The 72,089-nt window shown below is 42.3% G+C and overlaps 2 protein-coding genes and 1 non-coding gene across 5 annotated transcripts; all 3 read left to right on the top strand.

Annotated features, from left to right (window-relative positions):
• The first annotated feature begins 6,528 nt into the window (after window positions 1–6,528).
• Window positions 6,529–6,601, top strand: trnak-uuu. The gene has a single exon. It is a non-coding gene; the product is annotated as a tRNA-Lys (tRNA).
• A 498-nt stretch (window positions 6,602–7,099) lies between these two features.
• On the top strand, window positions 7,100–20,015 carry LOC121187050 (solute carrier family 25 member 36-A-like). Its single transcript, XM_041046125.1, has 7 exons — window positions 7,100–7,522; window positions 9,575–9,739; window positions 11,458–11,535; window positions 13,374–13,474; window positions 15,634–15,700; window positions 16,337–16,626; window positions 16,718–20,015. The coding sequence occupies exons 1-7, from the start codon at window positions 7,482–7,484 to the stop codon at window positions 16,909–16,911; spliced, it is 936 nt and encodes a 311-aa protein (XP_040902059.1). The 5' UTR covers window positions 7,100–7,481; the 3' UTR covers window positions 16,912–20,015.
• Window positions 20,016–26,018: 6,003 nt separating this feature from the next.
• Window positions 26,019–71,776, top strand: LOC121187765 (SPRY domain-containing SOCS box protein 4-like). Of its 3 annotated transcripts, XR_005894623.1 has the most exons (5): window positions 26,019–26,359; window positions 39,765–39,852; window positions 59,145–60,031; window positions 70,091–71,200; window positions 71,476–71,775. XR_005894623.1 is itself a non-coding variant. In XM_041047171.1 (4 exons), the coding sequence occupies exons 3-4, from the start codon at window positions 59,323–59,325 to the stop codon at window positions 70,216–70,218; spliced, it is 837 nt and encodes a 278-aa protein (XP_040903105.1). In that variant the 5' UTR covers window positions 26,019–26,359; window positions 39,765–39,852; window positions 59,145–59,322; the 3' UTR covers window positions 70,219–71,776. The 3 variants fall into 3 exon arrangements, 2 of the variants coding, with proteins under 2 accessions (XP_040903105.1, XP_040903107.1); XM_041047171.1 differs by having other exon boundaries at window positions 70,091–71,776; XM_041047173.1 differs by lacking the exons at window positions 26,019–26,359; window positions 39,765–39,852 and adding an exon at window positions 44,673–44,862 and having other exon boundaries at window positions 70,091–71,776.
• Window positions 71,777–72,089: the final 313 nt, after the last annotated feature.

The raw sequence follows: 72,089 nt of genomic DNA, 5'->3' as shown, positions 1-72,089 counted from the left end.
GCAGCTAAGTGGATGACATCCATTCTTCATTTCAGCATCATTTAGTCTTTGTCAGCTGAGACATACACACTGGGCAGTTAATCACTGGATGTGTTTTTATTTGTCTTGAGGTTATTACAGTAATTTAGATTTTTTTAAATAAATTCTATGAGCTCACATTAGAGGTATAAATAAGTATTTTGAGAATGTCTCATCAAACATATAAACATAACATAAAACATAAAAAACATTCTCATTTTTACACAAAATTCTGTAAGTTTACTCTGAGAAGCATCTTCATTCAGGACATTTGCAGTTCTACTGAATCTGCTCCTGGTCTACAAAAAGCCACTCATTTGCATAGTTTGTCAGCAGACTGTTAATGATGCAGAACACTAAGCAGTATGTTGGGCTGAACCAAAACTATAAAGTAAGCCAGATAATTAAACCATTAGCTGGAACTCACTATATAGCTTGGTAAAGCTGCGGGGAGCTGCAGATTCAGGTGATAAATCTCTGTAGGTTAATCACTATGAGCAGCCCCTTTCACACTCTTACACTGTTTTCACCTTGTCATTTGTTACAGCCAGCAGCTGAGACATTAGCTAGTGTTTAAGCTCCCTATAATTCCTTACATTCTATTAAGCGTCATGTTTTTCATGTGACAAGTCACCCTGATTCTCATACAGTAAGGACTAAAATACAGTCTGGTGGTGCGACGTCTTTGAAGAAATTATGTGGTATCTGCTGTGGCTTTTGCATCTACAGAAGGGTCCCAGACTGAACAGGACTAAGTCTGGGATTATAGATGGCTGAATCAGGCGTCCCAGAGGACGCTCCCAGGCCCTCAATGGACCATTGTCTATAGCGTCCTCACTCCTCTGCAGCTGTAATATCTGAAGGTACGGCAGTCATATGAGCCGAGCTGCTGAACGTGCAACCACTTAACTTGACCTTTTTCCTTTCCACTCTACTCTGCACCAATGGAAGTCATGGGACAGGGATGACAGGGATGATGTGGGTGATTGTGAATGGCATGTGTGTGCGTGCGTGTGTATATGTATTTTTGTTGCTGTGTGAAAGCCTGCAACTGATAACTTTCTACATTAAACACCAAAGTGTGTCCTGGACATAGTAATTTGTGTAAGTAAGTGTACCCAAATGCTAATGCTCTGCTGATATAATTTTGAGAGAATCCAAATTGTGCTTGGCAGCCAGATGCCAGTGTGTGAACGTCATGAGATACTGGTTTGCATCAATTTTAACATCCTGCAGTGAGTGCATGCCTGGTAGCTTCCTTGATTCTTTTATCAAACAATCATGAGTTTAATCTCTCAAACAAATGGAGATGATTATATAACAAAACATTTGCTGTCATCCCACTGTCTTCCACTTTCTTTTGAGCCGCTACAACAGAGGAATGTCTTTGAACATTTATTTCCTTTTCCACAAAGTCAAATTTTGGCTTAACCACAGGTCTGTATTGATAAAGAATATAATCGGTTTACTGTGTTACCTCTCAATACTGCTGCAAAGTTGATCAAGTTCTTTTACCTTTTCACATCCATTACCTGGGGGCTCCATTTTATTTTTTTTAGCCAAACTTCTTGGTCAACCACTCACTGGATTGCCATGAAGTTTTGTAAAGACATTGCTGGTCCTCAAAGGATGAAGCCGACTGACTCTGGTGATTCCTTACTTTAGTTTATGACTGAATTCCTACAAAATGAATGACATGCCCATCAGCCTCTGCTGTACTTAGTGTTTTGTGCTAATTATCAAATGTTAGAATGCTAATATGCTAAACCAAGGTGGTGAACATGGTTAAAATGATGCTTGCTAAACATCAGTATGTTGGCATGGTGACGTTAGCATTTAGATAAAAGCACCTCAGTGCCTAAATACAGTCTCATGCTAGATAGGATGGTTGTAGGCTCAGTATACTTTATTTATTAATAATAATAATAATAATAATTAATAGTATCATGTATAATTATATGATGGGCCTCTTTTTTTTTTTTCAAAAATGACTGCAATTGCAGATGATCTTGAGTCAGATTTATTGATACATACATTTCATGTGTGTTTATGTAACATTCCATAGAAGTAGCCATATATCAAAGCTCACTGAACCACACACCTTACACTCTGATTAGCAGCGTTTGTTCAAAATAAATTCAAAATAAGTTGGCACCAGTTTCGCCATGAATGTAGGTCTAAGAAATATTAATAACTCTCGTTATAATGAAAACTAGCTGTGATGAACAGAATCAGAGAGCACCTTTTTTGTAACATTATACATCATTTCCACCAGTAATCTGCCTTACATTAACATTTTCTTGTTTATTTTTTGTGAATTCCCGCAATGGTCACAGTCCGGTTTCATTCAGTGAGGCTGGGATATCTCCACATGCTGTAAGAAAATCATAAACCACTGAAGAAGGTTAGGTTCACAACCAAGTGAATAAAAATGTGTCCTGAGAGGGTACTGTCGGGATGCCAGGGCACACGTGAGGAAAGTACAGGTACCTGCACTGTCACATGTGTTACATACATAAACCCAGTGCCCTGAAGTGGTTAAAGTTTAACTGGTATTTTCCTAATGGATTTCACTCACTGGTGTACAAAAAGAAGCATCGATCTTACCTCCCCTTTTTCAAAATACACATTTTCAAGATTATAGAAAGCTGTATGAACACTTTTACAAATCAAACTTTAAATTAACCTGTATAAACACTCAAACAATTAGTAAGGGATTTTTTTTATCAGCAAAGTAAAAAGTTCAGTAGCCCTGATTGTCAAACAATGGTTGATCATTGATGCTGTGTTGACTTATCGCATGTTCCAGAAAATGCTTTCAAAAGAGTAATGGTGTAAAACGTTTGGTTTTCGTTCTTCTTTCCTCAGCATTTCTAACCATACAGGCCACATACACTGTCAAACAAAGTCAAACAAAGTCAGACATTAAAAAAAAGTGGCACAAATAATGTCTGTTGAACGTGTTGTATGTTTTTTTGTAAATGTGATCTTGTGGGTCTTCATGTAAATGCTGACAGACACCTTGACGTCTGCTCAAATTCAATGACTGAGTTTCCTTTGTGATGATGACAGAATAATTGTAAACTGATCACACAAATAAATGTTCATACATTTATTCACATACAGCTGGGTCCAAAGGTCTGAGAGCACTTTCCCATTCTGGGGAGTCTGAGTGGTCTCAGTGTCAGTATATTCATACACCTCAGTAATAACTGATGTGATGGTTCCTGGGTGTATACAGTATAAACTAGTCTCCTAATATGGTGACTGTGACAGAGATTTCTTCACAGTGAGGGATTCCCCAAATCAATTTCCTTTATAAGGGAGCACCCTAATATGGTCGCCACACAGCCACAGATTCACTGTCTCTCCCTAATATAGAGGGGACAGGGACCTCTGTGTTCAGCTCATTGGGACACACACACTGTCAGCTGCTACAGCATATTCATGGCAAGTGGTTGGCATGTGCAGTGAGTGCTGACTTGTCACTTGCTTTTCATTTATTTTAACTATATAGATAATACATCAAAAGATCCTCGTGCACCATTAGTGTATCAAGAATAACTTTTTAACTCAAAGAAAAGATGGAGTCTCTAACAACAGCCTGGTTATGATTTTTTTTTAAAATTGCCTTGAGTTTAGCCACAAATGACCAAATGATCAAAGGAAACTTGAATTAAAAAGTTAAAATTAAAATTATAATTGAATTAAAACAAAATTAAAGCAAGACTGCAACTTTTGCTGAACAGCAACCCCTGTGGCTAAAAGAGAAATTTGTGGGATAATGTTAGGATTAGGCAGGGCCCCCTTCTTGTGTTTCTGTTAGTGTTACCCTTCCTGGTATGTGTTGTTATGTCTGTTCTCCCTGTTTGTGTGTGTCTGAGTGTACCTTTTTGTTGGCAGAGGTGTCCACATGACCTGGACACCTGTCTGGAATCTACTCATCACCCACCACCCTCCCCCGACTTCCTGCTGTATTTAAAGATTCATAGCAATAATGTTAAGCATTTCCAATCTTAAAACAGCAACAAACCCGTCCTGATAAGTACAGTATGTTCAGTCAGTGTATAAGATTACTGAGCAAAGGTCAGCTTTGGCCCAAACAGATTTCAACCATACGCTGCTCATGTTTTTTTTTTGTTGTTTTTTTTGTTTTTTTTAACAAAACATGCTTTGGCTGCTAAATTTCAGCCAACCAAAAGGCCCTGAAGGAATGTTTGCTCTCAAAGTTCAGGTTAACTTTGTATTTGACTATTTCCAGACAGACCAGCATGGAAGACACCAAGATGTTGGCCTCTGGTTCGACAGCCAAAACAAACACCAAGCAAGCAGACCAAAAATACAGTTCCTTCGCAAACAGACAACCACTCATGTACCCAGAGTTCATGTTGTCATTTCCCTTGCAAAAAATAACAAATTTTCTCCACATTGCAAATTCTGTACTTAGCTCGCCTGGTTTTATACTGTCTAGGGCTTGCAAACTAAACTCACACAGACTCATGAGTAACTGGTGTAAAGACAGCTTTCTGGGGACAAAAGAGATTTTGGCAGAAGACACGTGCCGTTCACTTTGCTACATAGAATATGTCATTCTTGATGTGAATCATACTGCCTACATTTAAGAAAGCATAAGCATTATAATTTGTTAACATCCTATGCCTAGTATTCCAAAAATGGATGAAATGTCAGTGTCTGCAGAGACAAGTCAAGTGCCCAAGACCACTTTTCAACAATCTCCGAACACAACCTGCCTTTTCAAAGGTGGTAAATTCTACTGAATTTGGTGATCCCCTCACTTCTCCTCTAATGTCATCTTCAGGCTGATATTTTTGGTTCAAAATAAAGTGTCTTGACTACTGTTAGATTGATTGCCATGAAATTTGGTACAGGTATTCAAGATCCCTAGAGGATAAATGTTGCCGACTTTGGTGATCCTTTGACTTTTCAAGTCAAAATTTTAGTTTTAGCGATACACAGCTTTCGACCAAATGCCTGCAAAACTGATGACATTCTCATCAACCAGCACTTTGTGTTTGGTGCTAATTTGCAATTGTTGTATGCAAACTGACTAAGCTAATATGGTGAACATTGTAAGAATTTCCTGTACACAGCAAGATGTTAGCACTGTTGTACTGAGCCTTTGCATACTGATGTTACCATTTAGCTCAAAGCATCGCTTTACCTACATACAGCCTCATGGAACTGCTAGCATGACTATTTTGAGGTTGAATGTATTATGCATGTATTATTAGGTTTGGATTTTAGTCCTAGGAAGAAAAACATGAAGACATAAATGCTACACAAGAAAAATCTCTGTACACATCTGTTTCAGGGAGGAGTAAAAAGCTGCAAAGTCATTGTTCTGGGTGTTCCTACTCACTCACTTTGGCTTATTATGAGTGTTATATAAATTGGCTCATATGCTGTTTGTCATGTGCGTTATTGTTAAGCTGTGACAGAAATGCTGTGACGATGCTACTGCAGCTTTTACTATATATGACAAAAGCCCAGACTGTATACAGGAAACATAGAAAACCTAACAAACCAGATTAGTGACCCCAGCAGACACACTCTCATGCCTTTTTATGTCTTTCATACAGTCAGACAGTAATGTGATTACATGAGAAACTGTGGCACATGATCTGGCCTGGTTAAATTGCATCTGTAGTTACGAAATTAAGTGGCGTATGGATTTTATTCTGCTGCCCAAATTAGTAAACCTCATTTTCTGTGTACACTTGACCTCCTCTCAGTTCACCTCCCTCTTTCTTCTTCTTTCACACGCACACATGCATACCAGCTGTTACCCTACAGTAAATGCACAAAGAACCTTTGTATTAGATATTTGGGTTACATACACCAAAATATGTGGAGCTCAAAACAGTCTGTGGGTAGCACCATTTTTTCCTGGTGTCTAAATCAAATCCATCATATCTTGTGTGTCATACATAAGCTCAGGGGCTGTTTACAGGCTGCAACAACTGGTCCTTTCTTTTAAAAACTTAAAGTCCAGTAGTGTTACATAACACAGCTCCATGGGAAAGGTTAGTGTATAGATATTTGTACCACCTACAATTTGACGGTGTTACTGCAAATGAGCCACAAGACATTCACAAACGTGTATGTGCTACTGGATAATAGCAGTAGCCTAACAGGAATGTTGATTGGTTGGTTTATTCAGCTTCCTTACGGGATCCCTGCCAAAATTTAAATGATCATATACAGGACCACATACAGGAGGTGATTCCTCGTCTACTATTATGTACAGTGCTTATAGTAGTATCTGGCTGATTTAAAAAGTTATGGAAACCAAAAGTGGGTATGGGTTTGAGAATCTTGTGGCTTCGCAAATTTGCGCAGCTCTTCGTTAACATAGGCTGAACCAATACACCTATAGTAATGCATGCTTTTGTAGAGGGATTAAGTGTAGCGTGGTCCAGAAAATACAAATGTGGGGTTTCATTTCACGTGAAAACACTAAGAAGAGCTGCCACACTCCTTCTACTCAGAGCCCGGATAGCTCAGTCGGTAGAGCATCAGACTTTTAATCTGAGGGTCCAGGGTTCAAGTCCCTGTTCGGGCGATATGTCTTTTTAGACTGAAGCTTCCTCTCTCGGAGGACTTCTCTCCACTCCGGCTGATGTAATTGTGATATTGATGAATGTACGGTCACGCAGCTAATACTCAGATTCACCCTGTGTAAGGGCTCATCCTGTGTGGTACGGGACACTTTTACAAGTCCAATGAGTAGTTATGCTCTAACAGTTAGCTCTACAGATGTACAGTCCCTTGCTACGGTCAGTAGTACATTATGCTATGTGATTGATTTCCACTCAATTCTGGAGTAACCTACTCAAAGGAAAGTTAATAAGTCTGCCGTGTTTCCCTGCTCTTCCGCATTAGTTTAGTCCCGAGTCTCACCATGTCCTAAGTTACGATCTCTTCCTTTCAAAATAAAAGCGGTATCACGTGAAAGAGTAGTGACGGGGCGGTTTTACGGGGCACCTCAGCCAATCGCCGCCTCTGTTTTGCGGCTCCCCAATCGATGATAAACATTGCGAGCTGACCCGCAGGACTCACAGTGAGGCAAGGCACGTCAACGGGAAATAGGCCGAGTCGTGTCCACAGTCGCTGTTATTGTTGCAAGGCTGGAATTACTCACCCACATTAAAGACACGCACACTATGGTGAAGCATTATTCTGTTTCACAGGGAGGAGACGCAAACCTGTCGCTCTGACATCGACCTTAACCAGCGGAAACCCGTTAGCTTTGGCAGCTAACGCAAGCTAGCTAAGTTAGCTGTTACATACCGTCGTAGTTTTTTTTTCCATGCAGCTGACCTCCACCACAACACAGGCGCACTGAGTATCATTTGCTTGCAAGGTTGGGGTCATTATTCCCCGGTTTCTTCACGTCCGCTCCAGAGTGGTGCCCCGTGGACGGTTCCCGAATATGATACATAATGAGTCAAAGAGATACCTTAGTTCATCTGTTTGCTGGAGGGTGAGTATATTCCCATGTCATATACATGCAAGAGATGAGCTAGCTAGCTCCACGCTCAGGGCTAACTGTCGTTGCTAGCCGGGGTAGCTACACACACTGGGGTGTTTGTATGTTTTTTCTGGGATGTTGGTATGTTTACGATACTGGGATTTGGCCAGTAGATTTGGATATATTTCTTTTTTTTCTTACGTGAAGATCTGTGTTAGCATCAGTGTGTCAGATGTCGGCTAACCAATCGTGTCTACGCATGTGCACCCGTAGGAGTTTAGCTCAATGTCACAAGTCACAATGACATTTCCATGTATGAATGAAATGGCTGGTTCATGGGAGCGCTTTCTGTACTCACTGGCAGATCATCGTAGAAGTTGTTACATTTTACACGAAATGTAAAGCTCAAGATGAGAAGAAGACATACACGGAGTGAGCCTAACACACTTTCGGTGTCATCAGCCGTAACGTTAGTGCATCAAAACAAACGCGGGCAAACTGCCACTAAAGGTCACTCGGAAAACATTGTTTAGAAACCACTGACAAAACGTGTATGCTCGGATGTGACTGATGCAACATGTAAACTTTGTGTACGCATTGGAGTGCAGTCTAGTCTTTTCTGTCATACTGGTCTGCCAAGTATGATAATGGGATGAGGTTAGCTCACATGTGATTTAACAGTCGTCGGGCATTATCACAGAAAGGCAGCTATTCCACAGTTCTTCAGTTCAGTACTTGGGTAAATGGGTGAAACAACATGCTTATGTTTTGACAGACCTAAGGCAGACTTTTCAGGTAAGGAGTTGAGACGTTACGTTTGCTGTAATTATTTCCTGTGAGGGTAAATGAGCACTTCACTGACATTTTTTTAGCAACAGCAGTGACTCTCATCCTGTCTTCTTAGAGCCTTTATTTTATTATGTGGCTGCGCTGATAGACAGATAGCTAATGGATTTGGATGAAGAATGTAGCAAAATGAAGTATGTCTCTTGGTATATGGGCCTAAACATGCCACGTAGATGTTCTCTTTCCCGATGTGACATTTTTTGCTCATCAGACTATATCCCTCTAACCATGTAAGATCAAATCTAATTCCTCATCCATGCACGTTTTTCCTAAACCAATGTCCTGCTTTCTTTGCAGTGTGCATAGTAGCTGCCTGACACCCACTCACTTTCCCTGTGCCAGAAACTTTGTTGACTTGATTTACTATCTCTACTCTGGTGCTGTTTGAAATTTAACCCTAACTAAAGATAAGTGCTGTCGCTCTGGCTTTTGATTTCCTTTTGTCTGGCCCTGTCCTGCTCACTAAGGTCTCATCAGGTTCAGTTTATGTATGTAGTCCATGTGAATATTGTTTTTGTGTTCTCTCTTATCAGTCAGATTTATTATTTGGTAAATGACTGTCTAGGAGACTTTCCTGAACTACCTGAGCTGGTCATAAAATGATGTCCCAGGTGTACTGGTGTGTTCATACAGGATGTTGAGTTATGTGCGTCACACATGACAGCGCAGTTTTTAGAATCTGTCAGTGTTAAAACTTAAGTGATTTGTTTTACGATTCTCAGTCGTCAAAGTGTGGATTTTGATAAATAGAACAGCAAAAGGAGAAACTCGTACAAACATTTATTTTTATATCAATTGAGTGGTTCAGATTGTAGTCCCTATTTTCAGGCTACCTAAAACAAAAGACAGTAACTTTCTGCAGCTGTTATTTGAGCCCTGTTTGATAAACCCTTGTATGAAAATACATACATCTATGAGTTTGACGTGGTGTGGCACTGAACAGAAGCTTGCTGTTGTTGCCCAAGAAACACAAAGCATTCCTGACTGGCTCTCACTGTTCCCACACTGTGGATTTCTTGTCTACATGCCAGGGAGCTTTAGAATTCCACCAACCACACCACTGGCTAATTTATTTATGCAAGAAAATAACACTTTGGACACCTATGACCATCCAGGCCGCTGTCGCCATCGAAGGACACTTAATATCAGACTGTCAGGCGAGACTGGTGTTTGTTTGCTTTCTCACCGCCACCTTTTCCATCCCTGTCTTTTTGCCAGATGTGGGGGCACGGTAGGAGCCATATTGACTTGTCCACTGGAAGTAGTGAAGACCCGCCTGCAGTCATCCTCCATCACCCTCTATGTGTCTGAAGTTCAGCTCAGTACCGTCAATGGGCCCAGTGTAGCCCGCATGTCCCCACCAGGCCCCCTGCACTGTCTCAAGTGGGTACTCAACATTCACTACTGTTACATTCGTGCAACAACTGTGTCTTACATACAGTATGCGTTTTATATATACCATGCACAGCTTTGCTGAAACATAGAGCTCAGTAAACAGTGTTAGCGCATAGGCTTTATTTGAGCTTTAACCAAAATGGGTGTAGCTGTTCATGCACGTAGCTCATGGTTCCTTCTCCCTGCTCTCCCTGAGAAGTTTGGCTGCAGAGTCATGGCTCTTCCTTCAACAGGCACCATGTTGTTACTCTTGTTTGGTCTGGCTGATGTCCCCCTGGCAAGGCCAACCACTCCCTAAAACCCAACTCCAAAATCTCACCCTTTGGGAAAACTACACACAGGAGCACACATCAGTCACTTTAGCTAAACAGGAAATTTCATAACCGATCCCACTATTATTATTTTTTTATCTTGTGAGATTTTCATAAATTTGTGATTTCTCAATGTGTGTGCTATGACAGGCCTTTCCTTCTTTAGGAAGTTACTCAGAGCCTGTGGAAAAAGTGTGTCTGATGGCCCTGTGCCACGCCACCAATTCACTGAGCTAAGTCACATTTAGATGAGACGCCAGAGGCTGTGGCAGTTTTAACCTTGTTGTTTAGGCTGATTGTATATTCCTAATGAAATAATTCTGGCACATTCTCAAACTGCTGTTTAATACAGCGCTGACAATTTCAGATATGTTCATTCAGTGACATCATTTCTAGATTAAACACATTGCAAGAAATGGTGCTCGGTACTTTTCTCAACAAAACAAATTGGTGCATGGAGTTTTGTTGAAACCAGTATAGCTCTGTGGAAGTAGAATAAAGAACATGCAGCTTACAACCAATCACACAACATTTTTGACATGTTGTAGGCAGTGGTGGACAGGGTGTGTTCAGTGAGGCTTCGTGAAAATTTCAAAATGTTCATCTGGTCTGCCCCTGCACACTGCAGCCATATAAGCCAAATGTGGCAAATGTGGCTTTTAGACATGACACGTAGCTGAGTTTTACCTTTAATGAGCTCCACACAAACTATAATGAGCAAATGCATCTATGATGTTGTTCTGCTGTAAAACCTGTTTTTTTTATAAAGCAGCTGATAGGTTTTTGAGTAAAAAAACATGCAGTTTAACATATGCTGCAACTCTTCTAAGTGGAACAATTTTTTTCCCCTTTATGTTTGTGTTGTGTCATTGAGGCCCTGTAGTGTTCATTACCCCCAGCAATTCAAAAGTGTTGAACAGGGAAAGCAACTGACAACTGACTACAGAAAATTTTCTATTCTTAGATCCCTACTGGTTTAGGGCTTTGAATGTAGGCTAAAGTTCATACACTAAATTCTAATATTACTCATATAGTAGTTTAGACTTTGGTGTGATGGCGGTGCTAGAGGAACGAACAGGATGCACCAAAATCAGAATTTACACTATTAGGACATTAAGTATCAATAGCAAACTTCAGGATAAAGGGGCCAGTAGTTTTCATAATACACTTATGTGTAAGTGTAAGGACTGACCAGCTGACATCATCATCTGTGTGGGCCAAAGAAAAACAGCTGGAAAAAAAAATCACCTGAAATGTTACCAGATAAACTTGGAAATCTAACTGTACTTTAGCGCATCAGAAATTGGACAATAATAAATAATACCCTGGAGTATGAATATTGTCGTGGTGGTGGAAGAATTGTAATATATATTTTTCGGTGTGTTTCATATTCAGACTGATATTGGAGAAAGAAGGACCTCGTTCACTCTTCAGGGGCTTGGGGCCAAACTTGGTGGGCGTGGCACCCTCCAGGTAAGATATTTCTTGTCAACTTCATCTTCAGAGTGAAAGACTGTGAAGATATTTGTACTGTCCATGTGTGAAGGCGTTCTCAGTCAAATAATAGTCATTGGATTTCCTTGACTAATTGATTCTTTGATGGAACTGAAAATGCGCCACACTCTCTCTGATGTTGTCATTCCTCTGAAGATTAATACAGTAATTTAGAAGAATTTCTTCTTGTGTTAAGAACTGAAAATGATAAGTTGACCAATCAATTTGTTGACTGACAGAAAATTAATTAGCAACAACTTTCTCCCTAACATTCTCTAGTAGCAGCTGCTCAGATATGGGGAGTTTGTAATTTTATTTATCTGATTTGTTAGTAAACTGAAACATCTTTGGGTTTGAAGATGTCATGTAGGGCTGTGTTGTTTTTTTCTATCATGTTATAGATGGAGAGGGAACATTTGTTTTTACAGCCTGTCCATATCCCACACAGAATCATGCATATATGCATGATACATGAAATAAGCCATTCAACAGATTATTGATAATGGAAATAACCATTGGTTGAAGCCTTTCTAGTGTTTGGCTTATACCTTTACCTAGTTGCAGCTGTGCTTTGAGCTGAATGCTGTCATTATATTAATATGCCTTCAATCACTGTGTTGGCATACATGTTAGCTTTAATATGAGCAAACCAACTGCTGGCACAGCAAACATGCCAGAGTGAGAAAAGCGCAGGTGTAATCAGTGACATTAAGAATGGCTGCGTTCCATTCGGGTCGGCCACTTCCAGTGTCCTGGTACCATGCCTGTTCTGTGATTGACATGGCGTAAGGCATTGTAACCATGGTTACATTATGTTCCTGTTCAGTGACATTTACACACAGCACAAAAAGGATGTGTTGTCACATTTCTGATAATGAGTATTGAATAAACATTAATGGACACATGGGCTGTTTTACAGGGAGAAATGGCTGTGAGGAACATTGGTATTATGTAAGCTCCACAGGGATCCTTGAGGTTACTTGGTGACTAATAAGCATTAAGGATCCACAGCCGGTTAGGTCCCATTCATCTTCGTGGCTCTCTCAGCAGCTTCTGTGCTGCTTACTGGACGGTGATGTGCTCCTTTGGAAACATGGCAACATTAGCAGCATATTAAACACAGTATTGTGTCTGCGTCTTGGAAATGCTCTGACTGACTGCGGTTAGGTAATAACATCGAGCTGTCATGATCTTAAATTACCCGTCAATGATAATGATAGGAGCAAAGTGGTGGCTAATGGCAGTGGGTAGTGGTTAATGCCGCAGCACGCAGGTGCCAGCGCTAAGCATTTGTAGAGTGTTTGGTTTGCATCTTACATCAACGAATGCTGATGTGAAGACAACAGGGCCTCCTGAGAGACAGCAGGAGCGTTTTATAATGTGATTGATGAGCTTTGAGCATCATTAACAGATTAAGCACATTTGACTAATGATTGTAGAAATTGTCCAGACGGCACATTATACAGTGCTATTGCTGCTTGAAGGGAAAAAGCAAAAGCAGCTTGTGTATAGCTACGAGTACGACCATGATCACCATGACCTTTTTAATTAGTGAAAACAAACGGAGATGTGCTCTTATACTGAATAGCCTCTTTATCTAACTAGGCTGATTTGCTGAGACAGCTCAATAAGCTGAACCTGACATGGGGACAGTTTTACTTGCTAATGTAGTGTAATTAATAAACTACAGTGCCACTGCAGGTACATTGTGGACTAATTAGCTTTACAGTAGGACACAAAAACATGACTTATATAAATTCTTTAGCCTTGTACAGGTGTAGCATGCACTGACCTTTCTTTCCTTTTACTTCCAACAGAGCAATCTACTTTGCTGCTTACTCTACTGCCAAAGAGAAACTGAATGGTGTGTTGGAACCTGACTCCACACAGGTACACATGGTGTCAGCTGGAATGGCAGGTAACTATATATCTGAGGTGACAGACTCACGTGCACCACTTTGTAATTTTTTTTTGTGTAATACTGTAACCTAGTGAACATTTCCAGCATGCCTGTCAGAGATACTGAGTAAACAAACCTGGTCTGGTTCAGTGCTGGTAAGCTTAGATGAATAGTGGTGTTACATATAGCAGCAGGCTTGTGTAATGTACTGTAGGTGTTGATTTGCTGCTGTCAGCCTTAGCAGTTACATTGATCCCTCTGTAGAGAGCAGGCAGTGGTAGAACTAGTTTGTGTTATGTTTGATTCAAAACACTTGTCCTTTTTGACTATCTCAGTACACCAACCATGATACTCCTGTGGATGCAAAAACAAGCTTATCCTCTTTCCTTTACCTTTTCCCCATGCTACCTCAGCAGTCTTAAAATTGTTTAATTAATAACGTAACAGGGTAAAAGGCCAGATAAGATATTAATTAAATAAAATAAAATATTCTGTCATTATTCTCTGACACTTCGTCAAGTGTATGTAATCTGTTCTTGTGTCACTCTGAACCAGCTGGGAATACCCAACAGGTACAATGTGGGTCAGACAGGCAGCTGTATCTACTGTGCTGTGTGTCTGCGTGTGGGTGAATCCGACAGGTTCGTGTTTGTGCTGCTTTTAGCACACCGTGACTCAGACTTTTCAACAACTCAGTCAAGGTCAGCATTTTGTCAGTACATCTCTGTTCAGTCGTTATCTGACTGAGCTGAAACGATAGGGTGATGAGGTGTCGACAGTAATGTAGTCTGTCAGTGACATGTGATACCTACAGCAGGGGTTAGAGCTGACCTCTGCTATTACTAACAATGGGTGTAGATGTGGGAGAAAGATCACCACAAGCTAAAACAGGTTATATATTAATTTAGGAGCCCTACCAAAATGTTAACAGGTCAATTTTAGTCTCACATCCCCATAATAGCCAAATGTCATTGAACATTAATGTCATAAAGTATAGAGGTATTATCAGAAATATGTGCCTCAGGTATGAAAAGTAAGTCACATGTGGACTAGCCTCTGTTCCGCTGGCTTCCATAACTCAACGCGGTGCAGCAGTGTGGATACTTAATGTTATCGTTTCGTCCATATCCAGCAATCTCACAAAAACCCTCTGCTAAAGTCATGTTTTTTCAGCTTTCTAGTTGTAATCTCTGCTGTCTAAAAATCTGTAACTAACCATGACCCCCTTGACTCAACTGCACTCAGCTCTCTATATTGATGCATCAATGTGTTAGCAGCATTTTACAGTTGTAGCTTTTGGGGGCAGGACTCTTTTTGACTACTTTATACTAACTTGATGTACAGTTGGCTGGTTTAGCTCAGTGGTTCCCAACATGGGGATCATCATGCCCCTCAAAAGCGTCGCATGATAAACCTGAGGGGTCATGAGATGACTTTGATCATAACTTTCAGCTCCATTCCAGTTAATTATTGTTATTGCATTAATTACTGTTTTTAGCTATATTCTTTCAACATGTCCCCTCTGCTGTCTTGGTTGCGGGATGATCATTTCACATGACATATGGTGGGTTCATTTCTGGGGAATAACTTGGGGAATGGGTTTAAGTTAAATGGTTGCATGCCATTTATTTTGCTACACACAAGCCTGTGTCTGTTTTAGGCTTTTACTCTACCATAGCTCTCCTCTCGCAAGGGCATGAGACCCCCACACCACCAGGGGTCTCTAGCTGCATCTGTGAGGAGTTACTTGGGTCTGCGTGAGTACTCACCACAGATCTGTGCTTTTATTTTGTTAATATATCTGGTTGTTCTCTTTCTCTCTAAGCATTTCTATCCTCTTCTCCCTTATCATCAAGGTCATTGGATAAGAGGCAGTTTTTTTAACAGCTGTTTGCATGAGACGTACACTTTTTATGACATTCAGTTGTTGCCCTGCTAGCACACATAGGGTAGTCTATAGCGGGGCAAGCTTTCTTTCTCTCTAAGCTGCCCTCATGACTTTACATATTAATTAAAGAACATGTTTACACTGTTTTAATTTAACCAACATAAGTGAAGCTTAAAGAGTATTTGTATCTTATGTAGAGTGTTAGCACTTTCCTGTGCCACAGGCAGCTTGGCACGTTTCTCGATTTTGAACAAAACATAATCCTGTTGTTTTTTTTTTTCCTCCGCAGGTTTTACAGCCATCACAGCAACCAATCCAATATGGCTCATAAAGACCCGTCTACAGCTGGACGCTAGGTAAACATGACACTAGGGTGTGAGCTTTAGACATTTCACATTTCAGTTCCACACTTGTGGCTTTAAAGGGGACACTCATTAATTTGGTTCCAGAGTTCCCCTTTATTTTGAAAACCAGCCACACAAAACTATTGCTGTTTTGGTGGGGAATTCTTGGAGACACTTTCACATCTGTATGCTATCTCCTGTGCTGCTTGTGAGCCCGGTTGTGTTCCATCTACAGCAACTATAAAGTTGCTTGCTAACAATTAACCTTATTATACACATTGTACAGCTTTGTAAAGCCGTTGTTTGTATCATTTGAAATTATATGGCTTTTTTAGACTCTTAGTGGTATCCAAAAAGACAATGTGACAGACAGCCTGGCATTTTGCTGTGCTCAGCCTCGCCCACCCATTAATCTGACCTGGGAGAACAGCTTTAACACGTTACATAACACATAACTGGATTCTACAGTGTAATCAAGGAGTTTACCTTTGCATGAGCTTTCATGACTTCACTTTCTTAATATGTAAACAAATCTCAGAATTGTTGTTGTTGTGTTATCTTCAGCTGCTCTAGTTCATGTGGAAATGTAGCCTTTGTAGTTGTGACTTTTCAAAGTGTATCCTTGAATCTTTTCCTGTTTGATCTCAGGAATCGAGGTGAGCGCAGGATGAGTGCGTTTGAGTGTGTGCGGCGGGTGTATCAGACAGACGGCCTCCGAGGCTTCTACAGAGGAATGTCGGCATCCTACGCCGGCATCTCAGAGACTGTGATCCACTTTGTGATCTATGAAAACATCAAACGGCGCCTCTTGGAGGCCAAGGCACCGCAGAACATGGATGAGGAAGAGGAGGCGTCCAAAGATGCTTCTGACTTTGTGGGGATGATGCTTGCTGCTGCCACCTCCAAGACCTGTGCCACAACTATCGCTTATCCCCATGGTGAGAGTCAGATTAGCAACAGGCTGACATAGGCTCTGCTTTACTGGTTATTTTCCTTTAACCTTTTCCTTCTTCCTTTTTGCCTTTGCAGAAGTGATCCGCACCAGGCTACGTGAGGAGGGTACCAAGTATCGCTCTTTCTTCCAGACTCTAACAACAGTGCCCAAAGAGGAGGGGTACCGCGCCCTGTACCGCGGCCTCACTACCCACCTGGTACGACAGATCCCCAACACCGCTATCATGATGTGCACCTACGAGTTGGTGGTCTACCTCCTGAACGGTTAAAAGTCTCCCACCCCCCCCCCCCCCCCACTTTTTAGACGTTAAATGTAACCCTACCCCTGTTCGAAGATGGAGAAAAGAAAACAAGATCAACTGCACACCAGTTGGCACAACAACCTGCTCACCAGAACAGGACAGAGATGGCACGATGACCTTTGTCTCAGTGACACAAGTGGTCGTTAAAAATAAGTTGGGAGTTTTGTTTCATAGCCAAAGGATCTGGCACAAGGAGGAGGATTGATCCTGGCATTAGTTTAGGGATCTGGGTTTAGCTGTGGCAAAGAAACAGTTTCCCTATTTTTAAGTTTAGTCCATCCTTTTCTCCCTTTGGTTATGTATGTTGCTTGTGCAAGCTCAGATTCAGTGTGTTGAAGAAAGAACCAGACTTACAGTATATTCTGCCTCTAACAATACTAATAACAAAAGAGAAATTATTCCAGTCCTCATTACTTTGTGGATATAAGACCCTCTCCAGCAGTAGGCTTTGTTCTCATGCCTATGATCTGTTTTTAAAACATTTTTATTAGCATCATGCAGTATTCCCTGCATCTGTAGAGGCCCAGAATACAAAGATGCCCAGACTCAGTAGTAAGCTGAAATATCTGATGAGGGTTCAGCAGTCAATGAGAGCAAGGAGAAATCAGTGCTTTGGCTTGTTGAGGAAGGAGGGAGGGAGGGAGGGAGGCGAATGGGTGACGTGCCTTGTGTGAAGATACGACACAGATTATGATGCACAAAGGCTGTAGGAGGTGGTGGTGGAGCTCTGGTTGACCTGTTACAACCAAGGATGTAGAATTGTAGTTGTACACTGGTAACGTGTGATTTCAGGTGCCCTTAGTCAACCTTTTACATATCATGAGCACAGACACGCTCACCTGAAGGTTTTTATTTACTAGCCCAGTACAAATCGTGAAATCCTCATAATGCAGGAATTTCCATGCATTTACTGCTCTTCACACTACATACTTACATGGATGTCTGCTAGCCTGCGACCTATGAACCTGGTTTGTGTTACCTGTGTGTGAAAGAAGAATGATGACTAAGGTCAGATGGAGGGTAAAAATAAATCACCGAACTGAACCAGAATATAATCCACTGTTCTAACTACTGGAATGTAAATAAACAGGAGGAATAACTTTACTAAAAGCAAGAAAGTAAAGCACTGACCCATCTTGTGAATTAAAAATAAATATAACAAATTTTAACAAATTGTAATATTGATAAATATATAAAATACCTGCCTAAGTGATTGTGTTGCATTTGTCTGCCCAGTTATGGCAAAATGCAAATATTTTGTGCATTTTCTTTAGAGGAGAGGGTATTTTCCTGTTTGTTGTTACCTTCTTCTCGAACAAGGTTGTTGTTCTTATAGCACTTTTCAATGTCTTTCTCTAGAATCTTCATCTCATTCTTTTTCTTTTCTTTTTTTTTTTTTTTTTTTGTGGAGAATCCAGGCTAGTTTTACAGGCGAGGACAATCCTCTTGAGTTTACTCTGGAAGAACTTGTTGTACAGTTTAAACCAGTGGTGTGGAGGAAGTGGCCAGGAGTATGCTCCTCATAAGCGCACATTAATTAAACGCAGACCAGTGAAAAAAAAAAAAAAAAAAAAAATTTCTTGATTCCCATCATTCAGTTGTCATTTAGGTAAACAAAATCACTGCATTTCAACTGTTTTTTTTTTTTTTTTTTTTTAATGGAACTGCTTTTGTTTCAAACTGTTCAAGTGAAAAAGACTGTGTTTTGCTGTGACCTAATTTATCCTCATAAAAGTAACTTTCCTTGTGTAATCACATGACCCAAGGACCCAGCCTGATGATAACTGTATGCATTTTTATCACTAATGCAAACTTTAAAGGGCCTTGCTTCGCCCACAGTGCTGTGGTTATCTTCCAGTGCATTTTAACTCACACTGATAACTTATCCAAATACTTCACTGCTTCATAGGTCAGAGTGCTGGTGTGCAGCAGTAAGGGCATTTTTGGCGTAATGTGCAGCTCGACTGCTCACTTTCTCAGTGCCATTGAACTTGAGACGGCAGAAGCGGCTTCAGCGTGTGTCCCCAGATGCTTTGTGTCCACTGAAATTACTGACATGATCCTCAATGTGAACAGTGAACAGTTTTACAGCACACATGAAGGATGCATTAGATTAGCCTCATTGTACAAAAGTTATTAGAGATGTATTAACGCTTGCAGACAACGCCATCAACGCACACTATTAATGTAGTGAGATGTGAGTCCGTGGGTGACTCCGTTGCTGCTAGTAGTGACTGGACGTTTGTGTATCACGGTGCTGGCTACACTCCTATGGGTTTAAAACAGGACATGTAGTGTGAGTTGGTTGTACCTAATGTGAAAGGGTCAGTTTACCCAACTAACAACAACAAAACAATTTCTGTCTTACCTTCACTGGCATTTAGTTTTAGTTTTATTTTTTCAGGCCATGAGATATCTGTGAGTCAGCTCAGTACAAAGCGAATGGAGTTGTGTTTTTGATTCTCACACAGTTTAGTTTTTCAGTGGTGTTAGAACCACAAACAAAACTCCACACACAGCTTCTGTTGTATCAAGGTGGCGGCTGATATTTCAAAACCTGGAGTGAAAAATGCCAGAGGTAAGTGGCAAGATTTTTTTTTTTTTTTTTTTTTTGGGTGAACTGACCCTTTTAACTGTAAATTCCTATGCATCTCTTTCACTCGTATCAGTGTCTGTTATTTGTCAGGTGATGCATTCTTCCCTGCATTCTATGGTTATTCTTTTGCACCCACACGTTTGCATTGTGTGCCTGTGTGCGTGCGTGTGCCGCGTATATGTTTTGTGTGTGTGCTTGCCTAAGTGACAATTGTATGTCATTCAGTTGTGTCTTGTGTGTAAGAGACCATAGGAGTATGTGTGTCTGTATGCATGCACTCAGAAAAATACCTGCAAACAGTGTTGTTTTTATCTTTAAATAAATTGTTGCCTTTTCCTGAGGCCCTTTGTTTTTTGTTTTTTTTGTTCCATGTTGTCAGTGATGAGCCAACTGTGAGTGTGGCTCAGTCTATGCATCGTCTCATACCTGTTTTTGTAAAACAAGAAGTAAATAAAATGGAAAGAGTGCAAGTATATTTGAGTGTCAGAAAATCCTTGTTTGCTTGACAGACTTTTTCTCAGTCCTTTTTGCACAGTCTTCAAATGAAAATCATGATTCTCAAAATGGTGAAATCCTCAAATTATTAGCGTATTTTCTAACATTACATGCATTTCTTGTGGTTGTCAACATTTCTATTATGTTAATTCTTAAATGCAGAAAACTGTCCAAATTTTAAACAGGAATGTTTTCATAAATCTCAATAATTTGGTAGTGTCACAAAACTGGCTACGGAGAACAGCTGCTGTCTCTGGTCATAAAGATGCTGCTGAGAGCAGTGAGACTGAATTAAAACAGTAAAGTTGCTGCCTCCGAAAAACAGAGGGGACAGATCAGGACTGTGAGGGTCCATCACCATGGGAATCATCACCGTGATCAGGTGGGTGACTCCTCTCAGCAGTCATGTGATTCACTGTTAACATAAAAACATCCAACAATGTATTCTTAAATTCAAGTAGTAGCATGATCATGCAACTCATCACATGTTGTCAATTTTCATGGCAGAGACACTAAAAAGAGAGCTGCACCATGATTTTAAAATATTTTAAAGATGTAGATATTTTTCATATCTACATAGTTCCTGAATTGCATGAAATTTGTTGCGTTGTGACATTTTTTTTTAACCCTACATTTATTTTTATGTTATACAAATAAACTATGGACATAAGGGGGAAAAAAGAGAGTCAGCTCAATATGATATTTGTTTATTTGGGCCACAATGATAAAGGTGTATATAATTTTGGTGGCAGTGATACTGTCATCGGTGACTTCATATTAGTTTCTGTTGAGAGAGTGACAGCCTTTTGTTGACAAGTAAGGTGTTGTTGTACACAATACAGACTGATGTCTGATAATTGTAACCCCGTCTCAGAAAATGTGCTTAAGCAGTTGTGAAAACTGTAAAACTGAACAACACCTTTGATGAGTCGGCCGACAGCTGTAAGATTTCCAGCCACCAGGTGGTGGTGTTGACCTGCTGAGCTCCTGTCATCTTCCCGTGCTCCATCAGCACCGTGGAGTAGATACTGACAGATGACGGCCTGCTGCTGCCTCAATCCTCAATCCAGAAGATGGGAGAACGAAAAAAAAAAAAGAAAACAAAAATAACACATCAGCCACCAAATGTATCACTGTGCATTTGCACCACAGACACAGCTGTGACATTAAATGAGGCAGTCAGCTACATGTAAACTTTGCAGACTGAAGCAGAACATGAACCGATGCCAGGCGAATGATGGCATAGCCTCAGCTGAAAAACATGCTTAGCCTACCTAATCCACTGCTCATTTCCTGGCCTGAACATCGCCCATCACATTAGCTCCAGCAGGACCAGCCTGAGTTAGACAATGCACATATTTATTTTGTGTCAGACTGAGAGGAGGGAGGAATGTGTTCCCAAAACATACTCCACAATCTGCCAGCAACACCAGTGTTCTTGAAATAATACAAAGTGCCTGGGGGTGTTGGTTGTGCCTCAATTGTAAATTGAGCTTTTGGGACACACTGTGAAGCAACAGCAAAAAACCTGATTGAGCCAGTTGGGCATTATTACTGGCACCTTGTTTACTTCTTAACTGGAGTGGAGGGTAAAGAAAGACAGAATAATGCTGTTTTTCATTTCCACTGTCTCTGACTGGCTTTTGGCTCTGTGTTGTGGTATTTTCAGTTGTCTGGCTTAATGTTTAAAAAGATCTGGGCACTAATCTGTATCTGGGTTATACAGAAAGATTTAAGTTTTTTTTTTCAGTCAACAATATAGACCCAGCTCTTCTTGGTTTGGCATTTTTTTCTGTAGCCTACTGCTTTTTAATTTCCACTTCCACTGAAGTGATTTGTCATGTCTGAGGTCCTGCAGAAGGAAGCAGCAGGTATCTGTCATTCCAGCAATTTCACATTTCACTTTCAGTAAGTTGGTGGACTCACAAGAGGAGAAGTTTGAAAAAGAATGGTCAAAATAAAGGCAAAAGAAGCAAAGGCCTTTTTAAGCAAGTTAGTTATTTACACCTAGATCTATAACGGATATGTGAAAATAATATAATTTTATCCAATCAAATCTGATTGGATAAAACCAGCTAGCCCCTTCTTCCATATATGCAGAATAATATCATGGGTCAGAGGTTTGTGTTTTGACCTCTATCAGCAACAAAACTTTGTCTACATTTCCTAAAGAGAGTGGTTGTGCTCTTAGTAATTTCTCTCTCATGCTATAGCACTTGTGAGGGAGGTGTAGGTGGTAGCTCTCTGCAGCTCTGACTCTGTTGATATGTGCCCACTTTTGAGCAGTCAAATGAAATCTTAAGGATTTGATATGATTTCCCACCCACATGTTCACTTTCACTTGCAAATTTGTCTCATGACAGCGGTTGAAGACGGTCTAACTACTGTTTACCTGTGACTTTAAAGCATCCACTGCGGTCACAAGTGGCAGTTAAAAGCTATTGTATCAGCACAAGTGTAGAAGAATCCAGTTACACAGCTAAAATGTTTTTGACATTATCCACTGTAAACTCATGGTCATACGGGACTAGGTGGCTGTAGCAGCGACGCCCCTGTGAGTCCTGGATTGAGCAAAGGCATTTTATTACTTAAGCATTAAACGTTTCATCTGTAAAAGGCAGAATGTGTTGTTTCTCCTCTCAGAAGTTACATGGTCTCACCTTAAAGAGCTCCCTCTGGAACCAAGACACACATCATACAGCTGTTTGTACAGTCTGAGCACTGCCCTCTGAGACAGGTCAGCCTGTTTTCATGTGTAAAATCAGTGGAGTACCCCTTTAAGATCAGTTTGCATTTAACACCAATGCTTTTATGTATTATAAAATGTCTGTTTGTCCATGTATTATTCATATCTTACAACAGGGTCTTTTAATTATAGTTCAATTTAGGCTACAATTAAAACTAACTGAACTAAAGAACTCACTGACCACTCATCCACTTTCTGTATGAAGTCTCTGTCCCTCCACACCCTTGGAGACTCTGTATGTCCCCATTATCTTGTGCACCAACTCCTCTTATCCTAGACCAGACTTAAAGAACTCTCACTCTTCTTGCTTCAGATGTTTGCCAGTAAAAGTGGAGAATGACAACTACAACATATGGCTGACATGCACAAGGAATCACACACACCACACTGCATGCATGAATTAAAAAGAAAATGCATTTGATCTGCCTCCTTTGCTATTGCTCTGTTTCTTCTCCAAGCACTTCACCCATATTTAACACGGCTGCTCTGTGATCACTTGGATATTGTTAAGACACCAAACCAATTTCATACCTTTCCACTTCTTAGACATGGATGCTTTTACTGTTTGGTGATCCAAGACCTGAAGCTTAATCTTGCTCTCTTGTTATTTTTACAGTGACGATCTCTATGGAGCAAGTAACAGGAGACGAGAAAGTTTATATTAAAGGAAGAGTTTGACAAGTTCAGTATAGTTACAAGTTAAATATAGTGCTGTTATAGATGGTTAGCTTAGCTTAGCACAGGGAGAGGAAACAGTTTGGTAGGTTCTGTCCAAAGGCAACAAAATCTGCCTACCAGCACCTTTAAAGCTCACTCATCAACATGCTATGTTTTATTTGTGTTATCTGTAAAAAAGCTGAAGTGTGAAAATGTCAACTTACAGTTTTTTTTTTGTGGGGGGGCAGTTTTACAGGAAGTCACTGTTCAATGCCAAGAAATGGTAGAACACATAACCACAAGCTGTTGTTTTTACACTTAAGCTAACCATCTCCCGGCTCCAGCTTCATATTTAATGGCTAGACATGAGAGTTCTTTGATCTAAGTAGAGAAAAGGTGGATTGTATATACACAATGCAACACTGATTTTCAACAATCAGACACAGAAAGTTTGAAAACATGAAAATCATTCTTGTGACCCGAGGCTAGACTTCAATGAATCCACAAAACACATGAGCACGCTTAACACTGGCAACTGTTTGAACCCCATCGCCCACTGTGGTGGGCTGTGAGAGGCACGCTGGCTTGGGTGAATTCAAGGACATCTCTCTGTCTCTGTATCTCATACACACACACATAAACACAAACACAAACACACACAGAAACAGAAACACAAACACAAACACACACACACACACACACACACACCCAAATCACCTACATATGGGAGGCAAAGTGAAAGGAAGTTCAGCCAAGTCTAGACAAAGTACTCCCCTGTATTTTCTAACAAGCAGAAGTCCTCATGGTGATTCAGCGACATTGTTTTACTGTCAGTACACCATCCAATTATGGCGGGCTCCAAAGCTGGTCCGGGGAGAGAAAGACCCACAGGATGAAGACGTGACACAAGAGGACCGGTTAGAGAGAGACAGCTGGGGAACTAGAAGGAGAAAGCAAAAGGGAAAAAGAACGGTAGATCCAGGGGAGATGACGAAAGATAAGATAAAATTTATTGATCCCCATAAGGGGAAATTGAATTTGACACAGCAGCACAAGGGAATGTAGTTAACATTAAAAAGAAAGAAAGTTCCAAAGGAAGAGAGTGAAATTATCTGATGCAAAGTATCTGTCGGAGGACTTGGGGAGGGTTCAGTGCGTGCTGGTGAGAGCAGCCATGGCAGCTTTCTCTGAAGTCAGCACAGAAAGGCAGGCAGACGAGCACAATCACAATCACACACACTAACTCCCTCTCTCTCTCACACAGCCTCATTCACAGACAATAACTTGCTTTTACACAGCAGCAAATCCAATGCAGACACACTCACAGCATGGGATCTCTGAGTCACTGTCAGTCGGCACTGTCGCTGTCTCACCAAGATCAGCTTTCTGACTTTATGAGTATCAGACGTTTCGCTGTCTGTGGTTACAGCTATGAGAGATAGACAGAAAGAGTTTGACATTTTGGGAAAAAATGCTTATCCATGTTGTTGCTGAGGATTAGACAAGAAGAATGATACCACTCTTATATCTTAGCTTAGCTTAGCACAAATACTGGAAACAGGGGGGAACGGCTAGCTGGGCTCTGTCTAAAGGTAAAAAAAAAAAAAAAAATCCTTCCATCATGTCAGCCATCATTTTGGATAAAACAAACTATATACATATATAATGTGCTAAAGTTGTTTCTCCGTGTTTCCAGTCTTTATGCAAGAATAGCTAACTGTCTCCCGATGCAGTTTCATATTTAACAGGCAGACATGAGAGTGTTATTGATCTCATCTGACTTCCGGCAAAATAATGTCAAACTATTCCTTAAATTATTCACTGCAGAGGAGCAAAGAAAATATTGCATTTTTTTACTGACAGGCAAGTGATCTCTGCTGTGTTAAACCCATCAACTTAAATTCTCAGCTCTCTTTGGATTTGATTTGAGGCCAGCTGCTCAGGGAGCCAATGAACTAGTTTTCACAATAAGCCTAATTTCATCCAGGCCTTTATGCCCACTGAGCCTACTTGCTCATATTTAAATCTGCTGTTGATGCATTTATAGGCGAGATAAAGATAGTTATAGAAAGTGTACAACAAATTTTGTTTTGTGAAACACTTTTATACAGTATAACATCACAAACTTAATTTGTCTGAGTAAAAATGATAAATAATACCTTTTTTTATTTAAATTCTAACCTTATTTATAGGGCCATGGCTCAAATACAAATGAATTAAATAGAAAACAGTGGACAGCTTGCGATTATGCTCAGGATAAAACTATGTAAGGCATGAAGTGGCCTCCACCCTGCATCAAGTGCTTTAAACCTGAAATTCAACAGGAAGACTAGTAAGGTAACATACAAAATAAAAGCATGGAATTACTCACATTTAGGAAAAATAACTTCCAGCAACATAAAATATACAAAAATCTATACAGAATCGTTAAACAAATTGTAATGCAACTGTTGTACAAAAAGGCTAAAAATAACATTTTAAGAAAAGACTTTCTTCGTGCACGTCGTGATCGGAAAAAGTGTTGTTATTCTGACTGGCTTGACACCAGTCACCTTTTCTTGATCCCGGCGCTCCAGCCAATCAGCTGCTGTCAGGGACACATGAACGGTGATAATATCCACGGAACAGGCTGCGGGCAGGAGGAACAAAGAAAGCCGACCATTCCCTCTGAAGCGTCCTTTCACTTCGTCACTGCAGATAAATGTCGACTTGGCAGAAGCAATTTTCGCCTTTGTCTTACCACTTCTCCCTACACCCCTCCACCCCCCCCTCCCTCCATCGAGAGTCACACTGAAGTCCGACTGTTTGGTTTTGCTGAGGAAAGAGGAAACTTGGCGTCGTGAGAGGTTTCCTTGAGGTCGCTTCTCTCGAATCCCTCTCGCCTTGAGAGAGACGCGGGCTGCATAAAGGCATAACGCACGGTAAGTTTGATTTTTCTCCCTTTCCTAAGACCGGGATATTGAGTCGAAAACAGCCGTACAGCGTCGTGACTGTGGTCTGCTGTCGCTTTATTTTGCAAGAAGCTGAAGGAAAAACTCAAACTTCAAACTTTGCTCTTCTGTTTTCTGAGGCAGCGATAGCGCCGATGCGTTCCCTTCGCACCCTGCCGGGAGAGCAGAGCCTTTCCCAAACTCTGTGAAATATTGTGTCATTTTAGTGCTTCATTGCTCCCTGATAAAGAGACACACCTAAAAGAACGAAAAGCAAGATATTTTCTGTCTGTTTGGTGTCCACGCAATATTTCGGCATAAAAGTATTTAGGCAAGTCGCTTGTTTTACTTATTTGAAAACAATTGAACTTGTTGATTTGTTTAGTCACGCACTGAATTAACTGGTACTGCAGCAATAGCTATGGATCAGTACCACACACACACACACACACACACACACACACACACACACACACACACACACACACACACACACACACACACACACACACACAGTGGGGTCCGAAAGTGTGAGAGCACTAGTTAAGATGCCTCTATTTTGCATTTGTTTTGAATGCATTCTTTTTCATTACACATTTTAATGTCTTAAACAATTTAAGTGAAAAGTTAAATCTCAGAAAAGTGGAGATGGATCCAGAATATCTTCAATTTTTGCTGTTTTGTTAACATCCTCTTTTGTTTTTATGACAGCACACACTCAGGCTGCATGGACTCCACAAGTTTATGCTAAACCTGATGACCCATGTTATCACAGCAATGATCTGACCATGTTCCAAAGAGCTTCTTGTGGTCTCACAGGATGCTTGTCTTTCTCATTCTTCAAGTGTATCCATGAATTTTCAGTAGAGTTGAGATCTGGTGACTGTGGAGGAAAGACCATGACAGTGTCCTTGGTCTTCTCTGGTTTTCAAGTAGTTCTTGCAAAGCTTTGAGGTGTGTTTGGGGTCATCATCCCACTTCAGTGTGAATCATTCTCCACAAAGATGCAGATCAGAGGAAACAGCACGTCACTGAAGAATGGAGAGGTACTTCTCCTTCGTCAGGGTGTTGTCAGTTTGTTGCAAGTGTCCAACTCCAGAGAAGGCCAAACACCCTCAGACTTGAATATTCTCACCACCATGTTTCACTGTGAATTTGATTCAGTGCAGTATGATTCTGTCTCCTGTTTGTGTCCTTACACATACATCCTTCTGTTCATCTTTCTGCCATAAATCTCAGACTTGAACTCATCAGTAAATCTGACCTTGTTCCAGTCATCTACTGTGAAATACTGGTATTTCTCTAGCTTTTCTCAAGTTGTTTAGAAACTGCCACTTTTGCAGATTCAAATTTTGTTCTTTATTTAGCAAATTCTGTATACGTTGCTTTTCTATCCCTCAGACAACTAAGCTTTATATATTGATCTGCTTATGGTCTGGTCACTTCGGTTCAGCCTGATTGTGTTTTGGATACGGCTGATCTAGTTCCTGCAAAGGGTTTTAGAGTTCCATGCACTGCCCCCTCAGAAACCTTTAGTCTATACTTGATAGTTCTGATGCCATTTTTTCCCCCACTGTTACTTACTAAACAATGATCAGCTGGAAACATGAGACCCATATTAATACCAGGTAAACACTGGCTGCAAGTTGAATAACTGGAAGGAGCCTCTAATGAACAGATCAAATCCACCTGCGTGTCATCTGAACACATGCTTCAATGGAAGAGATACAACTCAAGAAAATCTGACCTTTTATACAGCGCTGTCAGTCAATGTACACAATTTTGTTTTAAAGTTGATTGCTGACCTAGAAATGGTGCAGAATCTTAAATATTTTCCATGACATGACATTACTTGTGTTTTTTTTAAGTGTTTCTGAATGCTCAAGCTTTCTGATTATTTCCAGGTTTATGTGAAAATATTACCGATTTTAATTCTGGTCTCAGACTTTTAGTCCCTGCTGTATACATAGCCATTGTAAACTGACCTTAAATTGGTTATTAGAATGTCATTCAAGCTCTGAAGCCACTAGTGACACATTACATGTATAAAGTTAGGTTTTCATGGTACAGTGCGTACAGATGATGTCAGTACTAAGCTGCTATGATTTGAATGGAAATTTTGACTTGTTGTTTTTCTCCATTTAAGAGAGAACCGTGCACATGAGGCAGTGTCTGCTGTTGCAAACCAGGTAGCTGCCTTAAAGGAACACTTTTATTTGTGTCTCATTCACACATAGATCAGATGATAGTTTCAGTTCTTATTGCAAGCTGAGAAAGAGCATATGAGAGAATGGACCTATGTGGTTCTGTTGCCAGTGTTGCTTATGGTTTGTGGAGTTTTGAATTTAGCAGAAGCAAAAATTCTCTTTTTATCCAAGCTTCTGCTTTGACTGAGCAATTGCTGACATTGTTTCAGGTGAGCAAACAAGGCAGGCTAATGCCCTATAAAGTGCACTATCTGACTTTATTCTGTAACCATTTGATTCAACGTTTGCCTCCTGTTCAAAGGGTAAATGCTTTGCCTGTAACTACACCATCTGCTTTGCCCTCCTGGGCATTGGCAGGCTACTGTCCAGATCAAGTGCTATGAAAGAGTTGTGTGGGTGGACCACAGCAGATGGTGAGATGGAGAACATAACTGGCTGACCATAGCTGCTAGCTAGGCTAACTGTTGTGATTGTTGCTCTTGCTTTCAGTTGTGTGTAGTTTAATAAACAAAAGCTGCAGTCGTTTAACATGTAAGCAAAATATATCAAGGGTGACTTCCTCGCAGTCAGTATTACAAATGGTTTGAATGTTAATTAGCTTCAATGCACAGTTGAAAGCCAGCTCCTATTCCTCCATCACAGAGGAACTGTTGACCCCTGCCCTCCATTTTCAGCCATCTGGGGTTTGACCCTGTGACCCCTGTGACATCCTATGGCCTCCCTGTTAGCGTGTGGGTGGGTGGCATTAATGTGCCCAGGTTCACAGCATTCAGACGTCAGTTCCAGAGTACATTTTCAATTCCTCCAGCATCTACCAGGAAGCAAATAAAAGGTCATTGGTTATTGGTGCTTTGACTTTACCTGACCTTTTGGACAGTTTACAGTTGATTGCAACCCAGTCATTGATCTGTTTTTGTGCATCCGTCAGATGTATGTGTGTTCTATCAGACTGAGAGAAGTGGGACACAGCCATAGAAATAAAGCAGTCAACTTATATTTTGTTTTCCTGCTGTAAATCACACTGAGGGAAATCATGTCATATTCTTGTTTCTGTTCTTCTTTAGAAAATGAAAAAAAAAAAAACCCAACCATATTCTCTTTTATCCTGACTCAATGGAAAATGGTATTTCATCCCAGCTATGTGTAAAAGTCAAATTAAATTAAAATATTTTGGCTTTGTAAAGATAAATCAGAAGTCTATTTTATTGTTTTTGTCTTCAGCTTGTAAAATGAGGTTTTTCTTTTCTCCTCTGGCTTGAACTCCTCTGGCTTCAGCTGTCGATGGTAACTTTACATCTCAGCTTGCTAATGCTAATGTTAGCGCCCTTACCTTATTTCCAGTCTCAGCTTACATTGTTACATTGGAGTGGGAGAGTCAAATGGCTGGAGATGGATTACAACACCGCTATCTAACAGTCGGGGGTTTAAACACAACACACAATGAACCACTGTCTGCCACCAATCTATACATGTAAAATATTCCTTAAAAATCAATACAGTGTTAGATAAGTTAAGAGATACATTATCATAAAGGATAATATTGCAATACTCCCTTGTGAAGTATTGTCACACCCGTAATATATATGTTATAAGCTAATATTGGTCAGTAATACAGTCTGGTGGAGTTTTCTGTACTGCTCTTTTGTCTATCAACCCAACAGCTGAGGCTGGATACAGCTGTATTTGTATGTTAGTTTTCAGGGCTACCATGGACAATTTGGTTCTTAATGCAGGTCTGCCCTGCTGAGCAGTATGTAGCACGGGTGGATAGCAAACGGTCTGTATTTTGAAGTGTTGTTGTGATTTCATCTGTCTGATAAACCAGCCAGGCTGAAATGTTGGTATCTGTGTACATGTTGTACATGTTGCACTAGGTTTGAGGTAATTCGAAACTGTGCCACCTTTACATCTGTCCACATCTTGGTCACAGTTCTTCAAAAAAAAAAAAACAAAGCAAAACTAAGGGATCTATAGCAGCATTGTTTATGTCAAATCAAGTATCAGTCAAGGTTTAACACAAAACTCGTACTCACCAAAGATTGTTTTTTTTTTTTTTTTTTTTTTTTCCTTTTGCTATGGAGTCCTATTTCCTTTTCCATCTTCTTAAGTTTTATTACTTATAGCAAATCAGATTTCTTCTAATAGAATGTGAGTAGAAACGTCTTTTATAAAAGCTTCCTGAGTTTGTTGTTCCTCTTTAATGTAATTGTCTGTTGAACTGATGTAACAGGCATCTCCTGCTAAAGACTTCGCCACCATCTCATGAGATGCAGAATGAAATATGAAACATATGAGTGCACATCGCTGAAGGCGAACGCACTAATGACTCTTACACTAGGCAGAAAATGGCACGTCATACGGATTAACACTGAGCATCACCAACAAGCAGTCAGCTGTAGTAACCTGACGGAGTAGCCACAGTAGCTATTGATGACACAGCTGTTATGCTCACAACATCACTATAACTGGTGGGTTTTAAGTTGATAAATGAGGCCATAAACCCAGTCCTACCATTGATCATGAAAATGAGGATCCAGCATGCTTTGCTTTTTTTGCTATGGATGTGATGTTCTTAATATTAATATTATTTTAATATAATATTAATGGGCTGCGCTTTAGTCAATATTTCATATTATTCCACTCCACTGTCTGAACGAACACACAGAAAAACATGTAAATGAGAACAGCTTTGTGGGGAATTTGGCTTTATTAAATTACTGTAGATGAGAACACAGAGCGTAGCAGACAAGTAAACAGCATAGAAGGATGAAACGAGCTGAATCTAGGCAGGATGTGAATACAATACAATGATGTCATCGATATGCTAATTGGCATGTTACGTCATTTGGCAGGCTTTAGCTACTTTCCATTGAAAGTCGTGGTTTACAGTGGTTCCACAACAGTTTGCAACTACATCCTCAATTGCGCACATTGGCCAAATGCGGTCCAGCCATATACAAGGATCTGATCAAGTTTTGTTACAGTGAGCTGAGAACAGAGGATTTGGATTCTGCTTTGGTGACACAGTTATTTTTGCCATTGTAACTACTGCTTCCATTAGAGCTTCTACACAGGAATATTTATTTCTCATTACTGTCTAAATTTTACAGTTGTTTTTGAATCATTATTATTACATACGTTTTACATTTTTTTGTTTATTTTTTCTATGAAATGTCCATAAAAATGTCAAAGGTACAAGATATTATGAAATTGATTGTTTTGTCCAATCATTTATTATTACATAAGACAAGGAAAAGAACCAGACAATGTTTAGTGTTTTAGAAAAATGCCCCAAAAATGACTTTTAAAGCTTACGAGGTTATTGTAATAATTGTAAAATTGTCTGCCTTTCGGGCTAAGCAGTTAACTGAATAATCGTTTCAGCTTCATCCTTCACATCTCGTAAAATGTTCATGTAATCGATCTACCCAGGCGCCATCCCTCGCCTAAACTGGAATGAACGTGTCTCGACATGGACAGTCTCTGGTTGTGTTCTGCATGTGTGAAAGGGTGTCTTCTTATGTGAAAGCAGCTTAAGACAAGTTAGGTCTGACTTCCTAAACTAGCCACCTTTAACCACAGAACTCAGACACATTCAGAAAAGGGTTACGCAAAGCAGTGTGCAAAGTTATAGCTACAATTTCAGTTGGTCAGCTGCTTCATGTCAGGAGATGTTTTTTACCAGGATGTAGAAGTGTTGTCTCTCAGGGGATCGGCATACTATAGCTATGTCCTGGAGGGATTCCTCTGTAGTCAGAGCATGTCTGATAATTGTCCATTTTGTCCACACTATGTGTCCAGTCACTCCCCACCATCCCACACACAGTCTCATGCCCATGCTGGCGCACACCCACACACATGCACACACAGTGGTACAGACACGCAGTCGGAGCTGAGGCTGTTTCAGCAGAGGGGCACCGGTGCTGACTCAGTAGAATGTTAATGTTGTGAAATCCCATTAAAAGCAATCCAGTGCTGAGCAGAGCCACGCATGGGCTTTACGGGACAGCAGGTCATTTTGAAAGGCCAGCAGTGCCCTTGTGTTTGCACTGTGTAATGTGAGTCTAATCACTAGAGTGGCTCCCACTAAACTGAATTGCTCTTTTAAATCTGAGCCACTCATGTTTAGTTGCTCCTGAGGATCATTTAAATGAATTTGGATGCTTGTCAGTGGTTGAGAGTAATTGTTCTTAGAGCTGCAGCTGCACTTTGCTACCTGCAGTAAATACTGCAGAGTTTTGCCCTGTTGCTTATGACACTGTTGTGTGGGGAGAAACAAAGCAGAAAATAAAAAATAAAAAAAATCAGTTGTTTCTGTTTCCTTGTCTTGATGAGGCTGATTGAGCAGCAAGAGTATCACCATGTCCCATCAGGTTCAGTTGTGAGCACCAGCTGGACTTCACATGGGTCCCTCTGTGGACTTTTTCCACAAAAGGACCCATGGGTAAAGGCCAGTTTATACTTCCATAGAATCACTCTTTAGAAACCACAGCAACTGTGAGTGATCCGCTTGGTGGCATGTCTGTCAGTGGCTGCAGTAATTTCAGTAAAAGTAACTGTTGTTCAACTTTTCAGTGTTTCCCAGAGAATTAGATTCTATTTATAGGTCTCCATTCTGGCAGCCTGCCACAAATGAATAAATGTATGGGAAATACTGCATTTATTGGCTTCTACTCCAACATGATCCACTCACTTTCAGGTCTTAATGCAGTGCTAAACTCTAACTGCCCACCGTGTCAGTAGTATGTCAGTAGTCTCTGATAGCAGCACAGTGCCACTGGCTTCACACTGTCAGCACTAATTAGATGGGACATGGACCCTTTTTCAGCAAAAAGGGTTTCTATAACATACACACCCATTTGAAGCACATCCTACTCATCGTTTTCCTCCCTTAAGCATGGTGTGTCTGATTATAACAGGATAGGTGACTGCTCATGTCAGCCAAAGCTTCCTGTCGCTGCTGGGCGGCTGATAGATGCTGAAGATTGGATTGTCACCACTCTCTTCAAGCAGATGACGGTTGTTCCTCACCGTCGAGAGAAGTCAGTGAGAGAGAGAGTGAGAGGGATGTACCGCACAAGTAACTGGGGCTGTTTATCTTTCACATCTGAGAAGGATGTGGTGTAAAGCCCTCCTCCTGGAAGAAGCTTCCACCCACATGCTTCTATACCGGCAAACTGAACCTCTGCAGTGTGCGCAGCGTTCAGCAACGAGCTCCTCCTGTCAATGAAAGGAGTCGTTAGTATGCTGACAATAATGGCATTGAATTGTGGTGAGACGTCAGAAAATCCATCTCAGGTGGATGTGCTGTAATTTTACTTTTGACAACAGTTACGTTCACCATGTTCTCACTAAATGCACAATGCAGTCAGTATAGCATTTACATAATAGTAGAATTTCCAATACAGAGCTGCCTTTGAGATGCTTTTCTAATGTAGCCCTCTTGCATGTCTTTACAGCAACATACAGCCCGTAAAACTTTGGCCGTTATTCCTCACAGATGTGCAGATGACAAGTTACGTCACATGGATCCTCCCGGAGATGCAGATGCTGGAAGAATGAGATAGGAGGTGGATGGTGGGAAAACTGAGTGAGACTAAAAAGGCAAATAACGAGACACAGGGGCTGAGTAGATGGGTAGAATAGCTGAGTGGCAAGCTGGTGGAAGACGAGGGTTGTCAGTAGAGTGTAGCTGAGGATGGCTGGAGAGATTGTCCTGAAGTCTCAAGCTCTCAGCCATTTAGTTAATTAAGGTTTAGAAAATGTCTTGTAACCGAAGCCATTATCCCGAGCTCTTACAAGCACAGATAAGATAGATGGTTGTAGTTCTGACAGTGAAAACAAGGGGATGTTATTGGTTTTGGTGAGCAGTCAGAAAGTCCATCTGATTTGGATGTGCAATAATTTAACCTAAATAATAGCCTCAGACAGTTTGGTGTGTTAATAAGTTCCTTTAAATAACTGAGACTTTAACTGGACCTTTTTCTTTATTCTGATGTTTTAGTGGAGCTCCAGGGTTTCTTAATGTAATATAACTGTGCTGTTGTGTAGGATGATGGGACACTGACATTGCTTGACTCTTTACAGAGAACTGTGGTGGCTGTTTTTGACCTGGACAAAGATTACCTTAAAAGCCGGCAGCTCAGTTTCAGTGGTATACAGACGTATTCAAAAGAAAAGATTACATCTGAGCTGGAAGCAGGAAGTTTCCTCTTAAATGTTTAAAACCAGACATCCTCCCACCACCGCCTACCTCATCCTCTTTCTACCAGCTGCCTTTTCCTCCTCCCACTGTATGCCTCCTCCTCCTCGTCCTCATCTGTTTTCCTGCCACAACAATATGCCATGCAAAACAGTGTGCCCGAACCACTGGGTCACTGTGAGGGCAGAGTCCACAATCACACAACTGTGAATCATCTTACCTCTGGTGACCTCTTTTGCAGCGGTGTGTATATGTCGTAGGTGGCTGCTTGCTGCCAGTGTTGTGAAACAGAAATGGGGATAGGAGGAGCACGACAGATTCACATGTCGATATACTGAAGCAGAACTTTATGTGAGGAGTGTTTTAATAACTCCTGCATACAATGCTTTGCTTACATGATATAGTGAAGCTTTACTCTCTGCTTCAACTTTTTTTGGTGTGTGCATGTTTAATTTTGTAAACTTTAATATTATAGAGCTGGTAAAACCTCCCTTTCTGCATTTCATATTAGATATGAATTATATGATATGAGGAAATGTGTAGACAGAGCTCCCTGTACACAAAAAAGGAGAACACACACAAACACACACACACACACACACGTATAAAAACCCACCAAAGGATCAGTAGGAACTAAAGCTAGGCTACAGTTTCGGCATCATGCTGTCCTGCTCTACATGTCCTCTGATGTGACTTGAAGACAATAGTTCTCATACACATCCCCCTACCTCTAGTTTCAACCATCCCATGAGCCCAGCACTGACATGAATAATTGAGTTGCCCAATGTACTCATGGATGAGCTCCACTGGAATCCTATTGCTCCGCTGACGTTCAACAGCTTTGTCACCTGCTCCCCTGCAAGATTACAGGGTCTTTGTTCACAGCAGTGGGTTCCCTCCAAAGAACTCTCATAATCTTTCCTGTGACTCTATTTTTTTGCATGAATAGTTTGAGGCCATGTAGGTCTATTCACAGTGTGCACACAAAGTGAAAGATACCACAGAAGTAGCAAATATCTGTATTTGTTAAAAAAAAAAGGCTTCTAGATTTATCAGTCAGAATAACTTTATTAATCCCCGTAGGGAAATTCTTGCACTGTTAATTACCTTGTTATTGTTGAGATAAGTTTGTTGTGCCAAGGTACAGTAGTCAGCCACTGCCCATTGCTCTGGGTTCTTTTGAGGTCAGGATGAAGTGTTTGAGGCACAGTGTTTCAGGGGTTAGGAGAGGTTAGATCAAAGCAACACAAAAACCGATCAGATGCTTTTCACACCACTGTGCCTTTTTTTGTCTTTTCCATATTTTTTAAGTAGAACTCTAAGAGTTCTCGAGCACAGCAACCCATTAATTATCCAAACTAATTCACACCATGTTTGACTGTAGCTAATGACGTATTTTCTCAGGGGTAGATGAGGCCACAAGCTCTGCTGTGGCACACTGAGATAATTTAGCCACTAACGTGTCGTGGCACTTTTGATCAGCTAACATGCCTCCCGGTTAAGCTCCATGTCATCAGAACCATCCCGTGGCCTACATGCACAGCATGTCAACTCATTTTTGAGCATATCCAGTTACACTTGTTAAAATGCACTGCTAATTGGCTGATTTAGTGGAGGAAATATGTTCAGGGATGAGGCACTTTCTGTCCGACTTGCTCTGCAGAGATGTCAAACTCAGGACTCCAGGCTGTAAACATTTAGTTGCATTTTTGGCTATTTTTGGAGACTAGGGTTTAAGGTGCTTCTTGCAGATTTGTCTTGGTTTTTATAACTCATAACAGTGTATCTCTTACCAGGAAAAAGAGAGAACACAAGGCCCTCATCACACTAATAAAGGTGGGCAGCTCTCTTTTTGTTTTCATGTAAATCTTTCTTTGTTATTGCAGCGTTATTTACAAACTGTCGGCCGAAGAAATCTTTATTGTACAAACTAGTGGCTGCCATTTCAGCCTAGACCCATATACAACTGACTCAGTAGAAGTGGTCGTCGCTTGAGAAAGTGTTTGGATTGAAACGAGTTTGGAAGAGGAGGAGGTAGATGAGGCAGAAACGATTGAGGGGCTGTAGTCTCCCAGGGGCCTCCTGCTGATAAATGGTTCACCCCCTCTTCCCTCTAACCATCATTAAAAATGTCAAATCATTAAAAGCTGCAGTTGTTCATAATCCCCACCACCCCTCCCTCACTGATGGTACATTATCTGCCAGCTCAGCTGGCCTCTTTTTCGTCTTGTTGAGCATGTTAAACTGCACTCCCAAGTGTTTGTGAGCTAAATTGTACCTCAGTTGCTGTGAACTGATTGTCCTTTTTGTTATCAGCGGGTGATAAAATGGCAAGGGCACAGCAAAGCCGAATTGGCAGTACAGCAGATGCTAATAAACAACTGTGTACTAGTTCAAAAATGTCTTTGCAGTTTGGTTAAGGGCCTTGAATGAGGGCAGCGTGTTCCTAAAAAAGAGCATTAGGGTTGGATAATACCCCAGTAGAACTAGTCCATGTAACATGGTGTCCACATCGGAAGGCAGAACGGTTTATAGCTGTTCCAAATGGCCACACTCACAAGACGGGGTGAAAAGCTGACCATTGTAGAGAGGAGAGAGAAGCGATTCTGTTTTACAAAAGGGCACAATGGCCCAAACGCACCATACACCTAATCTGTCCAACCGTCTGACAAGCTCTTGTGAGTATAGTGGCAGCTTGGGTTTAGATACTACCCTGGGTTAATAAAGGCCGAGTCATGAATTAGTGGTATTTGACCAGAGGAAACCATTTGACGCACCACCTCGCATTACACTTTATTGAATTGGATTGCAAAAATCTGTGTTTAATGTAAGGGAAGCTCCGCAGATACACTGAGGACTGCTTCCTCTGAGGTGATCTGCCTCTAAACTAATGAATATTTCCACGTCATTCAGATCACCTTGACTTTTGTTTCCACACCAGCTCACTACAACAGCTCACTGACTGTTACTGGATCTGTGTGTGGGCAGAGTGGGAGGAAGCAGGTGGTGAGGGGCACTGGAGAGAAGGCTACTGTGTAGGCCATGCAAGCCTGCTGTCTTGTTAGACCACACATAATCAGGGCCTGGATCAGTTAGTTAGGGGAGTGTGTGTGTGTGTCTGTGTGTGTGTGTGTGTCTGTGTGTGTCTGTGTGTGTGTGCGTGTGCGTGTGCGTGTGCGTGTGCGTGTGCGCGTGTGTGCCTGCCTGCCTGCTTGCATGTGTTTACTTGTTTTTTCTCAAGGGCTGATAATTTGGAAGCGATGCACCCTGCTGCTACTGCATCTAATTCACTGGATCTTTTATGAAGCCATTATACTTACAGCCTAGTTCAAAAAGATCCTATTTGAGCTGTAGCTTATTACCTCAGTAATATTGTCACGGGTGCTCCTGGGATTCTAGACAGTTGTCTAAAAAGTTTGCTTTGTCTTCTGAGAGCGGCTTTGTTTGTCCTCACTGATCAGCTCTTCATTAAGTTTTCATTAGTAGATAAAGTAATATACTGTAACTTCATTTTTTACTGTGTTGGGTTTCCTAATGAACTCGACACCTTAGGGGACCTCGACGTCTTAAGAGGGGAGCTGGTGTTTCGGTGCTCTGCGGTTCATTTAATCATTTAATCAGCGTGAGAATCCACAAGGCCCCATTGATAGCTGATTCATTTTACATCTCTGGTTCTATCCAAACCCACCCCGCACCAGTGCAGCACTCCTTTCATTGCCAAACATTCCCCCCTTTGCTCATTTGAATACATAATTATCTTTTAGTAAATGCTGTATTGCCAAAGTGTGCGTGTGTGTGTGTGTGTGTGTGTGTGTGTGTGTGTGTGTGTGTGTGTGTGTGTGTGTGTGTGTGTGTGTGTGTGTGTGTGTGTGTGTGTGTGTGTGTGTGTGTGTGTGTGTGTGTGTGTGTGTGTATAAAAAGGAGTGAAGGGAAGGACTTCAGACTAGTAGTTCATATTAATCAGAGGTGATTTCTCATTGACTACATTTTCACACGCAGATAAACAGGTTACTCTGAGAAACCTGCCTGTTAACTAATTTTTCTTTTAATTATGTAATCTGATAAAAGAAACAGTTTTTCTCATTTACATGTTTTGGAAATTGGGTCTCTGCCAGAGTTTAGGATTAACATATGATGTAGAAATGCCCTGATTGCTGATATTGCTTCACGTTTTGAAGACTCAGCAGACTGAATTTCCACTCCTGCATTTGTTGTGGAGGAGCAGCTACGGTGTTTTGACAGATGGAGTTTTAAGAGTAAAAGTAGTGCTGGACCACAGAGAGTAAGGCTGGCACTGAAGCTGCAGCAGTGCTCTCCCCCGTCTGTTATACAGCTCTCTCAGTTGCATTAGGAGCGAATTATCGATCAACATCTGTACTTCGAGCCTACAGTCATAACACCATGAAAGTATAAATGCAACCAGTAACTGTTGACTCAGTTTTTCCTCCCGGCCTGATCACCAACTCAAGCTGCTAGATGACAGGCAGGGGACCCCCCCACCCCGGCTTTTTTAATGTTTGAAGAGGAATCATCTTAAAGTTTGATGAACAGGCTCATGAATATTCAAAAGAGCAGAGGTCTCCCCCCTCTTCCCTCTCGTTCCTTTATTCCTTCCTTTCTTTTTTTCCCTTTGTCACCGTCCTCTTATTCTGAGTGGCTTCATCCTGATTTTGAACTGAACCCAAACAAACACAGGTTTTCTTAGGAGGACATCCATCAGCGCTGTGGTGGCGTGTATAATGAAAAACATTATGTCAGAGCGTTGCCTCTAATTGTACCATTGAGTGTTTGGTGTTGGAGCTCATTAAGATGCCCTGACAACTGTCATTTAGAGTATTAGTAGCACCTCTTCCTCGGCTGCTGTAAATGGAAGCAGTGTGCAGTGGCCTACAAGGCGAACATGTATATTGTCTGGTTTAATAACACAACACTCATCTAGTGTGTTTTAGCGTCTCTCTGATCAAACCATTACCTCTTTTCTCTACAGGATATAACCAGAGCGTTGATGTTGTGACCTGTTGACTTGGCAGAGATGCACTTTTCTCAAGACGCCTGCGCTCAGATGGATTAAAGAGGTGAGCTTCCAATCCCAACTCTGCCTCACCCACTTTCATTACATACTTGAGCAATGCTCTTCCGTGCTTTTCCATCTACGTTCACATTCCAGTGCTGGTCAAAGCTGTGCATTGTGTCAGATGATATTGGTGGTGATGGAGGCATGACCTTCTGTTCATTCAACAAAGACTGAATACAGAAAACGAAAGTGAAATACCCCACCAGTGATGAGAAGTGGCTGATTGTTAGTGATGTTGGGACAGATTCAGTGACTGATTTCAATGATCGACCTCACATTCTAAACCCAGCTGTGGAAACCTGATCAGACTGGCTTCTGCTTACCTTTAGGTACAGGGAAACTGATCCAAGGAGGCTGCTAAATATTTCAGCAGGTCCTAAAAAAAAAAGAAAGAAAAAGCAGCTGCTATGCAGTGCAGGGAGAATTTTGTCTAAGGTTCCAACCTGTGTGAAAGCTTACGACACTAACCTAAGTGCATCACTTTAGAATTGCAATACAGCATGACCCAAATGCAGGCTGATCCACAACTAAAGATACAGAATCGAGTATTTCCCAAAACTACCAAACAACTAAATGTATGAAAAGTAAAACATCTGAAAGTTAAATAACACTGTACTTAGTTCTGACTTTGTTCACATTTGCCCTGACACCAGGATGATAAAGGTGTTTTGTGTTACAGGCAAATGAATCAAGACCACATCGTAAATAATGCAAACGACCTCTAAGCACCACACACACAAAAAAAAATCCATGTGGCCGAGGTTGCTATGGCACTATATGAACCACGCGGAAGTGTCAGAGGTGTCCCAGAGCAACGTTCAACTTAACACGTACCCACATGGAAACTTTGTGCTGAATGCTGACAGAATAACAATATGCTTGGACATGTGAGACTGACGTATGCGTCACATGCACCAAATCAGTTCAACACAACAACCTCCCTTGTATGACAAAAGGAGGTCTGTTGAGGTGCGGAGAGGGAGACAAAAAAAATAAAAAACCAAACAAAAACACTGTACTAATGTGGTGCAATCCAACTGAATAGCCATTTTTAAAATAAATACTGTGTTGGCTTGGATTATAAAATATGTTTTTCCTTGTGGAAATAATTTTTTTTTACAGAGTTTGGGGTGATATTGTCTAAGAATGGAGTTGCTGTTCCTGGAAGATGGCTCTTGTGTGGTAGTTGTTGGGGTCACTGGAGCCCAGTGGACAAGAGGCAGAGTACACACTGAACAGGCCATTCATTATCACATCACTTACATGTGTACATACATGGCCACCTTAGAATTTGTATTTGAGCTTGTGTGAGAAGCATCGATTCAACTCAGTGGTAAAATCTGAGGCTGTAATGTGAACTCACTCACACTTCTACCCTGTCAGTCTGCTTAATTTCCACATTAATGAATTGTAGTACACACAATGGATCCCGCAGCTATCCTGATACCCAGAATAGCACCAGACTTTGTCCAGTATAGTTGGGTGTCCACTGTAAAACAATGACTGGGCTATTTTCTGATCACATCAGTGTGTGAAGCGTCTGTTGGCGTGCTGAGGGTGTACTTGTGTATATGCAAGCTGATGAAAGCATGACAAAGATGCAACTCGGAGCTGAAGCAAGCAGTATCTCATGCTGCCTCGCATTCTCATTCTGCGGCGACAGAGAGGCGACAAATTAAAGGCAAAACCTGAATAAATGAGTGGAGAAACAGAACAGATGCAGACACTTCCACACAGGTGCACTGTATGGTACATTTAAACAGTTAATATATCCGTTCATGCTCTGTGGCATAGATAAAAATGCTGAGCAGGCCCAGTTTGTTCTGGTTTTCTATCAATATGGCAAGATGATGTGCAGAAATTATAGGCACTGATAAATTTGGTAATTTCCTCTCCCTGTAAGTGTAGGTCCATTTGTCCCCTTAAAGGGAAGAGTCACCACAAATACCAGAGCTGATGTGTCGCATTTTCAATATCTCTGTCTGTGAATGTGAAAATCATCAAGCTGTAACTTTGTCCTGTTTGTTAACAGTTTTTTGTTTTATTTATTTATTTTTTTGTGGTGTAATCAGAATCTTTCACTGGTCATTGGGGAGCTGCAGTGTGAAAAACTGCGTAGCCTACTTACTGATCACACTTCACCATGAAAAGATTTCTGTCTTCTCTCCAACACTAGGGAGACATTACCATGGAGGCAGGTTTACCTTTTATGTCGGGGTTGTTTGGATTGCTCTCTCGTGCTCTTAGAGTGGGTTAGCTTTGGCTCCCACTTCCAACATGCGGTTGCCAACAGATTCTTCTCCAGGGTAAATGGAGACATAGAGACTGCAAACTACTACTCATCCTCAGCTGTTGGGTGTGTCTTTGTCTAAGGAGCAGGAAGTCATTTGGACAAATAGCCCTATTATTGACTGGCCCACTACCTTAGTTGACTAGACTCTTTGCCCTGCACTTTGTAAAAATCACCCATCTACTGTCATGGAGACAAAAGGACGATGGTTGTAATTTGTTTTGACCTTTTACTTTTTTCTTGCCTGTTTTCCCAACCTTTCTGTGTCTTTTCCATCAACTGCCTCAGTCCTGTTTACGTTCTCGGTTCTTGGTTTTGTCTGATGATTTGTAAATCAGTCCCTTAATGACTGTGCAGAGTACCTACCCACACATGGATGTGTATTGAGCAGTCTGGACCCTCCCTTTCTGATCCCTACTTGAGGTCATTCAGCTTCTCGCTGCACTCCCATCAATACACCAGACCACGTCAAAACAAGGCCGTCCTGAGGCAAGCAGCAGCTGCCTTCTGCATAGATGGCTGTTGTTGAATCCCTTATGAATGTGGCGAGTGTGCAGTTTTTGTACCGTGAAAGCTCCAGTGTGGTTTTTCTTGCTTGAGTTAATTCGAGCAAAGTCGTATTGAGCCGATATGCACAGAGTTCAGCATACGACACTTCTCAGGCTGAAGAGTGCAAGCATGCAGAGAGGAATTCTGTTGTGTGTTTGCTGAGGAGGGGGGGGGGGGGGGGGGGTAACAAGTGAGGGAGGAGCACTGTCTTGTCTCCCAGGGGAGAAAGATGAGAGGGCTGGAAGCATGGATACATAGGTAGAGAGCGGGGGATGGTGTCAGAGCCTGAGAGAGAGGAGGAGAAAGAAGGCTTGGCCGGGGTACCTTTTCATAACTGAGCTTGTTGTACAAACAAATCTTAGTCTCAAAAAGTCACATCCTTCTGCTGAGCAGAACTTACTGGCTTCAAATCTTACCGCAGCCAGAGAACTGACACTATTCAGTCATCTGACAAACATTTTAGAAACAGTATAAAAGACAGTTTAACTTTGCTCAGCATTATTTGGCAATCCACAGTGTTGTCCAGTCAAAAACATTCAAGCAATGTGACCTCATGCAAGAAAATGTATTTATTATTATTTTACTTTGTACTTATTTTTGGAAAATGGATCCAGAAATGGCAATATTTTCCACACAGTTTAATTCTCAACGTTTAATTCATCCAACAAGTTGGTATTAGGGTATAGAATCAGCATCAGCCTGCACAGCCAGGCTGTAGAGTTTTAGTCCTGCTTAAAAAGTTTTTTTTCTTTTATTGATTTCAGGAAAGTAAAGAATTCAGACTGGATCAAAAAAACATTCTTTAAAAGTAGGTTGGAGAAATGCATAGATGCGAATGTCCTCATTAAGATCAATAGCAGAACTACACAAACGCTGATTTACAAATCAAATGTGAATGGCAGCATTCAGTATCGTACAATGTGATACATCTCCATTTGCATTCAGATCCATACGAGATAACACAAACTGAGGCAAAGTTCAGCTCAAACCGAAGTTTCAGCTTAAGGGTAGATTTTCAACCACCACAAGTTCCATTACTCTGTGAACAGAAGAGGAAGCAGAAAGGTTCAGTGTTCGGAGGAAATTTGGTGGAACGTGAGCTCCTGGGAAATTTAGAAATCAGTCTCTCTGCACTTTCATACAGAGTCTGCTTGTCACAGTACACATCTATACAGCCAGTGCAGGAGAAATACATGGGATGCAGAGTCACTGTAAAAAAAAAAAAAAAAAAAAAATCAAAATCAAAATGAGAAATAAGCTCTCTCCGCGTTGTATCTGTTCACAGTTTGCTCCTGGGATCGACTGCTGTCTCGGAGTGAAAGATAACACAGACAGTCTGACTTACCCGAGCTGCTTCAGGGCTTTATTAGGTTGATTTTGTATTGTAAAATATTGTGGTATATCATTAAAATACTTTTTCTCTCCAGCTGAGCTGAGCTGAACTGACTGTGCAGCTGTCATCTTGCTGTATAAATGTGTGTGCTGGTGTGAAAAAGAGAAAGTAGGAACGTTAATCCTTAATACCTCAGTTAGTAATATCACAGGCTAGATTTTGGACTGTCAGCTACAACCACTGTTGTAGACGCACTTCAAAAGAGCTGGTGTTTTCCTCAGTCCACTCTTTAACTCAGCAAAGAGAGACTAGAAATGAACTGTTAATTTGCAAATGTGGCAGAACTGTGTCTGAGTGTGTGTCCACATTTCTTTCCACTGTTTTTTTTTTTTTTTTTGTGAGAGGCACACACTCAGTGCATCTGTGAAAGAGTGGGTGGTTTTATACTGCTTGGGAAAGACTTTGAGCGTGCTCCACTCTAAGCCCTCCCCCTCTCCCTCCCTCCCTCTCTATCTTTCCCTCTCTTCCCTCCTCCCTCCAGCAGCTGTTTTCCAGTCTTAGCTGGGAACTGGAGCCAGGCTGTTTTTTTTTTTTTCCCCCCCATCCTCGCGTCACAAGCAGGAACTCACCGACTTACCGACAAACACACACACACACTTTTTTTCTTGTCTGCCTCTGCCCTGTCCCACACTCGTTGGGCTGTTGTTGACTGTGTACTAACCTCATTTTGGACTACAGACTGAGGAGCAAGTATTCCCACTCTTCTACTTGGCTGCTGTGATTGCGTGTTCACATTGCTGTGTGAGAGCCGCCTGACTGTTCGGAGAAATGCTTTCATGGTAAGATGTCTCCCTTCTCACGGGCCGCTTCTGTCTCTTGACCTCTTGTTTGTGTCTTCTTTCAGTCTGTGACATTTTCTCTGGTTTCCCGTTCCTCTGTTGGCAAGACTGCTGCTGGGCTTTTCCCACACTGACAGTTTCTAAAAGTCTCTCTGGCTGTGTGCTGCAGCATTCTCAGGGTGTTTGCATGTCCCAGAAAAGGGCTGAAATGAATGAAATGAATCAAATCTGTGGCATTTCTCTTATGAAATTCAGTATGGGGTAAAAAGTTTAGAGTGTAAGTGTGAAGATATTTATTTTGATTTTGAGATTTTCTTCACTTATTGTAAACACTAGAGCTAAGCTTGTTCAGTTTCAGCTAGATGCTTACAGCTAGTTAAATTTTCCATGTTTGGGTCTGAATGTGAAAAGAGGGGACTGTGTTCCTGGCTATGGCCTGGCTATGGCCAGCATTTAGACCTTCAGTGTAGTGTTTCACACACGTGAGCCGGGCTGAGAGGTGGGAGAGTGACACATGATTGAAGACTTTCCTTGTTGTGTTACTCCTTTCCTTGTTGGTCCTCCAACAAAAAATATTTGGCCCCACGACGAAAGCTTCTGCTTCACAGTTTGCATCAAATTGTTTACATAATTTCTCATAGACAAAAGCCTACAAGGCTTTTTGACCTTGTGACATCTGATAATAGTCAATAATTTGTATCTCAAACACAAATATGAGGCAGTCTAACCAAAACAGCCTGCTAATATTTTCTAAGGCACTGATAGCATTAGCAGCACTTTCACTGAACCGTTAATGAAGCAGGTCACTGTCATTTCTGAGTAATGTTTTGCCAGAATAGTATTAAATAAGCTGTAGCTCTGTTAGCCCTCATTTACTAATTGAAAAATAATGTTAAAAATGTTATAGAACATTGGTTTGTGGCTGATCCTAAAAACAAACCACTGCTCTTCAGTCATATCTAACAAGTTAGAAGAAATAGTTTTAGTTGTTGAATTGTTTCAAGTTTTTATTCCGGAGTGAGACCGTAATATGCAGCGTTGCCTTAATTACCTTTTGCAGAATCTTCAAATTTCATTTCATGTCACACTGTATGTGATGGGTCTAATAAAATGTTGTTCACAAACTGTGATATTACAAAAGAAAAGAAGCAGCTTGTCGTCCCGTGCTGCTCCCATGTTTTAAAAAATAAAACAGTGAACAAGTTGTTGTCATCCTCAACAGAGGAGGAGATTTTTAAGCCTGTTGTGAACAAGGAAAAGAAGGTGAGAGGATAAAAGATGGTAATAAGAAATGCTATTTTTGCAAAGTGAGTGAATTAAAAGTATGTTTTCACCTGTGGTGTTTCGCTATCTTGACGCGTGTTCTGCTTCATTTCCTGTCATGTTCTGATTGGCTGGGTTGTAGCAGCAGTCATGTTGTGGGGTTTTGGGCCTGGATTTCTAACACTGTCAGAAATTTGATGTCTAAATAAACAATCAATGGACTTGTCTCACAGTGCGATGCTAAGATCACTGTTTTGGATCGACAATCAATGATTTCACAAGGTTTCTCTCACAACTCTCGTCTGCAAAGTCCACAAGGTGGCTGAAGTCTGCCTCAGAGAACCAATACTGACAAAGTTTGATGGATAGATGCTGCATGTCTCCTCACATTGCCTCACCTCTGCTAAAAGTTGGTCTTAAACCTCATCTGAGCTAACAAGCAGCAGACCACTGGCGTGCACATAAATTCAACACCTGTGCAAGATGAAAATACGAGTTAGGTGATGAGCTGGTAATGAGGATTTGTAGTCCAAAAACACTGAACTCAAAGACTGCAGCAAAACAAATATTTTAAGTCTTATTATGTGCTCAGGATACAGATTAGAGGTACGTCCGATTTAAAAAGCTGCATCTGACACCGTCGTTTGAGCTTAGATATTTACTTATTTATTTATTTATTTGCTTGTAGAAGAAAAGAGGCGACATTGAGAGCGCTCAGGGAGCTCTAAACATTGGAATTCACTGCATATCTTCATGTCAGAATTCAACCACTATTAATGTTTTACACTTTGGATTTTCACTCTAGGCTCCTCTGGCAGTCCTTTCTCTCCACCACTGTTTAATTTACTACCATCTCTTATTTATTACCTGTTGTACAACAAACTATTTAAATATTTTCATCCATTTCTGTCCGCTTTTCCCCTCACTCATCTTGTACTTATGTTTGTGTTTTCCTTTATACCATTCAATCAATATCAAATAATCAAAGACTGTGCAGAACAGCTGAATATTTTAATGTTCTGATTACGGAAAGTGTAAGTGGAATCTGAAAACACACACTCGGTGTAAAGGTCACACTTACTGTTCAGTTTGTATGTCGTCATCTGTGAACTGTGTATCTGCCCATTTATTCACCCCTGTAATGGATACTAAGCTAGCCATGTCTGTTTGTCACTGTCCCAGTGAGAGGTTGTGTACATGCTCATACCCATGTCGTCATCGCCCCCAGCTGATTTTCCGACGCCGGTGTGCAGATAAGAGTGTGTGGTGTGTGTGTGTGTGTGTGTTTGAGTGGGTGATACTTCAAAGTCCCCACATTACCAGTCTGCATTTGTGTGCCCTTAAGCCAAATGTGCGGTTTTGTGTGCGCGTGTGTGGCTGTGTGTGCGTGTGTTTGGGTGGGGGTTGCTTGTGTTAAGGCTGCCTGTGTATGTTTGATATGCTAACAATGGTTGTCACGCTACCAGCGGCCTTCTACATGTCACTGCCTCCCTTGGTCGAGATAACAAGTTTTGTGCCATGGAGTCTGGTGAAGTTGCATCTTAAACAGTCCCAGCTCCTCCTCGCATCCCATCTCTCATACGCCCAGAGCGTAGGAAAATCACTGGGCTGATTTTTTTTTTTTTTTTTTTTTTTTTAAAGAAGTGGGGCAGATAAACTGAAGTCGAACAGTGGGAGACGATGCAGAGATTGTTCTTGGTTTGTAGCAGCTGTATTTGGTAGTGGATAATCCCTACCACTAAATTCAGCTCTCTTAATCTGAAGACGTGTCGGGTTAGGCTGCGCTTCTTTTTCTTGTTCTTACACTTTTTTTTTCCTCTCCTATCACAGTTCCACCATGACCTGTCACTCATTTGACCGATTGCAGCTCTCTCAGCTCTCCCCTCTTTCACGTTCCTCCTTTGCTTCTCCTTGCCTCTCATCTCTTCACTAAACTCCTGATCAGCTCCGACCTTCTTGCCAGCCAGCTTTACTTCCATCCCATCACTAACATTTTAATATTAATTCCACATCTTATCCTCGACTCCAGGTGCTGTACAGTAAGAGGGTGAGGCTGTTTCCTTTCCACTGTACAGCACATGTACATTGTTGGTGCTTAAAGTAATAGACAACAGTCAGAGTAGCTGGCGACCTATTCTGGAGGGGAAGAGATTTCTAGACATTAATATCCATGGATGCTCCATCACTCCATTCTGTCGTGGTTCTGCTGTTTGTGAGTGTGAAGCCAGCGTCATGTCCTCTTTTTGCCTCATCCTGACCTTGACTCCCGATCCCCCGAATGTGTCTCGCTGTCTCTTAGTGCTCATCTAAAATGAATGACTCCTGGTTATATTTTCACAATCAGGAGTGGTATTGCACGACAGCAGCAAGACTTGACAAATGTGCCGAGTTTTTCAGCACGTTTCAAAGACTTAAACAACTGTAGGGTGTCCACAGCTGTTTATGACAAAGGTTGTTTCTCCAAACTAAGCTTATGACTGCTGACTTTACTTACATAAGAAATTATTACATTTGCCTATGAGAAACACCTATGTTTAATGTCATCAAGTTAATTTATTAGGGCTGCGACTGACAATTGTTTTCACTACTGATGGATCTGTGGATTAATGGTTAGTCAAAATTATTTTCTTGACTAACCATTTGGACTTAGGGAAATTGTGACATGTTTTCGTCCTCTGACGTTCTGCAGACCAAAGTGACACCTTTAGATTGTTTGTTTTGCTCGTCCGACAGGGCTGTCCCCCAAAATATCCATATTTCTGGTTGTAAAGTTAAACGATTAATCAGTTCGAACTCAATCACAAAAGTTTTTCATCAGTTAATAATCTATATATATAATTATATAATATAATTTCAGCCATAGTATTGATCACAAAGCTTGTGCACTGTTAGGGTTTGTTGAACTGATGGCAGCTGATGAGGGTGTGTGGTCTCTTAGTCATTGTTGGTTCGTCACACAACCATTAGTCACTATGACACAGTGTCAGGATAAAAACTGCTGCTCTCTGTCTGACTGCCATGTTTTTGTTCTTTTCCTGTCAGTAGATATGGTAGATGAAGGGTTCAATCAGTCACAATCAATGTGTGTGTGTGTGTTAGGAACAACCCTCTGCACAGGAGGGCACAGGCAGCACTGCTGGTCAAACACTGGGGTGCAGTTGATTTGAAGTTTGATGCTCACCAGCTGGAAGGTGCCTTTCTGAAGTCATCAGCTCGTGTGGATGGCATCGAATATTCCTGAAGGGTTTGTGTAAGAGAGGCAGACGGGAACACTTCCCTCTTTATCTGTCCTCCTCTCCAAAGCACCCCCTGTTCAGAACAGACATGAAAATAATGACATTTCTTCTATTCTTGGTTCATTCCTTGGTCATTTCTACTAAGTTATTGCTGCAAAACTTGAAATCTGTAGGAAACACAGGCAGATGATAAAGTGAGGAACATCAGATTTTGTCTGGCTCTCAGCATGCCCCACTATGTCTGTTATACATACTTAAAAACTCACACTTAATAATGTAATAATAGACTTGGTCCTAAACTCAGACAGACCTCTTAGACTTAAAGGGCTTTAGACACTCAACACCAGATTGAGTGACTACAAATTTAGATGTGTGTGTGTGTGATCCAGGCTTGGCAGCTGTAGTTGCATTGCAGATATCTGTGTATGTCAGTGTATGTATTGGAGAAGAATTGTTCACTGTGAATCTGGGAAACACAGCTCATTTTCCTCCTTTTTCATTTTCCTCATCAGTTTTTGTGTGTCTGCCCCTCCTGATCCCTAACGAATCATCTCTCTAGCTCGTCTCCTAATTGCTTGGCCCGGTGCTTCCCCACTGACAGTCAATGCTCGAAGAATCGCCTACAAAATCTGTTTGTACGTTAGCAGTGAGGGCTTGTATATGTCATGTATGTAAACACAGGTGCACACAAAAAACAAATGCGATTACAATTTCTTTGTAGGCGACTACATTATGTCGTGTGATAAATGGTCCCTTTATTTGTCTCAGAATGGCTCCATGCATCATCTCTGCTGCTATAAATCAGTTAATGTTGAAATGGAGTGCTTGTCACTGTATGTGGGTTGTGGTCATAAGATACACTGATGATTTTGTCTGCCAGCATGTGTGTGTACGCTGCGGCTTGTGTGGTGTCTGGCGTTTCCTTTCACCTCCAAAATTCACAGCGTATTGACTTGAGCGGGACGGTTAAACAGTCACACATGAATTGCAGGAAACATTGTCTCGTGTTGTGCAAACTTGGTGAGTTGCACATGAGGTTGCAGACTCTGATCTAGTTGAAGTCGTTTCCATCTGTTGCCTTTTTACTCTGACATTTTTAATAAGTTGCTTTTCATAGTGTAAAATGTACAAATCTTATCTTGTTTCCATTTCTTCATCTCTTTATATCTGTTCTACACACAGCGTGTGTGTGTGTGTGTGTGTGTGTCTGATTCAGGCCTCCTCTGGTGAATCTGTGCCAGTTATTTTGTGTACTCTCAATGGGCGAGCCATGTGGGGACTATAGGGGAGAGAGAACAGCATTTGAGGGATTGCCGGATGACAGTACAGCAGATTTGGAACAGCTTCACTTGACTCGGTCATATGGGAAAACTACGCTCATGTGTTTGGAAACAGCTTAGGGCTTCCAGTCTGCTTACTGTGGAAGTTCAGCATGTGCACATTACATTTTCTAATAAAGACTTATAAAGTGTGAATTGCATCATGGTTTTTTTTTTGGTGAAGAAGGCGTCGGCTGAGAAGAGGGAGTACACACTGCATGACTAGAAAGAGATGAGAGGAAGTCAGCAGCGTGTTTCAGCAAATCCTCCCTGTGTCATTGTGTGCCTGTGCCAACTCACGTCTACGTTGCTGCAGTCTCATAGTTAGGGCCCGAGCACCGAGTGGTGCGAAGGCCCTATTGTTTTTGTAGTGTTTATTATTATTATTATTATTATTATTATTATTATTATTATTATTATTATTAGGGCCCGAGCACCGAGTGGTGCGAAGGCCCTATTGTTTTTGTAATGTTTATTATTATTATTATTAGGGCCCGAGCACCGAGTGGTGCGAAGGCCCTATTGTTTTTGTAATTAGGGCCCGAGCACCGAGTGGTGCGAAGGCCCTATTGTTTTTGTAATGTTTATTATTATTATTATTATTATTATTATTCCTCCCAAACAACTGCATTTTTCAACCCCTTCCCATGCTCTAAAACGCCTGAAATTTTGCACAGTCATCAGGTCTGGTGAAAAATTTGATATTTTGTGGTCGTTGTAAATGGGGGGGGCAAAATGGCTCCGCAGCGCCCCCTTGAAATTTTCAAAACCCCCCTCCCATTGGGCTTAGTTTGTCATAGGTGCATGAAAATTGGTACACATGTTGATCATACCGAGACACACCAAAAAGTCTCTTGACACCATGACCTCAACCCAACAGGAAGTCCGCCATTGTGGTCGGAAGTTGGCGATTTTGGCGAATTACACCATTGGTATGCGGACGAACTCGTGCTAGGGATTTCACCCGATCCACTTCATATTTGGTGGACCTCACCTCAAGACCATGATGATCAAAAGTTATCACAGAGTTTTCTCTAAGTTAAAGGGCGTGGCCTCTGTGGCCCGCCAAAGTTTGGTGGCGTTTGGTGAATTTTCCATGACATTTTGAATGGCTCTCACGTCCACATACTTTATCCAAACATCTTCAAACTTTATGAGCATGATCAGGGCTCTGCCCTGAACGCCTCCATATGTCAAACTCCCGCCTTACTCGTGGCGTCCCCTGCTGGTAACAGGAAATGACCTATTTTTACTCTGAAGTGTACTGCTCCTTAATAGTTGACACCATCGGCTTGGTTTCTGCTCTACAACCTTCCCAACTACTTGGTGAAGCTACATTATAAAGGCCGTGAAGCTGGGTGCAATGGCATCTGTGTGGCGGCGCGGCAACTGACGATCCCTCGCCGTGAAATTACGTTTGGATTTGTAATGACCTTAACCACCTCCTATGATCCTAAAAATTCATACACACGTTCTTGGGGGCTGGTCCTAGACTCTGATGGGGTTTTTGTAATTGGGCGGGGCAAAATGGCTCAACGGCGCCCCCTTGAAGATTTAAAATACCCCTCTCCATATGGGTTTTTTTGGAATACAAAGATGAAAATCAGTACACATAAAGAACACTTCGGGACGCACAAAAAAGTCTCTTGACACCATGACCTCAATCCAGCAGGAAGTCAGCCATTTTGTTTTTGGCGGCCAAATTTGAGTGCTTTCCACCATTGGTATGCGGATGAACTCGTGCTAGGGATTTCACCCGATCAACTTCATATCTGGTGGACCTCACCTCAAGACCATGATGATCAAAAGTTATAACAGACTTTTCTCTAAGTTAAAGGGCGTGGCCTCTGTGGCTCGCCAAATTTCGGTGGCGTTTGGTGAATTTGCCATGACATTTTGAATGGCTCTCACGTCCACATACTTTATCCAAACATCTTCAAACTTTATGAGCATGATGAGGGCTCTGCCCTGAACAGCTCCATATGTCAAACTCCCGCCTTACTCGTGGCGCCCCCTGCTGGTAACAGGAAATAACCTGTTTGTACTATGACGTGTACTGGGGAGAAGAGGAGAGGACATAGGGGGACTCTGGTACTTGGCTGCGCCGGCTGCGACTCCCGCGGGTCGCAAGGGGTGCGAGGGCCCGTCATCGCTGCTTGCAGCTTTAATGTTTATTATTATTATTATTATTATTATTATTCCTCCCAAACAACTGCATTTTTCAACCCCTTCCCATGCTCTAAAACTCCTGAAATTTTGCACACTCATCAGGTCTGGTGAAAAATTTGATATTTTGTGGTCGTTGTAAATGGGGGGGGCAAAATGGCTCTGCAGCGCCCCCTTGAAATTTTCAAAACCCCCCTCCCATTGGGCTTAGTTTGTCATAGGTGCATGAAAATTGGTACACATGTTGATCATACCGAGACACACCAAAAAGTCTCTTGACACCATGACCTCAACCCAACAGGAAGTCCGCCATTGTGGTCGGAAGTTGGCGATTTTGGCGAATTACACCATTGGTATGCGGACGAACTCGTGCTAGGGATTTCACCCGATCCACTTCATATTTGGTGGACCTCACCTCAAGACCATGATGATCAAAAGTTATCACAGAGTTTTCTCTAAGTTAAAGGGCGTGGCCTCTGTGGCCCGCCAAAGTTTGGTGGCGTTTGGTGAATTTGCCATGACATTTTGACTGGCTCTCACGTCCACATACTTTATCCAAACATCTTCAAACTTTATGAGCATGATCAGGGCTCTGCCCTGAACGCCTCCATATGTCAAACTCCCGCCTTACTCGTGGCGTCCCCTGCTGGTAACAGGAAATGACCTATTTTTACTCTGAAGTGTACTGCTCCTTAATAGTTGACACCATCGGCTTGGTTTCTGCTCTACAACCTTCCCAACTACTTGGTGAAGCTACATTATAAAGGCCGTGAAGCTGGGTGCAATGGCATCTGTATGGCGGCGCGGCAACTGACGATCCCTCGCCGTGAAATTACGTTTGGATTTGTAATGTCCTTAACCACCTCCTATGATCCTAAAAATTCATACACACGTTCTTGGGGGCTGGTCCTAGACTCTGATGGGGTTTTTGTAATTGGGCGGGGCAAAATGGCTCAACGGCGCCCCCTTGAAGATTTAAAATACCCCTCTCCATATGGGTTTTTTTGGAATACAAAGATGAAAATCGGTACACATAAAGAACACTTCGGAACGCACAAAAAAGTCTCTTGACACCATGACCTCAACCCAGCAGGAAGTCAGCCATTTTGTTTTTGGCGGCCAAATTTGAGTGCTTTCCACCATTGGTATGCGGATGAACTCGTGCTAGGGATTTCACCCGATCAACTTCATATCTGGTGGACCTCACCTCAAGACCATGATGATCAAAAGTTATAAGAGACTTTTCTCTAAGTTAAAGGGCGTGGCCTCTGTGGCTCGCCAAAGTTCGATGGCGTTTGGTGAATTTGCCATGACATTTTGAATGGCTCTCACATCCACATACTTTATCCAAACATCGTCAAACTTCATGAGCATGATGAGGGCTCTGCCCTGAACGCCTCCATATGTCAAACTCCCGCCTTACTCGTGGCGCCCCCTGCTGGTAACAGGAAATAACCTGTTTGTACTATGACGTGTACTGGGGAGAAGAGGAGAGGACATAGGAGGACTCTGGTACTCTTGGCTGCGCCGGCTGCGACTCCCGCGGGTCGCAAGGGGTGCGAGGGCCCGTCATCGCTGCTTGCAGCTTTAATTATTATTATTATTATTATTATTATTATTCCTCCCAAACAACTGCATTTTTCAACCCCTTCCCATGCTCTAAAACGCCTGAAATTTTGCACACTCATCAGGTCTGGTGAAAAATTTGATATTTTGTGGTCGTTGTAAATGGGGGGGGCAAAATGGCTCCGCAGCGCCCCCTTGAAATTTTCAAAACCCCCCTCCCATTGGGCTTAGTTTGTCATAGGTGCATGAAAATTGGTACACATGTTGATCATACCGAGACACACCAAAAAGTCTCTTGACACCATGACCTCAACCCAACAGGAAGTCCGCCATTGTGGTCGGAAGTTGGCGATTTTGGCGAATTACACCATTGGTATGCGGACGAACTCGTGCTAGGGATTTCACCCGATCCACTTCATATTTGGTGGACCTCACCTCAAGACCATGATGATCAAAAGTTATCACAGAGTTTTCTCTAAGTTAAAGGGCGTGGCCTCTGTGGCCCGCCAAAGTTTGGTGGCGTTTGGTGAATTTGCCATGACATTTTGAATGGCTCTCACGTCCACATACTTTATCCAAACATCTTCAAACTTTATGAGCGTGATGAGGGCTCTGCCCTGAACGCCTCCATATGTCAAACTCCCGCCTTACTCGTGGCGTCCCCTGCTGGTAACAGGAAATGACCTATTTTTACTCTGAAGTGTACTGCTCCTTAATAGTTGACACCATTGGCTTGGTTTCTGCTCTACAACCTTCCCAACTACTTGGTGAAGCTACATTATAAAGGCCGTGAAGCTGGGTGCAATGGCATCTGTGTGGCGGCGCGGCAACTGACGATCCCTCGCCGTGAAATTACGTTTGGATTTGTAATGACCTTAACCACCTCCTATGATCCTAAAAATTCATACACACGTTCTTGGGGGCTGGTCCTAGACTCTGATGGGGTTTTTGTAATTGGGCGGGGCAAAGTGGCTCAACTGCGCCCCCTTGAAAATTTAAAATACCCCTCTCCATATGGGTTTTTTTGGAGTATGAAGATGAAAATCGGTACACATAAAGAACACTTCCAGACGCACAAAAAAGTCTCTTGACACCATGACCTCAACCCAGCAGGAAGTCGACCATTTTGTTTTTGGCGGCCAAATTTCAGTGCTTTCCACCACTGGTATGCGGATGAACTCGTGCTAGGGATTTCACCCGATCAACTTCATATCTGGTGGACCTCACCTCAAGACCATGATGATCAAAAGTTATAAGAGACTTTTCTCTAAGTTAAAGGGCGTGGCCTCTGTGGCTCGCCAAAGTTCGGTGGCGTTTGGTGAATTTGCCATGACATTTTGAATGGCTCTCACATCCACATACTTTATCCAAACATCGTCAAACTTCATGAGCATGATGAGGGCTCTGCCCTGAACGGCTCCATATGTCAAACCCCCACCTTACTCGTGGCGCCCCCTGCTGGTAACAGGAAATAACCTGTTTGTACTATGACGTGTACTGGATAGAAGAGGAGAGGACATAGGGGGACTCTGGTACTCTTGGCTGCGCCGGCTGCGACTCCGGTGGGTCGCAAGGGGTGCGAGGGCCCGTCATCGCTGCTTGCAGCTTTAATTATTATTATTATTATTATTATTATTATTCCTCCCAAACAACTGCATTTTTCAACCCCTTCCCATGCTCTAAAACGCCTGAAATTTTGCACACTCATCAGGTCTGGTGAAAAATTTGATATTTTGTGGTCGTTGTAAATGGGGGGGGCAAAATGGCTCCGCAGCGCCCCCTTGAAATTTTCAAAACCCCCCTCCCATTGGGCTTAGTTTGTCATAGGTGCATGAAAATTGGTACACATGTTGATCATACCGAGACACACCAAAAAGTCTCTTGACACCATGACCTCAACCCAACAGGAAGTCCGCCATTGTGGTCGGAAGTTGGCGATTTTGGCGAATTACACCATTGGTATGCGGACGAACTCGTGCTAGGGATTTCACCCGATCCACTTCATATTTGGTGGACCTCACCTCAAGACCATGATGATCAAAAGTTATCACAGAGTTTTCTCTAAGTTAAAGGGCGTGGCCTCTGTGGCCCGCCAAAGTTTGGTGGCGTTTGGTGAATTTGCCATGACATTTTGAATGGCTCTCACGTCCACATACTTTATCCAAACATCTTCAAACTTTATGAGCATGATCAGGGCTCTGCCCTGAACGCCTCCATATGTCAAACTCCCGCCTTACTCGTGGCGTCCCCTGCTGGTAACAGGAAATGACCTATTTTTACTCTGAAGTGTACTGCTCCTTAATAGTTGACACCATCAGCTTCGTTTCTGCTCTACAACCTTCCCAACTACTTGGTGAAGCTACATTATAAAGGCCGCGAAGCTGGGTGCAATGGCATCTGTGTGGCGGCGCGGCAACTGACGATCCCTCGCCGTGAAATTACGTTTGGATTTGTAATGACCTTAACGACCTCCTATGATCATAAAAATTCATACACACGTTCTTGGGGGCTGGTCCTTGACTCTGATGGGGTTTTTGTAATTGGGCGGGGCAAAATGGCTCAACAGCGCCCCCTTGAAGATTTAAAATACCCCTCTCCATATGGGTTTTTTTGGAATACAAAGATGAAAATCAGTACACATAAAGAACACTTCGGGACGCACAAAAAAGTCTCTTGACACCATGACCTCAACCCAGCAGGAAGTCAGCCATTTTGTTTTTGGCGGCCAAATTCGAGTGCTTTCCACCATTGGTATGCGGACGAACTCGTGCTAGGGATTTCACCCGATCAACTTCATATCTGGTGGACCTCACCTCAAGACCATGATGATCAAAAGTTATAACAGAGTTTTCTCTAAGTTAAAGGGCGTGGCCTCTGTGGCCCGCCAAAGTTTGGTGGCGTTTGGTGAATTTGCCATGACATTTTGAATGGCTCTCACGTCCACATACTTTATCCAAACATCTTCAAACTTTATGAGCATGATCAGGGCTCTGCCCTGAACGCCTCCATATGTCAAACTCCCGCCTTACTCGTGGCGTCCCCTGCTGGTAACAGGAAATGACCTATTTTTACTCTGAAGTGTACTGCTCCTTAATAGTTGACACCATCGGCTTCGTTTCTGCTCTACAACCTTCCCAACTACTTGGTGAAGCTACATTATAAAGGCCGTGAAGCTGGGTGCAATGGCATCTGTGTGGCGGCGCGGCAACTGACGATCCCTCGCCGTGAAATTACGTTTGGATTTGTAATGACCTTAACCACCTCCTATGATCCTAAAAATTCATACACACGTTCGTGGGAGCTGGTCCTAGACTCTGATGGGGATTTTGTAATTGGGCGGGGCAAAATGGCTCAACGGCGCCCCCTTGAAGATTTAAAATACCCCTCTCCATATGGGTTTTTTTGGAATACGAAGATGAAAATCAGTACACATAAAGAACACTTCGGGACGCACAAAAAAGTCTCTTGACACCATGACCTCAACCTAGCAGGAAGTCGGCCATTTTGTTTTTGGCGGCCAAATTTGAGTGCTTTCCACCATTGGTATGTGGATGAACTCGTGCTAGGGATTTCACCCGATCGACTTCATATCTGGTGGACCTCACCTCAAGACCATGATGATCAAAAGTTATAACAGAGTTTTCTCTAAGTTAAAGGGCGTGGCCTCTGTGGCCCGCCAAAGTTAGGTGGCGTTTGGTGAATTTGCCATGACATTTTGAATGGCTCTCACGTCCACATACTTTATCCAAACATCTTCAAACTTTATGAGCATGATGAGGGCTCTGCCCTGAACGGCTCCATATGTCAAACTCCCGCCTTACTCGTGGCGCCCCCTGCTGGTAACAGGAAATAACCTGTTTGTAATATGACGTGTACTGGGGAGAAGAGGAGAGGACATAGGAGGACTCTGGTACTCTTGGCTGCGCCGGCTGCGACTCCCGCGGGTCGCAAGGGGTGCGAGGGCCCGTCATCGCTGCTTGCAGCTTTAATTTATAGTGTTTTTCAAATTAATGTCAAGGCATCAAGTGATAAACAAGCAGACGCAGAAACTCAAATGTCTGTTTGTCCACGCTTCAAATAAACAACTGAAGACAGGAAATAGTTTGATACAGGAGTGCTGGAGGAGAAGAGGAGTTCATCCTTCATTTCTCCTTCCTTGTCATTACCCCTCCTCTGTGCAGCTCTGGCCTGAAGCCAGTACTGTTGATGCCAAAGTTCTGCCCCTGTCTCTGCCGGTCTCTGTGTTTTGATGTGCATAGACATGAAGCAGGGTTTCGGGGTTTTTTTGTTTATCAAGCTTAAGGTGGACTCTTCATATTTTTAGCTATCCAGAATCCAATGATATTCACTTTACTAAAACGGTTACAGTAAATTCCACTTTCATGATATGAGTGTTTTCTTTTCACTATAAGAAAAAGCAGCAAATCCTCACATTTGAGAAGTTGGAACCGTTCCATGTTTGGAATTTATGCATGGACTCGACTAATCATTGGAGCTTTAATGTTAAGTTTGGCTATCAAAGATAATTACTATTGTGAACACTGTAAATTTATATTCAGATTTGGACACTGTTATTTAAAATAAAACACAGTATAACATTGATACTTGTAACAGTGGAATAAGGGAAAACAGTAAACCAGTTGCTGCGTCCCGTCTGCTTAGTAGTTGCTGACTGGCCTAGAGCAGAGATGTTAAACTTGGTGTTTTCTTTTTGTTGTGTTGTGTGTTTCAGGAGCGTGGTTCCCCCTGGCTGAAGAGAGTGTCTGTCCAACAGCATCTTTCCACCCAGGACCCAGCGTGTTGCTACTGCGCCCATGAGGTAACGTCAGGACCTACCGCCCCCTCATTACCACCCTCGGTCCATCCATCTCCCTCCCCTCTGTCCCTTCCTCCCTTGGACCTACCCAGCCATGGGCCAGAAGATCTCAGGCAGTATTAAGTCAGTGGATGTACGCGGGGAGCCCTCATATCAGCCCGTGCGCCGCGAGCTGCGGGGCCCAGATTTCTGTCGGCCCCCCAGGCTGGACTTACTGCTGGACATGCCGCCGGCTAGTCCCGACACTCAGCTTCGCCACGCCTGGAACCCCGATGACCGTTCCCTCAATGTCTTTGTTAAGGAGGACGACAAGCTGACGTTCCACCGACATCCCGTAGCACAAAGCACAGACTGTATCCGAGGCAAGGTGGGCTACACCAGGGGTCTCCACGTTTGGAGGATTCACTGGCCGGCCAGACAGAGAGGCACCCACGCTGTCGTGGGCGTGGCTACCGCTGAAGCACCTTTACACTCAGTGGGCTACATGGCCCTGGTGGGCTCGGACTCTGAGTCCTGGGGCTGGGACCTGGGTCGGAACAGACTCTACCACGATGGAAAGAACCGACCCGTTTCCACGTCAGCACCCACGTACCCCTCTTTCCTGGAGCCAGACGAGTCCTTTGTGCTGCCAGACTCTCTGACAGTAATACTAGATATGGACGAAGGGACACTGAGCTTCATGGTAGACGGACAGTATCTGGGAGTGGCTTTTAGAGGGCTTAAGGGCAAGAGACTGTATCCCATCGTCAGTGCTGTGTGGGGGCACTGTGAGGTTTCTATTCGCTACGTCAACGGACTAGATCGTAAGTGGCACAATTCTGACACACACACAGTACATGAAAAGCCAGTCAATGGCAGTATACAATTTGAGTGTGAAGTGTGAAATTATGAGGAAGATATGTGAAAGTGCACTTTTTTTGTCTTGCATTCTCTTAACTGTCTTCATTCAGTAGACGTCAACTCAGCATCTTCTAATTCCGTCTACTGTTTGTTGCTGTTTGGAAATGCAGAGTTGAGCACTGGAGTCATTTAGAGCTGATAGTACAAGAAGTAGTAAAATGTCACCGTTGTGGTTATAAGTTGTCGCCTGCATACATGTTTGATGCCAGACGTCTTTATCTCTGTGACCTTTCCAGCCTGATCCCTGTTTCAGTTTAGCAGTCACACGTATTATCAGAACACTAGACATACAGCTTCCTCACATCATGCACGGCTGAGTGTTGATACCTAATTCAACTTTGATTTGTTGTAAACATGCACGTGTAGGGTTGAGTTCTGTTTCTAACTGTAATAACTTGAGTAGAGAGATAGGAGACCTGATTCTAGGGAAGAGGAGCATTAAGTTGTCGGTTGTGGGCCATGGCCAGTCACATGCGTGTCTTGTTGCTGGACAGAGTGCAGTTGTACTGAACAGAGACAGAGGAGTCTGCATCAGGCAGCTGAGTCATTTTGACGGCCTTCATTAAACTCCTAACCCTCTGGGAAAGTTCAGTCCTGCAACGTGTAGTGTGACTGAAATGTACCTTTGCTGTTTAATATCTGTGAAATATGGGGGATTGTCTTTCTTTACAGTTTCAACAAGTATGTCCTGAAGTAGGAAGGGAGTGACTAATTTCCTGGTACTTGACACCTGGTCTTGGCTCTGCAGATGTGTACAGGATTTAAGGATTAAGGCAAGACTGAGAAGACTCGCAGATTTGTCATTTTCTTCTTCACAGAGCATGTAGGATTGATATACAATATGTATTTCTGTCTGCACTGATCTATAAAAAGCTCCCAGTGAGCGAGACTGCCACTTTGTTTACCAATAGGAAGCAGCGTAAACACGCTCTTCCTGTGCTATTTCTACTGTGCTTCCCCTCTATCGCTTTTCAGCTCTCTCTCAAGTCTTCAGACTGTCATACACAATCTTTAAAACTCACGGGCAGCAAAACAAGAAAACAGTGTCCAACTCTCTGATGTAACTTGGCATAACTGTTTTATAGTCACCAGAAGAATGTGTGTGTCTGTGTCAGCATGACCTTCTCAGTATTTCCTTCTATTTTTTTTTTTTTTTTTTTTTTTAACTAAATGTCATCATTCCAACTAGCAGAGTCATTTCAGTCATGACAACAGCACCTCAGATTGGGTAATGGCCTTCAGTCCTCCCTCCTGCACAAAGATGCATGTGGCACAAAGACCCAAAGCAGGCTGGGGGCGTTGCAGACAGTGCGGCATGGACACCATGTCCGTGGCCGTGAGCCTCGTATGTGTGCTGGTACGGCAGCCAGGAGAAGAGGAATTCTGGAGGATGTCCCAGTCTGCCTCTGAGCTCAGCGTCTGGCGTTGTACTGTGGGAAACGTCAGGTTAGCTGTGTGTGTGTGTGTGTGTGTGTGTGTGTGTGTGTGTGTGTGTGTGTGAGAGAGAGAGAGAATGACCCTTATTTTTGTACTGTCGTACATTTAGATGATCGTCATTGTCGTCTGTGGTTTATGAAATTTTCTCACTGTCATGGTTTTAGTGTAAGACGTACCTGAGGCATCTGTAACTTTTGTATCAACACTGAATTAAACGACTTCACCTTTGAGTGGAAGGATAGCTGAAAATCAACATCCCTAATTTATGTAATTATTCAAGAGCCTCTCAGCCGTTGTGTCATGTAACCTGGTATCGGATATTGGTCACATTGACCAGCATAATAGTCTGATGCAACATGTCTTACGGAGCAAGAATACATAGACAGATGTGTCTCAGCTGTCCATTGTCCAGATTTCTGAACGTGACCTCAGTGATAACATTCAGGGTGCGGTCACTTGTGTATGTAAAACTGTCAGCGAGTGATCAGATCAGTTAAAGGCGTGACTGACACACCCTACTATTCACCTGGTGTGTGTTTATACAGTACAACTGTGGAAAGGGTGGTATATAAAGTTCCATAGGTTGAATTCTGTGCAGTTAGTGAACTGATATCAGTCACTTGTTTTAGTTTGTTTCTTTTCTTTCTGCCTTGTTGTAGATGCCAGTGATGATAGGTTACTGATGCATTAAACAACACGATTCCTATCGCCATCATTCACGTGTGCCTAGTGAAGACGAGAGTTGTCATGCATGTTCAAAGAGCTTGAGCTGTGACAGAATGCACTTGAGAGATCACTGTATGATATCAGATTGAAGGCACTATTCGATGTGATATAAAGAAGATTGGAAGCATCAATATGTATGCATGGAGATGACAGCGCTCCCCTATTCCCACATCTTGCATTCGTGCATCCTCTTATAGCAACTCAAAGAGGATTCACTTTTTGTTCACTTTCTGGGTCCTCGGTCTTTTGCTAGTCTTGTAATCTATTCACGTTCTTTTTTTTTCCCTCCTCCCCACCTCTTACTTCAGCTCTTTTATTCTCCATCTCTTACTCCCTGGGAAGCGAGAACAGATAAGTATCCTTACACTTTCCTCTCCTGTCTGTGTTGTCCCTTTAATACCCTGCATTAATGCAGTTTTCTCATCCTTCCTACATTTCTCTGAACACGCAAGTGCTATGGCCCCAAGTCCCAGAGACGCTTGAAAGCCAGCCCTACTGAGACATAATTTTTGTCAGTTTTCCTCTGACTTACTCACGTCTTTTAAGTATAAGACAGTAGGGTTGCTGGATCCGTCCTCCTCCTCCTATTCTTAGAAAGCAATCTTTTTCTCTCCACCGCAACAAGCCTCCTGACACCGTTGAGGCCCGGCCAGCCTAGTTGCAACAAGCTGAGCCAAACTCATTTACACCTGAACGAGACAGACCAGGGAGGAGGAAGCGTTTCACACACTCTGCTGACATGACTGCCCTCCCCTTTTTGCAAATGAACCCTATTTGACTCTCAACTCTTATTGTGTTTTATCTCCTCCCTCCTGTTCTCTTTTCTGCAGTGTCTCTCTCTCCTTTTCCTCCTCTTCCTTTTCACATTAACACTAATCCTTTCTTTCAGTGTTTACACACCCATTTGTGGTGGCAGTTGCTGTGGAAACGGTTAAGCTGACTTTTTGCTGGGTAGGTAGGTGGTTAATTGTGTTGACCAGGCAGCTTGCTCACTGGTTTGCCAGCCAAGGGCCTGCCCTATGCAAATGGGATGTCTTCCTTCTGCCTGTCTGCAGTTCAGAGCTGTTAATAATATTCACAGCACAGAAACAGGCAGTAACGTGAGGGTTGCTGATACACAGCTAACCTCGGTGCAGTAGTTGAACATGCAGTCTATATTATTGGGCTCCAGCCTGACATGTTATTAATGTTATTAATGACCCTGTTAATTTTCATCATGCTAATCTGGTTCTTCAAACACATTCAGAGGGTTGATTTGTTAATTGTGGTGCACTTTATTTTGAAACAAAGGCAGCCACGATTGGCCGACTCTTTATCCAGTGATTGGACTTACTGTATATGAGGGTAGGTTGTAGTGTTGGCTGCAGGGGAAACTTCCCAGCATGCATTGGGGCAAGAGAATAAAGAAGTCTTATCTTGTTTTTCAGCATTCTTACTGGTGTTATTGTGTTTTACGTTGTGCTGTCATACAATTACTTATGAGTGAATGTGGTTAGACCACGAGTGATGTGTGCACAATTAGTTAGGTCCTCCCTAATGCACACAGTTGTATTGACTGTAAGTCTAATGCAGCTTGTAAATCTTATGTGTGGTCTGGCTGGTGTTTTCATAACTGGGAAATCCCATACATTAAATGTAAATCCCATTTTATAATGTCATAGCTTTATCTGCTGAGCAGTCAGAAACTTTCAGAGGAGTTCAGGGTTTTTTGTTTTTTTTAAAATAATGTTCATGTTCTCTTTTAAGATCCATATCAGCATTTTTTATTGTCCCTCCAAGAAAAGGAGTCACTTGTATCTGATCAGTCCATGTATGGACTTCACCCTCAGGGCTCCTGGTCATGATCCTCTGCACATTTGCAGGGTTGGGCTGAAGGACTTGCTCTGGCAGCAGCTCTGCTTAATTTGCAAGCCGTCTTTGAAGAACTTAAAAATCCAGGCCTTTAAATCATCAACCACTACCGAGCTCTACAGGATAATACGACACCCAGATGATATAAACTAGCATTAGAATCACATTTATTTTTGTGGAAGTATTTTATTCCCACCAAAGAGTTGTCTGTAAAAATGTGATGTTCCACCTGTGACCTATCAGGGCAGCCGCTCTGATAGCTTCCATCTTCGTCTGTACTGATTTGTCTGTGTTCATATTCAATCAGAGCCATCTGTTGTTTGAACAGGGCTGGTGATGCATCCATTTCCTGTCAGAATTTCATCTGGTTTGATGTACTAAGTCGAACCCTGGTGAACCCTTTTCTGGACAAATAGGCTTAGTTTTGGAACAGTGCTGATTAAAAACACAGAGTCCACTGACCAAAAACAGTGACTGAATGAAAGCCTGGTGTATTCTTGGATTATTGTACTCTGTTCGTGCTTATGATTTTTAGCCCTCTTGAATTTATTCTGTGTATTCTCCTGCTGTGTAAACAAAGACCTCCTGGCATATTTGTGCGTAAGTCCTGGTCCAAAACTGTCCAACGGACAGAAAACATAAAGTCGTCTGTTCTAACAACACACCAAATGTAGATAAACTGCAGTGGGTGTGTTTAACTGTCCAACCACTCAGTAAATAAAGCGAAAGGGAAAGAAAAACAACCAGGGAAACAGTGCTTAGGTATTATTTGGTTTGGGAAAACAATAAAACTCCAGGGAAAAACTGAAATTTGAATATTATTTGTTTTATGTGAGCATTGTCAAACTGAAAGTAAAAGAAGCCTGGTGAACTTAATACTACATAATGTATGATAAACGTTATGGTTCAGTCAAAAAATATTCTTATTGATCAAAAACTTGTTGAGTCTCAGTCTAATTCTCTCCATGGATAAGTGCGCCATCTTTGCCAGAGTGTGTGTGTTTGTGCGTGCACGATTGTTGAGTAGTATGCTTGCTTCTGCTGCTATTTATCAATGCATTCCAGTATTACAGTGGTCCTCTTTATATTCTTGTCTGCTCAGCCTCCATTTCCAGAGCAGAGTGAGTGAGAGCACCACGACGAGCGAACTGACGACGGTCTGTGCTTCTCCCTGGAACTCACTAGTTTGGCGGTGCAAGGTAATAGGAAGTCACTAATACGAAGTCAGGTATTGTCAGTGGAAGGAATTCAGATCAGTCTCTGACTAGCTCAGGAAGCAATTGCCTTCCGCTCTGAGTCGACGATTCAATTTAGCCACCTGCGTTTTCCGATTAGGTACAGGACGACTCTGCTCTTGCTCTGTTGCATCCTCCCTGCTCACCTCTCTGGTTTTCTTTTTTGTCTCATACATCATTGATCTAGTTCTGTCCATCCTGAAATGCATTCCTCTCCTCCCCTTTTCCCCCCTTTGACGTGGGTGAACAACACTTAGGTACTGGAGATGTGTCCGCACCTCATAAGGGCTGCATATGTAAAAACATCTTAAATCTAGGTCAGACAGCCCCAACAGTTTTATGCTAATCTATGAGATAAGCATGGCTGGGAGCCTGCACCATTGCCTGTTACCTGGATACATCTCATGTAATGAAAGCAATGCAGAGTGAGGGGGTGGAGTTTAACAAAGAGTAAATTGGAACACATGTGCCAAGAAGATGGACCCATCTTAGCCCTTATTCTAAGTAGGACATAACTGGGTCGTGATGTCTCTCATGGTGAGCTGATGTCTATGCAACGCACACATACCCACACAGATTCATTGGGCTGCGGGCGTGAATGTGGAGGAGACTGGAGGGAACTCATTGGTCTTCCATCTCACCTCAGTCTGACACGCTGCCATGCCAAAACTCACCCTCTCCATTAAGTGTCAGGTGGGTGGGTGTGCGTGCCGGGCCAGCCAGGCGCCCTTAACCAAAATCTCCCACACTCCATCTCCTCTTTAGCGGGCCGTATGTCTGACAGACCCTGGTCTCTGGGCCATTATGAAAAAGACAGGACTGTGTGAGAGGAAAGGGAGAGTGTAGAGATACCGTTACATGATTTGAGGAAGATAGAAAGATGAGGAGCATGAACGAAGAGCTCCACTCTTCACCTAACTGAAATGCTTCCAGCTAATGAGCATGGGTTAATTACTCAAACCTGCCTGTTCATTCCAAGTCATTCAGGGTTTTCATGTGTGTAAGATGACATGGAAGCTCCTTTAAGGGGACATAATGTAATATACATTATGACTTAAAAGGACATAATGTAAATATTATGTAAATTACACATGTGAAGTTAGTGTTAGAGAAATACCCTGAAGGAATATATGAGCTTCATGAATGATGCCACTTCAGAGGATTTCTTCTTCTTTTTTTTTTTTTTTCAGTGCATCCCATCCAAAGGTGTTACCTTTGTCTTGTATTTGGAATAGTGTTCATGAATGCCAAATGGCATTTTGTCCCATTGCTACCTACAGCAGACATTTCAAATGCCTGTCACTCACACCAAAACCAGAATGGTATCAGTGGGATATTTTTTTTTTTTTTGCATAATTAATAAGGTAGAACAGATGTATGTAAAGTCTTTTGAGCAGAACTAGTCTGAAATTGGTGCTTTAACCGCAACTGAGACCACTTAGCAGTGTTGTTAGTCTGTTGTACCCGTTGATGGATAATGCGTACCTCCTGTGGGCGCTCATCACTACTGTCTGACAGGACCACTTGTCGCCCCAGGCAACCCTTACCATGGAGACCAGCTTGTGCCAGCAGGGATTGGCTGGTTTTCAGAAAGTTTGTGGCATCATCACAGCATCACCTCTCTCAGGAGAGACACTGTCAGAGAGTAATGCAGCTGTCTGTGGTAGCATCAGTCTTGTTACGGCAAGCAGCTGTGTTTCACTTTTGACATAATGAAAGTGACATAATGAAAGCACTTTGCTCGCATCATCTGATATTTCCCCTTTTTCTCTGGTATTAGTACATAAACAATATCATATCAGATGCTAGTTGAGTTAAACATACAGTAAATATATTTATTTCCATGGAAAGCTAGCACACAACCCAACTCAAGCTGTTATTTTGCCTGTAATCTGGGGCAATGTGTAGCTCTCTCCTTTTCTGGGGCTCTCCTGTGATAAGGCTGCTTATCGTGCAGTAGAACGTGCTGAAATCACACTGTAACTGTGTGTTTTTTGTTTTTCATTTTCTTTACACATGTCCACACTGTTTTATGTGTCTTTGATTGAATATTTAAACTAGCAACAACGCAGGCAGCACTTGTAGACACATGAATTGCATGTGTGCATCTGTGACTATACACTCCCAGTGCAATGACAGGAGCTGGTTACTATGGAAACTACATATGTGCGGGGGCAGTGCTGATGAGCAAGTGATATGAGGGTAAAGTGATTGATAGGTGCTGTCAGGCCCAAACGGAAAGTACATCCATCTCTGGAGCTTCCTTTGTACCACAGAGGCTCCGTGTGCACCGCCTGTGAGTGTTTGATCTCTGGGTCCTCTGTTTGTGACAGCAGAGCTCAGACAGTCACAAGGTACAGGATGAATGGGGACATCAGTACACTACCAGCTGTGTTAGTCCTGGTGTAATAAGCTTTAAAAAGCTGTTAGTTCAATAAGCTGATGTGCTAAAGAATGAAACTGCCTTTGGAGACAGAGGGTAATTAACTGTAGGATGGATGTGATGCGATTGTCCTGCCAAGTGCTTCTCTAGCTGAAGAATCATCAGCTGTACAGTCTCATTGCACACGTCACTGCACATTGTCTGCATTCAGTCTGAGTTCATTCAGCATGTCTCTCCGATTTGGGCACTTACCATGTTGATGTGGCTACAAATCAATAAACGCTCTGCCACATGTCCCCGTGGTGCTTCTACAGAGGCTTTTCATTAAGCACACGGAGAGTCAAAGAAATCCAGATAGCACAACTCTGCTGCCTGTCAGCTGTTGTTCACTGGTGGATTTCATTATGTCCCCTCACTGCTGTTTCAGAGGTCGTTTTACAGACCACAGCTGAGGAATTCAGGGGAAAAAGTTCACCACTAATTGTAAATAACATCACAAAGTAAAACACTGGAATTTGCTAAATAGATCTGTCACTAGTTCGTCATCATCAATCCTAACAGACATTTAGCTAAGATTTCTTCGCCAGTCTGCTTTTAATTAACATCCAGATGTAAGCTGAGTCGATGTCTATCTGAGTCTTGCCCAGTCCCTCACTTCAGACAAGCTTCTGTTTCCATTTAGCCTTGTTTGCATGTTCACCATTCAGTGGTCATGTAGCCACAAGGGCGGCACTGAGGTCTCCTGACAGGCCCGGTCTGCTCTGGTTCCATGAACACTCTTCAGACTAGACGTCACATGTTTGTTCCACACTTGTTTGGTAGGGGGTCTCGGTTTGTGGTAATGTGCTGCACTTTTAATAGACTGTGGAGAGAAACGGCTCAATCGGTCACAGAGGAGGCTTGTTTGGCTTGGTGTGCTATTTAAATGTAAGGGGTGTGTGTGTGTGTGTGTGTTATAAAACAACCCCTTCATCTGCGTTAGCAAATATATTTTTATTGTACAAAATCTGAACAGAATCAACATAAAAAAATCATGCAGTATTAAAATGAGATTGAAATCATAGCACACAGGACACACACACAGCAGTGTTGATCCAAAACTCATGGCCTTGATGCTATAATTTATTGATACAACCATTTCAAGGCCTTTGCTCAGAAGGAAACTTGGTTAAAACGTTGGTTCTATCAATAAATTATGGCGTCGAGTCTACACGTATCACGTTAACGGAGTGGTCAGGCTTGTTCATGGAAGCTATGATCTTTAGCTTGTCAATTAGTGTGTGCACTATGTTTGTATGCATGTGTAAACGCCCCTGCTCGTGTCCTTGGACTGCGAGCAGCAGGAATTCTGCTCCACCAGATGGTGTTTCCAGGTGGAGCAGCTCCACATTCATAAAGGGCCAGCAGTTAAGAGTCTGTCTGTCTGACATAGGCCGACAACACCTACCTCCGAAATTGTTGGGAGGGACGTTGTCACGTTCTGCTGGCACACACTGACGTTAGTGATGACATGTCTGTGTAGTGGGAATATTTTAATGTTGTTAGCTGTGTAATTAAAAAACAGTGTAATTAGAGCAGTAGCGAATAAAAGGCTACAGCTGATACAGGAAATTGGACACTATATCAGTGGCCTCAATTTCACCACCTTTTCTTATTGAGGTCATTGGCATTAATCCACTCTAACTAACGGTGCTAAGTTGGCAGCACTGACTATAAACGCGCCCCCCCATTCATTTTGGGCACCAGCCAATGGGGAAAGTCCAACACTTGACTGGCTGACCAGTGGTGTAAATTCATCACTCAGTCAGTGACAGACATTCGTGTTTATAGGTATGGCCCCGCTGTTGTCGTCCAGCCAAAAAGAGAAAAGACGAGGAAAGCGGCTTGAGGCTACTATTGCTGTTACTAGCATAACAAACACAAACCTCAGGTGTCAGTGGTTGAGTTGCGTTGTGGGTAATGAAGGCAACACGGAAGGCATCTCTGCTTCTTCTGCATCAGCTCTGATCTTTTTATTTAAACTGTGTCAAGTAACAGGAGTACGATGCTAAATCGGTGGAATATTCCTTTTAAAAGACTTTTCAACTGGAAATGTTTTTGCGAAATGACAAAATAAAAGTCTGTCAAGTGTTTGAGAAAACAAGAGGATTTCTTGGCCATTTTTAGGAGGAGCTTACTGTATGTACCACAACACTTTGACTCGGGTGTAAAGAATTAGCTCCAAGTATAAACAAACTGACTCAGACCCACAGGGTCTGTTGACACACTTGCGAGCTTGTACTCACTGTTTGGACTCTAACCTTGTCTCTCCTCTGTCTCGTCCCTCCCAGCGGAGCCCCTGCCCCTCATGGATCTGTGCAGACGAGTAGCTCGGCTGGCCCTGGGCAGAGAGCGCATCCATCACATCGACACACTCCCACTGCCACAGACTCTCAAGAACTACCTCCAGTACCAGTGACCACACACACGCACACACACACACCACGCACACACACGCACACACACACACCACGCACACACGCGCGCACACACAGAAACTGAAGCCCATTTGTTCTTATTGTAACCAGCCTCCAAACTGAACTTGAATCATAACCATCAGACATCTGCTGAGGATGAGGACTATGACGTTGACTATGAACAGGTGATGGCGCTGCGAGGGGTTTTGTTTACACCAATTGGGGATTTTCCATTTTGGATGATTTTTAATCTCCTGGTTTTCAGCTTTTTTTTTTTTTTTTCCCTTTTTTTTCGTTGCTGACTGCTGTTTTTCTCCTGGACAGGTCACTGAAATGGAGAGAGCGAGAGATTAGAAGAGAATATTGCAATTCAGTTTCCTGCTAATCAAAAAAAAAAAAATTATATATATATATAGAAATATATCTCTACATGTGCTCAGTCAGAAAGGCCTTTAATGACGTGGTTTTTGGCGACAGTTTACCCAACACGCTCTGTGAAAGCTTCTTCAGAAACATGTTGGTATGTATATTTATATTCCTAGGAACACAGCAGGCTCTGTCGAGACACAACAATCCCTTCAAGCCACAGGAGAGAGGGAGAGAAAGTCCGCACACAGTTCTATTTTTGTGTGTGTGTACACAGTGCAGCGCGCATGGATTACATATACATATACAGTGTATGCGTGTGTCACAAGTGTACAGAAACAAAGCCCACACTGTCTGTAGTAAGAAGACAACTCACTGACAAGTAGGCAGTACCCACCTACAGGCTGAAAAACACAATCCCAGTCTGTTTTAACCATTCTGAATCCCCCTCCTCTCTCCTGCCAGCTTCTCTCTCTCTCTCTCTCTCAGACTCCCTGTGTCTCTCCTTCACTCACTCCAGTTTGATTTAATCCCCCATCATGCTGGTGAACTCGAAGGACCACGCCTGCTGTTGTCAGCTCTCTAGCTCCTGTAACGCTGATAGAGATTGATCTGAAGGTGAAGCTTCGTCTTCGACTGCTAATGTGCCTACACACACACACACACACACACACACACACACACACACACACACACACACACACACACACACACACACACACACACACAACACTTCTAACCCCCCCCATCCCGACACAAAAAAATGCTGCTTTTTCCTTTTTCCTGTTGTCTTATCCTCATATGGGTTTTTATCCCGGATTTACTTTTGAAAATTATGGTCTTAAAATTAGATTTTTTTTTTTTTTAATGTTCTTTTTTTTTCTCCTCCTCAGTGGGACTGGTTGTCTCACGCATATGGTGGAAGAAGTGCTGCCATGAGAATCTTTTAAATGTGAATAAGAATAAACTCAGCTAAACTCACACTGCCTCTTGGTGTGTTCTCCTTCAGTATCACCAATTACACGACTGTAGATGTAGCCCAAAACTGTACTGTGTTCACTGATCATTCACAAAATTTTATCTGCGAAGAAGGATTGTTCAGTTACATTGGACTGTATCAAGAGTAATACTTGGTTTATGAAGAATTTGGAGAGTTTAACTTTTAATAAAATTAAAGCTTTTTATTTTATTCAACACGTGAAGACTCCTGCTCAGACCCTTGGAAATACCCTTGACCTTGTTTTCACACTGGGCTTTTCATTCATCTTAGAATTGGTTGACTTCATCTCTGATCATCAGTGTGTAACCTTTTTTATTCTGTCTTACAGATAACCCTCTTGCACACTGTGCTCTCACGCATTTGTAAGATTACATCTGCTGCTTTATTTTCAAATGCTTATTCTGCTGTAGCTCAGGGCATGTTTGAACCTTCCCGGGCTGATGATTTGGTAATATATGCATGCCAGGCTGCTTTGAATATTTCAGTAGCTTTTAAGCACAGATTCTT

This window comes from Toxotes jaculatrix, chromosome 9, assembly GCF_017976425.1.
Source record: "Toxotes jaculatrix isolate fToxJac2 chromosome 9, fToxJac2.pri, whole genome shotgun sequence".
Lineage (NCBI taxonomy): Eukaryota > Metazoa > Chordata > Actinopteri > Toxotidae > Toxotes > Toxotes jaculatrix.
This window is presented reverse-complemented; position numbering and strand designations above follow the sequence as displayed.

Excerpts from the sequence above, each read along its gene's own strand:
- LOC121187050 (XM_041046125.1), top strand. The coding sequence starts at position 7,482 with ATGAGTCAAAGAGATACCTTAGTTCATCTGTTTGCTGGAGG. Across the intron at positions 11,536-13,373 it reads GTGGGCGTGGCACCCTCCAG|AGCAATCTACTTTGCTGCTT; the intron begins GTAAGATATTTC and ends TACTTCCAACAG. Across the intron at positions 13,475-15,633 it reads GGTGTCAGCTGGAATGGCAG|GTTTTACAGCCATCACAGCA; the intron begins GTAACTATATAT and ends TTTCCTCCGCAG.
- LOC121187765 (XM_041047171.1), top strand. The coding sequence starts at position 59,323 with ATGGGCCAGAAGATCTCAGGCAGTATTAAGTCAGTGGATGTACGCGGG. Across the intron at positions 60,032-70,090 it reads CTACGTCAACGGACTAGATC|CGGAGCCCCTGCCCCTCATG; the intron begins GTAAGTGGCACA and ends CGTCCCTCCCAG.